Raw genomic sequence first — 57865 nt, forward strand, 5'->3', positions numbered from 1 at the left:
TATGAAACCGTCAATTGTATAAATCAAAACTAATATAGAAAAATCAACAAAAATAATTTTAGCAACTAGTTGAATTATATAAAGAATAACACACATCAAAACTAATGTAAAAATTAAAAATAAGAATAACCATACAACACAAAAGAAAATCAGTACCTACTCCTTTAAATCGGTACAGTAAAACAAAAATAGGCAAAACAATCTATAGATAATATGAAAAAAGAAATAGTAGGTGAAATGAACGAAAGCGTGCCTTTTAAGTATTTTTCTTTTTTATTGATTGATTTCAACTGAAAAAGTAGAAACGATAAGAAGAATATGGACATTTTTACTTGATGTGCAATAAATTAGAGGATGATGCATTTCTTAGTTTTATAGACTGAAGTAAATATAAAAAAGGTAGAAAACAATGTATGTTAATTTGTTCAAAATTAAAGAACTGGCAGAGAATAAATATGTTCTAGTACAGTAGTAGAATCTGGTCGAGCAATCCACGTGTCACATTGTCAAGTTGTGTTTGTTTTGTTTCTTTTTTCTTAAAGATGACTACTAAAACCTAAAAAAGTGCTACAAGCAGGATTGAACCGCAGACCTCCATGTCCTAAATGAACACCCTTATCGCTGGACTGTCATTCTCAATTGCATCAAAGGGTGTGCATTAATCTATATATCACGAAAATATAGAATATCTTACCTACATATACAGTCTAATTTTCCTGCGAAGGGTGTTCAATTGACCACCCTTACTTGGTTGTAGCTCTGCCCCTGTGCCAGAGTGCTTAAAAGCTTTTAGCCAAACAAAAAGCTTTTAGCCAAACAAAACTAGGGGAAAAAAAGAGAAGAAGAGAATCAATGGTGCTTCTACTGCTTCCCTGCTAGAGTGCGTAAGAATTTAAGTCAGACAAAATTAGGGAACCAATGAGAAAAATAAATCTGATCTACATATTAACAACAACCGTCTCCCAATCATGGAATCTACATTTTTAAAATAATATCTTTTCACAAGTTTCGGCTTTGATCAAATGCATCTACCTGTTGTCCATCTGGAGTTTAAGTAATTTTTCAATGAATTAAGTGTTAAAGAACATTCTTTATGTTTTGCTGTCATTTGTCTTATGTTAAGTGCTATGTTTCTATTCCCTTTCTTAATTTGTAGCAAATGATATGGGAAATTTCTACACCAGTAATTTTTTGTATCTATATTATTAGGATTAGATTTGTAATGTCAATCCAATATAAGTCCTTTTTGTAACATCCTTTTGATCATAATAAGTGTCCACTTATATAATCAAGAAAGAATTAATTATTTTCTTCCAAAATTTACTTTTATTTAGATAAGTGAGTTTTTATGTAATCAAGAAACTATATTAATTAAGGTAGTATTTAATTAAGGGCAGTTTGGTCAAAATACCTACTCCCTACGTTTCAGTTTGTTAGTTTAGTTTTGACTTGGCGGGAATGACTTATAAGTGTTGATATTTTCTTTATTGCTACAACTGATAGCATTTAGTCATCTCATTAGAGTTACTAATGGATGATATTATTTTTTGCCTCAACTTTTCACTTGCCATAGGATCTAAGCTAAGTAAGCACTCTCTTTATTCCAACAATACTAAATGAGTTGCAACGGACAGATGTTATTGTTGTTGTACTAGTAACAGTCATTTTTCTTATACTTAGCTTGGTTATTTAGTCTAGAATAAATCGTGTATTAATTAAGCAAATGAATGCTTGACCTTTTTCTAAATGGTAAAGATAACCATGACCATGTTGGCAGTGATTTCGTCATCAGAAACATAACAGCTCCTAGCACTTAGATTGGTGTAACTTCTCATTTTCTCTACCTCTTGGGCTGTAGTAGCTACTGATACTTCATTGTCCTATTGCGTTTTATCTTCTTTTGTTATTGCAGTTTTTGCATTTTGTTGTGGTAGCTCTCAATTTATGCGGTTTCATAGCATTTCAATTAAAAGGTACTTAATTTTTCTGTATTATCTAATTGTTTCAAATAGATTATCTATGTAAGTTTTCACTACAGTTTCTTTCATTTTATTTCATCTAAAAAGATATTTCAGGTCTTTTGAACTGTAGAACTAATTAATGATCTTTTGATTTCTGACAGAATAATTTAACAACTTATACCTTTTCTGTAGATGTTTGATTCAAATAATGTCACCATCCTGCTATGACATGCATAATAGAGAGATAGAGAATACCACAACAAAAATTGAGAATTCAGTCATTTCATAGGAATAGTAGGTTTGGATCAACTCCAACAAAATTTTCTCATATCCTCATTTGCCCTTGAGAAATGTCTCATCAACAAATCGTTGTAGATTAATTTGGAGATGTTTGCTTCCCCAAAGTAGTGTCTAACAGAGAACAAGGTTTACTACACTTGAATGTACATGTTAGAAAATTGTTTTTGTGTTTCTATGTTAAAATTACCATTAGATATGAAATTGTGCATCACTTATGTGTTAGTAAATTCATAGGAACTCTTCTTAAGAATTTATTGTTATTTGTATGGCTATCGCTGTGGATGTAATATGAAGGAGGAGAAAAATTCGTTGTTCTTGAAAAACCAAGTAAAGAGCAACCACATTAAATATCAGATTTTCAAATGTTGGGCCCGTGCTGCTTATCTAGTTTTTTAAATAGTGTCAAGGTTAAGAGACTTTTCATCTATTTTACTAGATTTAGAATATTAACAAGCACTCAAGTAGTTCCCAAAAGAAGCAAAAAATAACACATAAATATATATTAAAAATTTGGAAATAATACTTGTTTCTTTTTTTCTTGTGGATCTTTACATAATCACTTTCTTGTATTTTCTTATTGCTTCTTTTATGCAACTTATTGACAAAAAAATGATAAAGGGGATCCCTCCTTTTTCCTTCCAGCAAGAACTCTCCAGTCTCTACTTGTTTGTTTGCAAATAATTTCATGATGATTACAACATATTTTTAGACAGTGTCTACAATCCACTAAAGGTGATTAGTATGTTGCATAGTTAGTATTGGAAAATTTAATTACTTTTATTCATTTGATTAGTGACAGAATGTTGTTTTCTTTTTGTTTTCGTTATTATTGATAATGACATGAATATAATTAATCTTGTAGCAACATCTAAAGCATTCAATTATTGCATTAATAAATGTTAATTGTTAGTAGTGATATACATTATCAATGTCATGTGTCTCATAGTATCTTTTGTTGGGCTAAATAATCCAAAGATACTCTTAACATGGCATAATATTATCTGCTTTAGGCCAAACCATACGGTTTTCCCAAAAGGCCCTACACCATTAAGAGTATCTAACACCTTATAAGTAGCTCCTTTTCTTACCGTTCTACCGATGTGCAACTTTGTTCGCACGCCCAACAACCACCCCCTCGAACTAAGTTCCATATGACTGATTACCATGCATCAGAGACTCAACGTGTCTGTGTGCCCACCCACATTGTCAAAGTATTTACGGTCGCCGAAGCTCAAATGTTGTGTATGCGTCTTGAAAACTATGGGTAAATGTCGTAAACCAGCCCATAGATGGGCAAAGGCACTGAGCCGGGCCTCACACCACACTCCGACATCTTCATATTTGTCCCACCAAATCATTAGCTTTGATACCACTTGTTGGGCTAAACGGTCCAAAAATACTCCTAATATGGTGTGGTATTGTCCGCTTTGGACCAAACCCGCACAATTTTCCCAAAAGGCTTCACACCATAAAGATTATCCAACACCTTATAAATAACTCATTTTTCTTTTCTTCTATCAATCTGAGACTTTGTTTACACACCCAAAATTTTTCCTATGTCAGTTCTATATAATGCGCAAGTTCTTTTTGACAAAAGAAAACGCTACATGATTTCTTTATACGAGATTGAAATTAGTTAATTTGATATTTGTGATAAATCAGGTAAAAGGTGTATAATTTAGAACGAAAATGCCTCTATCAAAGATGACTCCTCCCCAAGGTTCAAAATCTTGATCTTCTTTTTCTTTTTTCTTTTTTTCCACTCAGTGTACGGTACTTGTTTTGGAGTCTGATTAATTTGGATGAATTATTTTTATGTTCTCACTCGGTATTTGGTGGTCGTTTTTTCGGATTCAATTTATCTGGATTAACGCTGAAAACCACTCTTTATCAAAGAAGATTCCATTCTCATGACTTGAACCTAAAAGTTTTTATTAAGCAAGAATAAAGAAGTACGTAACTACGTATCATTCTGCCATAACCTTTAGCAAAACTATTTATGGAAATCAGCTTTACCAAAAACAAGTATCTTATGAGTAATAGATTTTAAACACGTACAAAGATGTGGTGTCATTTTTCACATAACATAAATTGCACCTGGTTATGACTTAAGATTATGGATACAATAGAGCCTTTATTATCATGCACCCTTTTCTTTTTCCTAGTTATCTCGATAGTTTATAACCCACATAAAATAAAATTAAAAAAAAAAAATATGAGGAGCTATCAAGAGGACATGCTATCTATGTGGTGTTCGGTCCATAAGGTTACACATTTGCATAATGGACCGCTCATTTTTCCTTAAATAACTCCAGAAACTGACAATGCAGTTGAGATATTAAATCACCCAACATTAAATTGATCTAACTGCACCGTTTACCTGAATTTTAACAAAAATAATGTATATTAGTCGGTTATATCGGATATTTTATGCAATTTTGAGTTATCAGATTAGGATTACTATTGACAATATTTACAACTATAGTAGATCAGCATACTTTGATGGTCAAAAGAAAAAGATTGTACATTGTAGTACTGCACATTTCAACACACGTGCGCACATTTTAGGGTGAAACCATAGTTCCAATAATTTTGGCACAGATCTTTAATTTTTATTTAAAAATTAATTAATATATATAAATAATTTGTTCAGAACTTATTAAATTATTTATTTTAAAATTTAGAATTCATAACTTAAAATCCTAACCTTGCCTCTGTGACACCTACACGAGTATATGTATGGAAATATTAACCTCTTATTTCATGCGAGTGGAAATTTTGTTAGTATTTTAATTTTTTGGGGCAGGTAGGATTTTGGGGATGTGGTTGGTTGGTTCAAAATGCCCCAAGCAGACATGGAATTGATGCCTCATCTAACTTGTCCCTTCCAAAATTCTCTAGTAAATTTGATAATTTCTTTGAACTCATGTTCAATTAATTTGAACTTCTTAAATTCATAAACTGATGAGATGAAATAGACACCGAACCTCACTTCTTCCAACATTTACATTGATGAGATGAAAACAATACTCATTTCTGCACGATATTTGTAGCAAATTAGTAAATTTAAACTATAAGAGTCATAAATTAAAAAGGAAGTGCATATCATTTAATCATGATGAAGCGATAAACATGTCTTATCTTTTTTTTGGTGACCCCACTGACTATTTTTTTTATTTAGCTTATGAAATGATAAACATGTCTTATCACTTGCATTTGCTTGAAGTAAAATCGAGTGCAAGTAAAAAAAAAAAAAAAAAAAAAAATCCGTACCCAAAAATTGCCGAAGTCTCACATTCTACAATGTGGAAAATTGAAATTCTTTATGCAGAACACCCTTCCTTAAAATAAAGAGAAAAGATTGTAGCATTATTTCCCTTTATTCTCAAAATGATGGAATAAAGTTTTGAATCTTAAAACAAGGAAATTAAACAAAACGAAAAAAAAAAAAAAAGGGGAAAAAGAACCAGTTTGTAATTTGTACTTATGAATGGTCATTATTTTCGCTTTCACAATGACATGGCCACCATCCAACAATTAGTCAATTAGAGTTTTATTCTATTAAGGAAAATCAGCTAGGCTAAAGTAGAATTTCCAATCAAGTAAACAATTGGCTATGTTGATAACCTTTCATTATAAGTAAGTTACACTTAACTAAACCCATTTTGAGATCTAGTCTAAGTTTACTAAGAGTTCCAATATCAACCTCAGATCGGAAACATGGAACCTAAACTCAATAATCATCATTGTTATACAGGTTTAATTGTTAGTAACAAAAAAAGATGCTTGTTTGTCTATTTATCAGAAGACTTGTCAATTTTCTTAAATAAGTGGAAGAATGTGGAAAAGTTTCATGGTATTAGATTTTATCTTTGACATTTTAGTGTAAATGCTCCACAAACATGGTTTGTTCCACCCACTCCCCATCTGCCCCAACCCCCATGAAAGAAAAAAAAAATGAAGAAAAAATATTTTCGAATTGTGGTTCTGTAAAATAATATTTCTAAAAAAGTACTATTTTTAAGGCAAAAAGGAGCTTAATATAAATTAAAATGATAAGAAAATGGGCTCTATGATTAGAACTTACAATATAAATTAAAAAATCCTATTAAAAGCTCATGTATTTTATTTACCGTTCTCATGTTCATTTTATTGTTAATCTGTCATCAATCATGAAATCAATCTTTCCCCAAAGTAATTTCACTCATCCACAATTGGGGTCTATTATACTATGTGCATGACGCTTACCGACATTTTTTACTTTAATAGGACTTCAACGAGGAAATAGGTGAACATAGCCTTTCCAAATTTGTTGCAAATCAAAGACTCAAAATAAATGCCCCCATCTCATTTTATATGTTATCATTATTATTGAAGTATAGTCAAACAATTTTTAATTTGTTAAACATTTTTCAGATATTACCTAGATGTTCTTTTACTCTGTAAAATGTGATATATAGAAAATAATATGTCGATACAGTATTGCGATAACATCCAATTAACCAGCAACAATTAATCTATGAATTATATTATTTTCTATGTATATTAACACATTTACAGTTAAAGAAATGAAAAAAGGGGGGGGGGGGGGGGGGGGGGTGTTGCCTAACATGAATAATCATTAATTTTTCATTCAAAATCACATACACCATCCGACAGTAATTATAGTCCACAATTTTGTCTAATAAGCTAGGCAGAAGTAGATTTTCAGTCAAGGAAAACAATTTTGTAGATGTGGAGACGCTTTCTTTATAGGTAGGTTTTTCTTAAAACCATTTCCAAATCCAGTCTAAGTTATCACCAATAAGTCCCCATAAGACATTCCATACAGTATAAAAAAAAAAGTTCCACACAAATAAGAAGTAAATTTGTAGTTAAATACAAGATCGATATTTCAGTCATTCTGTTGTGTCAATTTTGGTATGCTTTTTTACTCTAAAGCAGTGGCAGAGCTAGGATTTTCTTGACGGAGGTTCAAAAAAATGAGGAAGTAAATATACGAAGAAGTTAAGGAGGTTCAACGTCTACTATATATACATAAAAAATAATTTTAACCTTATATATACAATGTAGTTTTTCGCTGAAGGGGTTTGAATAAACCCCCTCAACCCTACCTAGCTCTGCCACTGCTTCTAAGCAATCAAAACCTCATTATTAGATGATTAGGACTCTAGAAGAAGTAATTTTAATTTGTGCCTAGACCGGGTGCGAGAGGAAGGGATGTTGTTATTGATGGACCGGTGCTACCTCTGGATCTAAGAATCATGGAAGACGTAATTGAAATATGCACCTGGAATTCAATTACATTGGTATGAAGAGCCATAAAGGAAAAAAAGGAGGAAAGAAGCAAGGGACTGAGCGACGAAGCGAGGTTTGGAACCCTTCAATTACAAAGTGGAAGATGCCTCTCACAATGGGTAGGATTACTGCATTTCTTATATTTGACTCTTCTATTTGATAATATAGGAGTTGGGGCAGGTTGAAGGGGAGGGGAAGTCAATTTAAACATAGGGCGGAATGGATGAGCGAAAGGTGTCATGCCATGGAGTGGGGAATAGCCCTCGTCTCATGTAAGACAACTAAATGCACCTCGAGGTGCTGCCGAGGAACCGAGGACCTTCTCGAGCACAGATAGGTAATCGAGAGATAGAGCTAGCCTATTCATTATGGGAAATCAATGCTCCGGGCCAAATAGAGCTTACCTACGGCACCTAGCTTTCTCCGACGATCCTTCTATCGTAAAGCCAAAGACGCCCCAAGATAAGATACAATTGTTGGGAAGGGGACACGATCAATAGAACCTGGCAGGATTCGGGCTGGGATAGTGGCGCCCATTCTTAACCAGTTCTGAAAGGTGTCTGCGCATGAATGATCCACTTGCCACCGCTGACGTGACCATCTCTTAAAGATATGCCTCAATCTGCGGCAGATCAACTATAGGGGGAATGTGTTGGGAGACGACCTCCCGCCACGGTAGTATGAGCTTTCCCTTTGCTTGATGTTACACAGATGCGCAATGGCCGGTAGTACGAGGACCGATAGCATTACATTAGAAGAATCGAAAGAGATGTTCAAAAGAACGACCACGGAGACTTAGGGATCTAGAGCGAGGTGTCTTTCTTGTATATCCCTCGTGTCGAGAGCTACTTCCTCGAATATCAACGCAAGGAGCCGCAAGGAGAGGACTTCCAGGGCTCGATCTACGGCTGTGTCCCGTGGTTTGGTAGAATAGACACTTCCAAGGATAGTCTACACACAAACCCTATCTCGTTTTCTTAGGGTTATGGATTCTGGAACTGATCATACCCTATATATGTATAATTGTTCTTTCATCAAGAACTGTTTTCGGCGATTACCAAATGTTAGCTAAAATTACATGAACGACATGAGTTACACAACTAGGAGAAGATATAGAGTGTGTTTGGTATGGAGGAAAATATTTTTCAATTTTCCCATGTTTGGTTGGTCAAATGCCTTAGAATACATTTTCTTTAAGAAAACACGTTCCTTGAAAATGAGGAAAATGACTTCCTTAATGGAAGTAGGAAAAACAAGTTCCACAAATAACATTGCAAGTTATTGTCTCCTCCCCACCCACCCACAAACCAACCCCTACCCCTACCCTTCGACCTTCCCAAAAAAAGTTATTTCGGTCGTTTTGCAAGAAATATATTTTTGCAAAAATAACCATTTTTTTGTCACTTTTCAAAAATGACCAATTTACAAAATAGCCATTTTTTGTGTCACTTTTAAAAAATGGCTAGTTTACAAACATAGTCACTTTTTTGGGTTGTCTTTCAAAGTGCAAAGTAGTCATTTTTTGGTTGTCTTAGAAAAAGGCCACTTGCAAAGGTATGCGCATATTTGATTATCTTATAAAAATAGCCACTTAGTGAAAGTAGCATCTTTTTCAAAATGCGAGGTGGGGGCAGTAGGTAAGGTTGGAATGGGGCGGGGGGGGGGGTGGGGGTGGGTAGGAGGTAAGAGGTACTGAGTTGGGGGTTGGAGGTGCATGCTGTTAAGGGGTTGGATTGGTATTTCTGTCAAACCAAACACGAGAAAATGTTTTCCACATTTAACCAAACACAAGAAAATAAGTAGGAAAATCACTTGTTTTCCAAGAAATCATTTTCTAGAAAAACATTTTCCATCATACCAAACACGCCCTTAGTTACAAGTTTACTGGAATCAATAATTTTTGTTAGAAGTTTGTACTCCCTCCGCTTCGATTTTTTATACCTCTTAAGAAAATACTAATTCTAACGATAAGATAACACTAACCCCTAGATTATTATTTTTTGGTATTTTGATTAAACTGCCCTTAATTAATAAGATTCTTGCCTATTTATTGCCTTGAGTAAATATGACAAATCTAAATGTGTACCAGGTGTAAAAACTTTGGCCATGAAATTGGAGAATCTAGGAGACAGAAAAGGGACGAAGCATAGGCTGCTAGATTGAACGCGGGCAAGCAACAAGGGAACAATAGGGAACAATGCGAGAACCAGGAAACAACAACAACAACACCAGGAGCAGCGCATAACCAGCCACCGCAACAAAACTACAAAGCTGTGTCACCAAAGAGACAACAAAACACCACAACAGAGTTGCTGATAAACATGAAAAATGCTTTTGAACCTTTGAACCAAGCAGAAGCAGCCGAGAAAGGAGAGGGGCAGTGTAGGTCAAACACAGGGCATGAAAAGAATGCACACAAGCAGGAGATGCAAGCACCACAAACTAGACAACCAGAAGCGGAAAGAGGGGTACCTGAAATGGGGAAAAAAGGGGGAAACCCCATACCCCATGGATAGTATCGGATTCTGGAACACCAGAGGTCTAAATAGAACACCTAAACAACAGGAGATGCAGGTGTTTATGCAGAACTCCAAGGTGAGTCTATTTGGACTTCTGGAAACTAAGATTAAGAGCACAAAAGCCCAAATGGCTGCTCTTAATCTTTGTAACAGATGGTCATTTACAACAAATCATTCAGCACACCCGGGAGGTAGAATATGGGTTCTTTGGAAGCCGGGAATATATGTGGTCGATATAGAAGTAGTAATAGCGCAACTGATTCACTGTAAAGTGCAACACAGAGGTACTGGTCACAAATTCAATATAACTATGGTGTATGGGTTCAATGAAGGTGTACTACGAAGGGAAATGTGGGCAGAAATCAGACATATACACAGCAAAGTCCAAGGTCCTTAGGCAATAATGGGGGACTTCAACTGCATACTACACCGAGAGGAACGACTGGGCAGCCCAGTCACATGTGCTGAACTAAGAGACTTTAGAACATGTGTGGCAGATACAGAGCTACAAGACCTGAAATCATCCGGTGCATTTTTTACCTGGAGCAATAAGCAAAGGGTGGAAAATAGGGTTCAAAGCAGGATAGATTGAGTTTTAGTGAACAGTGATTGGATCAACCAACTCCCAACATCAGAGGTACATTACAAGAATGAAGGTGTTTTTGACCATTGCCCTGGTATCATCAGATGGGAGAACGGAGGGACACAAGGAAGAAAACAATTCAAATATTTCAACATGTGGAACATGGTACCTGACTACAAAGAAAAGGTGAAAGCAAGTTGGAAAAAAAGAGCAACAGGAAGGAAATTGTTCCAGGTGGTAGGAAAGCTTAACAGATTGAAGAAAGTGCTAATTGCACTAAACAAAGAAAGGTTTAGTCAAATTGAACTACAGGCAGATGAAGCAATGGAAAAGCTAATACAGTGTCAACAAAAAATACAGCAAGACCCCAGGAATGGAACACTGATAGAACAAGAGATCACACTAAACCAGGAGTGTATTAAACTGAATAAGGCCAGAGAAATGTACCTCAGACAGAGAAGCAAAATACAATGGCTCAAAGAAGGGGACCAAACACAAGGTTCTACCACAGTGCACTAAAAGCAAGACGAACCCAAAATAGAATTTTCTCAGTTAAAGCAGCTGATGGGAGCCCAGCGACAGACCTAAAGAGGGTTGCAAATGCTTTCATAGCCTACTATAAGCAATTGCTAGGAACCAGAAATGATAAACGGCAGCATGCTAATAGTGAAATAATCAGGAGAGGAGCATTGGTAACAGAAGAGCAAAGAAGCAAGCTAATAGAAAGGTCTACCGAGAAGGAGGTTAAAGCAGCCCTATGGGCAATACATGGTGACAAGGCCCCAGGCCCGGATGGGTATGGGAGTCAGTTCTTCAAAGATAGTTGGGAAATTGTGAAAAACGACTTGGTAGATGGGGTAATGGAGTTCTTTGATACAGCTAGGCTGCTGAAAGGGGTGAATGACACAGTCCTAACACTGATTCCCAAAAGCAACCATGCTGATTCAGTGTTGGACTACAGACCAATAGCATGCTGCAATACCCTATATAAAATAATATCCAAGATGATGTGTAACAGACTGAAGGAAGTATTACCTGGCATAGTGTCAGAAAATCAAAGTGCTTTTGTTCTTTGGGAGGACAATAGTGCAAAACATCCTTATATGTCAAGACCTGGTGAGGCTATACAACAGGAAAAACACGACCAGAAGCTGCTTAATAAAAATAGACCTGAAAAAGGCCTACGACACTGTGGAATGGGATTTCGTGGAGGAAATGGTACATGGGCTGAACTTTCCTCATAAATTTATTAGATGGATAATGGAGTGTGTGACCACAACCAAGTATACTATTGCTATAAATGGAGGACTACATGGCAATATAGAGGGGAAAAGAGGCCTCAGGCAAGATGATCCCTTATCTCCCCTTTTGTTTGTCATATTTATGGAGTATTTTACAAGGATCATGAAGTGGGTATCCGAACAAGAAAGATTTGAATACCACACAAAGTGCAAGAGCCTGAAGCTTAACCATCTTTGTTTTGCGGATGACATGCTCATATTCAGCAAAGGGGATTTCCTACCAGTGGTAATGCTGCTAAGGGGACTAAAAACCTTCTCAGAGGCATCAGGCCTAACCACCAACAATGCTAAATCAAATATATTCTCAGCCAACATGCCTGCTCAGGTGATAGATGACCTGTGTGAATTAACTGGTTACTCAAAAGGCAGGCTACCATTCAGATACCTAGGGGTGCCCATATCTTCCAAAAGGCTCTCGGCAGTAGAATGTGAAATGCTGGTGGAAAAGATGGTGGCCAAAATTAGGACTTGGGGTTCTAGGAATCTCTCATATGCTGGGCGAGTCCAGCTAGTAAATTCAGTACTGATGCACATTCATGCGTATTGGTCATTCATCTTTCTACTGCCGAAGGGAGTCATGAAGGAGATAGTTGCTATTTGCAGGAATTTTATTTGGAGTGGGCATACTACAACAGGTAAATCCCCACTAGTAGCCTGGGACGATATCTGCAAACCACAAAAAGAGTTTGGACTGGGAGTGAAAGACTGCCACATATGGAATGAAGCAGCGGTAGCAAAATATATCTGGAATATAGCAAACAAAACCGACAACCTTTGGGTCAAATGGGTGCACCACATCTACCTAAAGGAGATAGATTGGTGGAATATCAGCCTCCACAAGACAGTAGCTGGTACTGGAAGAAAATATGCAGGCTAAGGAGCAAATTCGAAGCTGGATATACACAAAATGGGTGGCTCACAGCCCATGGCAAATACACTATCAAAAGTGGCTACCAATGGAGAAAGGGAGTTGGAACTGAATGGCCATGGTAGAGAGGAGTTTGGAACGCTGCTACCATCCCGAAGCACAGCTTTATTAGCTGGCTCGCAATGAAAAGGCGACTGCTGCAAGGGACAGGCTGAAGAGAATGGGAATAACCCAAGAGGAAGAATGCCCACCATGTGGAGAGCAACCTGAGACCGCTGCCCAATTCTTTAGGTGTACCTTCTCCAGACAATGCATGAAGGAACTAATGCAATGGTTAAAGGTAAATACAAGATGTGAGGATGCCCAACAAATATGGAGAAGCATTGCAAGGCAAGCAAAGGGGAAGATCAGCAGAGCGTTCCTATGGGCTGTAGCTAATGCAGCAATATATCACATATGGTCGGCAAGGAATGGAGCACTTTGGAATCACAAAGTACCCAGACCCACACTGGTGAGCAGCCAAGTAAAACTAGAATGCAAGCCGCGAATTTTGAATTAATGTATAGGAAGAAAAAGTGCAAAGATAAGGTTTGGATAGAAAAATTATATGCATAGGGAAACAAACAGAGAGGTAGATAGAATGGATAGCGGATATGAGCATAGGGGTGGGTTTTCATCTGGGAACGATCCTACTGTCTGTGAAGGACAAGATAGGATATAAATGTAAATACAAGAGGAGGAAGCAATAAAATGTTTGGTTGACCAAAAAAAACTAAGTCCACACTTATTTTGAACCAGGGGGAGTATAAATCAAAATAATTTAACTGTGAATTTTATTATTATAACATTTATTTAAGATAGCGATAGAAACTCCTAAACATTAAATTTTGTATCAGCCTCAATATGCAACAGAATTCTATTACTATAATAAAATTTATGCCCCAGAAATAATAAATATAAATACCATTCAAAAGAATGGTATAGTATGTGATGTCTTTGTGGACAGGCACCAAACTTATGCATTAATTTAATTCGTCATACACGTCCAAATCTCACTTATAAATCTTCCTAAGTTAGTTCTGTAACCCACTTGACAAAATATGCGTACGGGTTGGGTAACTTGTCGGTGCCACCAGAACATTAATTACGAAGTGAAGGCATGTGAAAAACATTAAACAAAATTAATATTTCTTCCTAGATATCCAGCTTCTATAAACTGGTCAACGATAAACTTGATCGCAAAAATAGTTTGTTAATTTGTTATTCATCAAAAACGATTATTCTTTAAGTTACAGTCTGGTGCAACCTTAAAACATCATCTCATAAAAAAGAATCGAGGGAATTAATATTATCAATGCCTTCTAATAATACACCTACTTCATAGCAAGCAGGGGCGGATCCAGGTATAGTCCAGGGTGTTCATCCGAACCCCCTCAGTCGAAAAATTACGCTGTTTATATAGAGTCAAATTTTTATTTTATGTATATATATTTAATACTGAACCCCCTCAACACAAACGAAAGGCGCAGCTCAGTGGCGCGGGGGGTTCAGATTCGCACAAGACGCGCGGGTTCGAACCTGGCTGTCAACATTTGTTTCAGCCATTTTATTTCAGGCCCACTAAACAAAACGATTCAGCCATTTTATTTCAGGCCCACTAAACAAAACGAATCAGCCATTTTATTTCAGGCCCAAGGGGGCAGATCCAATTGGACTCAAATCCCTATGCTCAAAGTCAAATACTAAAAAAGAAAAACCACTACGTTTTCTTTCTCTCTTCCACTACATTTTCTTTCTCTCTTCCTCCACTGTCCTCCTGTCCTCGCCATTCTCTTTTTTTTTTTCTGTTCAGTTTTGTCCATTAATTTCGCCATTGCTGGCCGTCGGTCATCTCTCTGGTCTTCGTTAATGGCTTCCTCGGTAAGTTCTTAGTTCCCTTCTTTTTTCTATTTTTTTTTTCTTTTCTAAAATTCTATATATTTGCTTACCCTCCCCAATCGATGATTGGAGCTTAATGCAGTCCCTTGAAGAAGCAGATTAGCAGTTTTAGTTGTTGCTTTTTTGTTTACGAATGTATATATGGGAAATAGTACTAATAGAAGCTAGAGCTACAGTGCCGAGTATGATTAGCCATTTTTCCATCTTTGATCATTTTGTACATGAATGAATGTATGTATGTTTTGGTGTGAAGAACGACCTTCTTGCATTTAATATTGTAGTTCCTTACCTTTATCAATAATTGTAATTTTTTTTCTTGAAACTGGTAACTGTTATCAATAATTCTAGTTTCCCAAATATACATTCATAAATGAGGAGATAAATAGTAATAATATATTAACTCGATAGGATTATTAAATAAAGATTCAATCAATCTGTTACAACTAATTGTACTCTTTATATACATCGTTTATGCAACCATGTTCTTCTCTATGTTGGTTTTTATAGCTTGTTATATACAGAAGTATAAATGTTTACAACACTTTAAAATACAGTAACTTGGTAAAGGAACAAAACTTGTCTACAGAACTGTTTATTTTTTTTAAGTTCTAACAAAATTCTTACTTTTTACTATTCAGTCTCAACATTCAGTAAAGAAGTATTTTACCAAAGTACCGAAATCCAGTGTAGCTTCTTCTAGTCAACCTAACCAGGAAGCAAATGCCCACCATTCAGAAGTACCATTATCTTCTTCTCAAGAATTTGATTTGAGTACTTTAAATTATGATCCGGGTGAAAGAACCCCAATCTTGTACTATCATCCAAACCATCGTGATGTTATTAGAAGAGCATACCTTATTAATGGTCCTTGTCAACCTCGATTGCTTCAAAGATGAGTATCCTCAAACGAATATTTCGGATCAATGCGTCGTTTTAATTCGAATGGTTTGATGATGTATATCATGATTGGTTGGAGTATAGTGTTAGTAAAGATGCAGTCTATTGTTTGTATTGTTATCTATTTAAAGGCTACAACACTAATCAAGGTGGGGGTGAAGTATTTTCAACTATTGGGTTTAAGAGTTGGCAGAAAAAGAAGAATCTTGGAAAACATATTGGTCTACCGAACAGCCCACATAACCAGTCAAAAAAGAAATGTCAAGATTTATTGCGGGTACAACAGTCTATTCATTTTGCACTTGAGATGCAATTTAGTGAATTTAAGCATGCATATTAGGTCCGGTTAAGTGCTTCAGTTGATGTAGTAAGACTTCTTATAACTCAAGGATTTGCATTTCGAGGTCATGATGAATCTAAATCATCACTTAGTAGGGGTAATTTTCTTCAAATTCTCTCATGGTATGCGAAAAAGTGTGATAATATTCGTGATTATGTACTGGAACATGCTCCTCAAAATGATCAAATGACTTCTCCAATAATTCGAGAAAGATATTGTGAGTGCTTGTAAGATAGAAACAATTAAAGCTATTCTTGAGGAATTAAATGGTCTACTTTTCTTTACTAGTTGATGAGTCTTTTGATGTGTCACGCAAGGAGCAAATGGCTATTGTCTTACGATATATTGATAGAAATGGATTTGTGATGGAGCGGCTTCTTGACATTGTTCATGTTCAAGATACTAGTGCTTTATCTCTAAAGAGGGCAATTGCTAATTTACTTGCTCAACATTCCTTAAGTCTATCATATGTGCGTGGACAATGTTATGATGGGGCAAGCAATATGCAAGGTGAGATCAATGGCCTTAAAATGTTGATTAGGCAAGAAAGTAGATCGGCCCATTCCATTCATTGTTTTGCTCATCAACTTCAACTAACTCTTGTTGCGGTCTCGAAAAAATGTATTCAAGTGGGAAAACTTGTAGTATTAGTTTCAAATATTTTGAATGTATTGGGATCTTCTTTTAAGCGTATGGATGAATTTCGAGATTCTCAAAAAGAAAGAATTCAAGAGGCATTAGATTTGGGTGAGCTTACAACCGGTAGGGCTTGAATCAAGAACTCGGTCTTTCAAGAGCTTGTGATACGCGTTGGGGATCTCATTTTAAATCTTTCAACAATTTTATTCTTATGTTTGGCTCTATTCTTAATGTTCTTGAATCACTTGTTCTTGATGCACGATTATTGGATGAAAGAGCCAAGGCAATGGGATATCTTGAAGCTTGTCGAACATATGAGGTTGCGTTCATGTTGCATTTGATGAGTGATGTTTTAGCAATCACAAATGAGCTTAATAAATGCTTACAAAAAAAGGAGCAAGATTTGGCAAATGCCATGCTACTTGTTGAAGTAGCAAAAATAAGGTTGCAAGCGTATAGGGATGAAGAATGGGATTCTCTTATTGCTAGGGTGTCTTTATTTTGTATCAAGCATGACATTTTGGTACCTAACTTTGAGGAGCCATATGTTAGCTCTTTAAGATCACAAAGGAGACTTGGTGACAATAAAGTCTCACATCATTATCGTGTTGAGGTATTTTGCAATATTATTGATTGGCAACTTCAAGAACTTAAAGATCGTTTTGGCGAAGCGACGACTGATTTGCTTCATGGAATTTCTTGTTTGAATCCAATTGACTCATTTTCAAGTTTTGACATCAGGAAAATAATGAAAATGGCTAAATTATATCCTGATGACTTTAATGAATTCAATATAGGTTCTCTTGAGAATCAACTTGCAAGTTACATTATTGATGTTCGTGATGTTGATGAAAGGTTCTCCAATCTAAAAGGGCTTTGTGATCTTTCAAAAAAATTAGTACAAACAAAGAAGCATTCAAATTATCCTCTTGTATTCCGCTTAGTGAAACTTGCTTTGCTTCTGCCGGTTGCCACAGCATCCGTTGAAAGAGCCTTTTCAGCAATGAAGTTTATCAAGAATGACTTGCGGAGTCAAATGGGTGATGATTTTTTTAGTGGTTGTTTGGTGCCTTATCTAGAAAAAGATATATTTGATAATGTTTCTAATGATGCTGTTATTAAGACATTTCAAGATATGAAACCTCGTAGAGTACAATTGTAAAACTCCATGGTTCGTATGTAGTCTAACTTAGTTTCCTTGTTTTTGCTTCAAAAGCTCACAAGCTTTTGCTTTTGTAATATGGCATCTTCAAGTTGCCTTTGTTAATGGAAACTTCTTACTTTATTAGCTTTTGCTTAGTTTGTTAGCCTTTATTGAGGCATTTTATTGTGACTTGTGAAGCTATTAATTATTGTTTCTCGTCGCATATCTGTCGGACTTTTATGTCCTGTCTTGTGCTTGGTTTTCCGTAGAAGTAATTGATTTTGTTGGGCTGCTTTACTTTGTTAGTTTTTACTTAGTTTATGATGCTTTTAGATTGGAAAAAATAAATTTTCTTTTTGAAAATTCTACATGGATGATGAATATTGAACTTTGATCCGACCCGTTTTTTTTTCCTGATCCGACCTGCTCTTTTGCCAATACTAGCGTGCTTATTTTATTTTTTGAACCCCCTGAATGGAAATCCTGCCTCCGCCACTGATAGCAAGTACATATTACTAGAAACTAAGTCACATTATTACGAACCTATATCATCAATTACAATTTTTTTTTTTAGTTTTATGATTATTTTACAAGATATCTTCATTTTTTACACACAAGAGATCTAAAAAAAATACATAAGAGCTCTAAAAAAATCATTTTCTTCTATTCAAATTGTAACAGGACAAGAGACTTCATTTCCTCAATTGTGAGTGATAGTAGGATTATTAGAGATTAAATGAAAAGTGAAAAATATGGGTGAATTTTATACATTTAATAGTCTATATAGTTTTGAGTCTTTTGACAATTGCAAACGTGAATTCAGCATGTCATGTAAGTAGAATTAATCATTTAAGTTTTGAGATCAACAGAAAACTTCAGAATCGAGAAGGGGCAAGGGCCAATAGCTACAATTAGATACTAAAGAACTTTTAAGAAAACATGACACCCAGGACACATGAGGGCAAGTCACAGAGAAGGACAGATAAAATTTTAGGTTGACAAACTTCTGAAAAAGGGGTGTACATGATATTTTAGGCGAATCCATAAAATTAGAGGGAAAAGTAAACATAACACAAGTTCACATGATACATACGATTTTAGGCTGGATAATGACGTAGCCCAAAAAACAAGTATGTCAAGCTTGTACGACCAAAGAGAACAATACGTGTCATAAGTTTGGGTTCTGACAAATTTGATATAGAGCAGAACACTCCCTTCCGAGAGACAAACTTCAATAAAGACGCTGAGTCCCTAAGTGGGTTGTACGTGACATGGTCCAAAATGGAATAGTTGATCCTCATATTCCACTACCTATACAAAGAAAGAGAAATTGTATTGGAAAAAGAAAAAATAAGATGATATATATGGACTGGCGAATTACTTAAACTGTCATTATCTTCGATCTTTTTTAATTGATTAGTTAGTTTGAAGCGAATCATGCTTAAATGAAGTTGAAAGCAAATACTTTCAATACTGCCTTTGCGCAGAGGACAACAAAATAAACAAGAATTAATACTTAAAACACAGAAAGTATTGATTTGTTATTGTCATTATTATTATTTAATACTTTATTCATAATGACCGCCTTATTAGGGGGTTAAGAAAAAACTAATTTCATAGGTGACATTCTCGTAGCTCAGTTGGTTGGCTGGCTACCTGAACTCTCACCTTATTGGTGAGGGTTCGAATCCCCACATTGTAATCCCCTTCTCCATTTCTCCTTCCCCTACCCCCTATATAATAAAAACAAATTTTAAAAAAAAAATATTATGGTACAGTACCGAGTAAGACTAATTATATTAAATAAAGAAGTACTTATTAAGTTAGGCGAAAAACATTTAAGCAAGCAAGCTAGCTCTTACTAATATCAACTTTTTGCACCTGTTTCCCTTCATGCAGACGGATCTTTAATTTTTGTCCCTTATATTTGTGGTCTTTAATGCTGTTTATTTAATAAAAATGTTCAGATATGTTTCGTTCTATATAAGTTCTGTAATATATTTCTTTTTTGAAACTGAACTTTCGCCCGGCACAAGTTTTGTAGCAATTAAGTTATCCGACATAGATTGTGTAGTATTTTTCAGATTATGTTAAGTGTTGAAAGTTTTGCCTTTTCCGTCGCAACTTATCTGGATGTGATCATACATATGCCGAAGCTAAATGTTAACTATGCCGACCGAAATCTAAACAAATGCTTTTTTTCAGATTACGTTGAATGTTAAAAGTTTTCTCTTGTCTGACATAACTTGTGGGATGTTATCTCGAAATTAAATGCTAACTATATCAGCTAAAATTTAGTTTATGACGTGTCAAAAATACTAAAGAACAAAAATTAAAAGACCACAAATTTGAGGGATAAAAATTAAAGACCATCCCAAAATAGAGACATTTGTGCGAATAACCGTACTACGGTAATATTCGTTCTTCTTCGGTTTCGGTCATTCGTTCATTGGGCCAAGGTCATTAGGCCAAGGGCTAAAGGCCCAGAGGAAATAGTAATAAGGATGCTAAGCGAGATGCATATTGATCCAGAAGGTCCATAAAAATTAAAAAATTCCGGAGAAGAAAATAAGTGGTGAAACTTAATGGAGATGCGGGTGCCGATCCCCGTACCTCTCGCATGCTAAGCGAGCGCTCTACCATCTGAGCTACATCCCCACAATGTTAACTGAATCATCTCCATTAGATATCTTTTGTGTCATATACTACTTATCCATGAATTATAATGCAATATTATTTATGTATGTGTGGAGATTAACTAATAAGGAGGAATTGTTATATGAAGATTGCTTGTTTTAAGGGATTTTCCCCCTTAGTTACTCTTATATTAGGGAAAGGAGAGTGATGAGAAGAGGGGCAATCCTTTCGATCATTTAATTCGCTCCAACATATAGGCACTTTACTAGCTTAGTCTAGACTTCTAGCCTTGAAAGTGAGTCTTTAATTGCTAGCTCATGCATTCTTATTTCATGCTATATCCCACATAAAATATTACTTGTACATAATATCCTGCAAACTTATGTTGATATTAGCGATGCAGCGTTTACTGAGGCTAATCACACATTATATGAAGTTATTATTTGTTTCTTGTACGACCAAACTAATATTATATAACTTTTTTTTTTGTACAACCAACCAGATATTATGTAACTTATGCTGTAATTATTTTTGTTATGCGATAAGCCTATAGGTGATCTCATACAAGAATTCAAGGACAAAACTCACTGTAGATGTTACAACCACCATAAAACAAAGAAAATTAGCTCCTGAAGTAATCATGCCATTCTTCAAAACTTTGAAGTAATTCCGCAATGATTCCTCAAATTACAATCAGCAGACTCAGGCTACAAGAAATTGGCTAAATCACAAAAGAACTACTCCAATATATTAACACCCTACTTAACATGTTACTCATTAGTTATAGACACATAATGTTTATATGTATATTTGTGTCCTCTATTAATTCCTAGTGTTAAATTATGAGTGCAACTCGCGGTATCTGCCAATTTCCCGAGACGATTTTTTTATTGCATTAAGTTGACCATCCTGCCAATGATGCCAAGATGGCAGAGTAATTGTGAAGTCCCTGTCTGAGTCCTGGGAATTCAGTCAACTATGAGATACCATACTGTCTTCTCTGCAACTCTTTGCACGTTAAAAGTTAAAATAATTGCTAGCCTTTTTTGGATTGCAAAACGGCAAGGACAGGCAGAATTAAACAAGAATTGGTTTGAGCTATTGTTTGATATTAAGAACAAACAAGTAGAAAAGAATTGAATTGTTTGTTCTAAGAATTAAACTTGTACTAATATTTTCTAGTTGTATTCGCATGACATGGCATGAGATGAGTTTAAATGGAGTGACATGATTAATGATGGTTCATATAACTGATCTCAACTTGTTGAAGTTTAACATATTATTAAAACTTGAAGCAAATAGTTGGATTTTCAGGACATCCATAACCCATATGACGTTGGTCTAAATCTGTAAGTTTACATCATTCACATAAATTTAGTACTTACACAAACACACTGCTAGCCACTGCAACTTATTTTATAACACAACAGGAATACTGCATTTCTACAAATAAGAAAATTTTGCAAAACATAATTATAAAAACTAAAATACTTGTTGGCTCGATATGATTAACTACGATAAGTTGTCAAGCCTTTTTTGGTATTACTTTCAAAGAGTAGTGTTTTCTAGCTGTTACTCCCATGCTTTCATTCATATTAATAGATTTAGGAGAGACACCATCGGGAAGCTCCCATTCGAATTCGTGAAGCAACGATCCCAGAGCGAAATGCATCATACGATGGCCTAAAGGCAAGCCAACACACATTCTTCTTCCTGCACCAAACGGGATTAGCTCATAATGCTGACCCTTCACATCCAATTTCGAGCCAAGAAACCTCTCGGGCTTGAAACTCATAGGGTCATCCCAACATTCAGGATCTCTTCCAATCGCCCATGCGTTTACCAAGACTTGAGTGCCTTTAGGTACATCGTACCCCATGAATTTGGTATCTTGAATTGTCTCTCTTGGGATCAAGAAAGGAAGAGGAGGATGTAAACGAAGTGATTCTTTGATTATAGCTTGCATATAAGGGAGATTGTCTATGTCACTTTCTTCAAACATCCTGTTTGGTCCTACTACTTTTGATATCTCTGTTTTTACTTTGGTCATTTCTTGTGGGTGGCGCATGAGCTCTGTTAGTGCCCATTCTACGCTGCTGCTTGTCGTCTCTGTACCGGCTAAAAACATTTCCTGATGTTTCATACATATGGAATAGTTTTAGTTTTATACACCGTCAGTGCAAACAATTTTTTGAACTCATGGAACAAACTCAATTTCATGGTATAAAGTACTGACATGTACTGCAATATGAATACTAGCCAGAGGTTAATACTAAAAGTAAGTCTTAGTTTTATCTCTTGACCCCTAATGGAACTCTAGTCGTAACCCTTGATGGACACATTTAGACATTTTTCTCAAATAATTTGGGCACATGTAGTGTAATCTACTTATATCACACAGGAATTCTGTTACTGATTAGGGCAAATACAAAAATTTGCTAACGACAAGGTATGAACAGACCAAAAGCAAAAATTGAGAGTAAAATTAAGCAATTTCGAATAGTACAAGAACAAACCTTTTCCCAAAGCAAAACAAAAACAAGATAAAACTTAAACTAATGTTTCGATCAAATTAGTCCTAATTGTTTGAACCTATTTTAAACTAATTTTTCAATCGAACTAGTCCTCATAAGTTGAACCTTTTTCCAAAGCAGGAAAAACAAGATAGACCAACTTTTCAATTAAATTAGTCCTCATTATAAGTTGAACCTTTTTCCAAAGCAGAAAAACAACATAAAACGTTAAACTAATTTTTCAATCAAGTTAGTCCTCATACGTTGAACCTTTTTCCAAAGCTGAAAAACCAAGATGTGAACTTAAACTAACTTTTCAATCAAATTAGTCCTCATAAGTTGAACCTTTTTGAGAAAAAAAAAAAAAAAAAAAAAAAAAAAAGGTAAAACTTGAAACTAATTTTTTAATCAAATTTGTCACCATAACTATAGTGGGACAATAGTAGTAGAAGATAAGAATAATAAGATATGAAGATTGAGGAGTAAGGACCATATATTATTTCCATAGCAGAACTGAATTTTATGCTACCACTTATTGAAATGAAAATTAATGTTGAAATGAGAAGTTTAGAGATTTTAAGAACTTACCAATATTAACACTTTGATCTCATGTTCTGATAATTTAGCTGGTTCATCTTTTCCAGTACCTTCAAATTCAAGCAACACATCCAAGAAATCTTTTCCCTTCTCGGCACCCTTCTTTCGTTCTTCTTCGCGTTCTTTGAGAAAAATAGACGCGATTTCCATCGCCTTTCCCATATCTCGCGTCATTTTCTTCTTCAAATTTTGTAAATCAAATCTTTTAAATATTGGAAATATGTCAGAAACATTACTAATACCTGCCCATTCCATGATTCCCTTCATGGCATTGAAGAACTCCGAGGCCTCCTCGGATTCTGGATCAGCCAAGTCTTTCGACAGAATCAAATTTCCTAGCATATTAAACGATGCTAGGAACACAAAACGTGTTACCTCAATCCCAGTCCCCTTTTCAGCAGAATTCGCTTCTTTCTTTATCCATTTTAACATATTATCCACACATTTTCGTCTAACTTGCACTGTTTCACTGATTTTTTTGTGTATAAACATTTCAACAGTACATATCCGCCTTTGAAAGCGCCAAAACGAGCCATATGGGGCTAAAGCCATAGACCCTTGATAGTAATTATGTGCTAAATTTACATCAGGTATGTATCGATCCGCAAAGGAAATATCATGGTTTTTGAATAATTCTGCTGCAGCTTGAGCTGTTTGAACAACCATAATGTTGAATGAGGTGCCAAGTTTTAACCATAAAACAGGACCATATTTCTGTTTTAGACCTGCCATTCTTTTGTACGGCTCGGTTCCTAGTTCAAACATGTTACCAAAAATTGGTAATCCTGGTGGTCCTGGAGGTAATTTGTAGGAACATTTAGTAGCTTTTTTCTGAGAAAATAATAGTATGAAAGCTGGTAACAAGATGATTGCAGGAAAAAAGAGATAACTCCATTCTAGTTCCATCTCTCCAAGAACTTTTTTTGGTGACTTACTGGTTTGTTATAAATCGTGTAATGGAAGCTCTTATTTATAATTGTATATTGCTTCTCATTATCTCTTAATCTCTTATATTATTTTTTGTTTTAATTATCCCCTGAACTTGGTGATTTGATAACCTTTTAATTTTTAACCCTTGGACGAGTGAATGCTAACTTGCCAAAAAGCCAAATATAAGTAGTAATTAGGATTAAAAAAAAACACAAATGTGCACAGAATAAACAAAGACAGTTCAGGGGTCCCCAGCAGGGTGGAGTTAGACATAGAACTACGGATTCGGCCGGACCAGTAGCTTTAATTCAAATTAGATATTTGTATTAAGAATTTACTAAATATATACAAAAAATAAATTTAAAACTCAATTATTAGCATTTGATGTCGTTGTTCTCAAATTAAGAACCCATAAATTTTAAATTTCGGGTCCAGAGCGACGGCTGAAAATATATTACTCTCTCTATCCCATATTACTTGATCACTTTCTCTTTTACACGCCCTTTAAGAACTCATAAATAAACTTATATTTTTACCACATTATCTTTATCTCTCTCTAATTAATTGTACTCTAATCAATATTGATTACTTTAGAAAACAATTAATATTAAGGGCAAAGTAGAAAAAACTTAATTAATTCTATCTTGATTTGGTAAATAGACAAATATTTAAAGACGGATATTTATAATAATGTGGACAACTAATACGGGACGGAGGGAGTATGTCTGTATCAATAATTAGATATGACCTTTGGTTTTTCTTTTTAAACTTTAACCCTTGTTACTTGTCCGTTCACTTTTACTTGTCCAATATTTTAAAAATAAATTTTTACTCTTAGCATATTAAGATAATACAATTTCTTTTCTCCTATTTTATCCATAATATTAAATATTCACTTCAAATCATTTTTTAAATTTAATAAAAATATGCATCAATTAATATGAATATATTAATAAATTATATATTTTATTTATTATTTTTTAAGGGATGTGCATACTCAAAAGTGGATAAGTAATAGTTTAACATTTTTTGTGCCTCAAGAATGTCTAGTCATTGATTATACAAGCATAAACTATGTCCACTAAACGTGCTTTTTTGTTTCATACACGCGATTGACTTTATCCATTTCGTCTTATTATCTCACATCATGACAAACAGTACTTTGTTGTTTCGTGACACAATAATTGCGATCACTAAAGTAAAATGATTAAAAAAAATGCTGCACATTGGTCTCCAGTTGGCCCCTTGACATTGGTGTATGATACAATTAGATAAGCACTAAAATTTCTTAAGTTTAAATCCATTTTTGCATTGCAATTGCAATACTTATAATACTTCTTTCGTTTCGGCGGCGTAATTTGATTCATCGTGAAGTATAATAAGAAAATGAAAGATTTAAAAAAATTGTGATCTTAAATACTATATTATAACATGCATGTGACAACTAAAAATTTTCGTTAAAAATAAAATGAAAAATTTAAAATTAAATTGCTTTTAAATATAAAAATATATCATCTCTTTTAATTGAATCAATAATAAAAAATAATGTAGAGCAAGTAAAGCGTGGCGATGACTTTCAATTTCAATGGGGAAAAGAGAAAAGTAAATTGGTCGGCAAGGTCAATCAATATCCCCTTTGATCTTGTTAATAATGTGAAAAAACATACTCAAATACTCGAAGATAATTAATACGTGAAAGATAAGAACTCTTTGAAATAATTATATTCGTGTGTTCTTGGCAAAGCTCAAGAATTTGCTTCTAGATTATGCGGTTCCTTTTTTAAGTAATGTTAGGATATTAAACTTGTGTTGCATATGAGTTGTTTTAGATGTCTGTTAGTGCAGTTAAGTGATGGGAAAGAGAAGAGAAGTCAAGTTTGAATTGTAACCTAAAAGTAGGTGTACAAAGTAAACCGACAAATCGCATTAAACGATAAACTGAGAAAAAAATTCGACTAGTGGTTTGGTTTGACTTGATTTAGTGTTGAAAAAAAAATCTGATCATAATTGGTTTGGTTTGGTTTGATTTTAACTAAAAAAGGTCAAACCGAACCAAACCAAACCGACATTATATGTATTCAATTTTTAAAATATTTTATACATAAAAATATTTATTTGTAATGTAATTTATAAATATTTCTTAAATTTTTTCATAGTTTTTTTTATCTATTATCATATTATTCAAGATTGAACTTAGAATTTTGAATGTCAATAAGTTTTATACCCTATGGATGTTAGTAACTCAAATAAAGTCCAAACCAAAACCAACTCAACACTAATGCTAACAAAAGAAATTCAATTTACCACTAGGAATGACAATAATGTTGGATATCTATTCTTTAGTTTTGCATAATTGATTAATAGAGTGAAAATACATAACTTAAGTATTTTTTTCTTTGTCATGTAATTTTTTTTTTTTTAATTCCAAGTCACCATTCTAAAAATAGCAAGAGGACGCGAATTTCTATTACTCTCTCCGTATACTTTTACTTGTTCACTATATTAAAAATAATTTTTTTACTTTTACTTGTCCATTTTAGCATATCAAAGAAAGACAAACTTTTTTTTCTTGTTTTATCCTTAACATTAATTACTCATTTTCAAATCATTCTCCAAGTCCAATGAGACTATACACCAAGTAATATGAGTATTATAGTAAAATACATACTTCATTTATTACTCCCTCCATTCCATAATAAGTGGTGTTTTAGGCATTTTAATTTTTTTCAAAATAAGTAGTGCTTTAGGATTTTAAGAAGACTTTGGGCATATTCTTTCAAGATTACCCTTATTTAAATAGTCAAGATTCACTAACTACTTTTTTTTTTCTAGAAAGTAGTAAAACTTGATTAGGGTAAGTTAGTAAAAACACTCCTACTGTTCTAGGAGTGAGCAATTTCTTAAGAGGCGTGCATGAGCTTAAAAAGTCACTTATTATGGAATGGAGAGAGTAACTCTTAAGGGGCATGCAAAGTCAAATGTGAACAAGTAAAAATAAATGGATGGAGTAAAAGTAAATTTTGAGCAAGTCGTAGTCTATTGCTACGGCCTACGTATGTGTTTAGCTATATAAAGTTATTAAAATATTTTGAATATAGCAAGTTATACGTGCTGATTTATTTCAACTAAAATATATTAAATTGATAGCAAAATGTACATTCAATCTGTTACTTGTATAATTATTTTTAAATTAAAAGTTAGGAGCACATTACATCCTCAATATATTAGGTCAGAGTTTATCATTCACTATAAAAAATAAAAATAAAAACAAGATTTGTGATGGAAGAATTCAACACAACCGTACCATCACAGTGGAGCTAGAGATAGTACTGGTTACGAGTTCAGCTGGACCCATTAATTTTGACTCAATTTTTTTTTGTATATTAATTGAGAATTTAATAATTTAAATGGAGTAAAATCCCGAATTCATAAGTTCCAAACTTGACTTTTTTTCTAAATCATTTCATCACACAAATTCAACTTTGTGACGGATTTGTAAGAAAAGATTTGCCGTCACACGTAAGTCCCTCCATCATCAAATTAGCTAAGTCACAATTTAGACGTCAGTGTATTATGTTGTTTGACATTGTGATTCGTCTGTCAATAAATAATGCAACATCTAACTACGTATGGACTTTTCTACATATCTTCTGTAGAGAAATCATACTACCAATATTTTTCAAAAGAAAATCCAATGAACATTTAAGTTCTGAATGTATGCGACTCTTCAAAATTTAATTGGGAATATATATTTACAACTAGTTGCATGGGCCCGGGCCCAAACTCATGCTACAAAAGTATTAAATTTAATTTTTAAAAAATATCACCTATGTTACATTTTTTCAATTGCATAATTAATCTGATCTATTCACTACAAAAAAAAAAAAAAACAGCATTTTAGCGACGGACGAAATCTGTCGCTATTCAGCATATACCCGTCGCTAATCATGTTTTGCGACGGATTAGCGACGGAACGTTGGACGTTACTATTTTGCTCGTTGCTAACCTCTTAGCGATGGAAAAATAAAATCCGTAGCAAGTTTAGCAACGGATTAGCGACATATGAGATCTATCGCCACATTTTAGCGATGGTATATTTGTCACTATTATTATAAAGTATGTCGCTAATTTCATATTTCATTTCGTCGTGTTAGGGAATTAGCGACGAAAACCGTTGTCGCTAATCCGTCACACCATGTTTGAGTCATTTGTGCCATGCTTTTGGCAACAAAATACTTTTTGTCGCAATTCGTCGCCATTTATTTTTCTACAGCAACAACCATAATCTGTCGCAAAATTTTTCGCAAATATTTTTCTTCTAAAATATTTTATTTATTTATTTTAAATACACCTATTGAAACATATTAAATGTACATTACTATATACCCTTCAAAATAACTTATTCATATAAAATAATGTATATAGAAGGTTCAGCAAAACATGACAATACCAAGCTATCAACTACCAAAATAACAAACATCCATCAAAAGTATTATTATTTTTTATGAAGTAAATAAATTGCATTAGAAAGGCATCAAGAAGATGCAGAGTTACAAAACATCTAACAGTTAGCTTCAGGACATAACTACATGAAGCTGAAACTAAGCAAAAACCTGTAGAAACAGTCAAAATGTGCCACCAAGACCACTGCTAAGTCAGGGTTAGGGAGCTAACAAAATCCAAAAAGTTATCAACACTGTTTACAGAGGAATGAAAATACCAACTAAACAAACTAAGTAGACATCCAGCCTTTAGAATACTCGTAGGAGTTGAAATTCCATCAAAACATATGTTGTTCCTTTCCTTCCATATACACCAAAATATTGTTGCTGGGATCATTCTTCAGATCCTTTTGATGGTTTCGTCAACTCTCCAAAATATCCAACTTTCATAGGCATCTTTGATAGAGTGGGGCATGACCCATTGAATGCCAAACAGAGAGAAAAATAAGTGCCAAAGCGAAGCTGTTACAAAAAAATGCAAAAAGAGGTGGTTGGCAGATTCATTATCCTGTAGGCAAAAGAGGCAGCAGTTAACAACATCCATTAAAAGTGTTGTTACTGCCCAATTTTTTTCTTTCCAACAAAAAACAGACTATCAAAAACTAATGCACGGGCGAATGACTACAAAGCATCATTTGAAACTAAAGGATCAACAACATTAACATTAACAGTAGTAGGAAGAGGAGGCACTATAGGTGTCACGACTGATTGGTTGTCGATAGGAGTATTTGGATGATGTGATGGTGAAGACTGATAGGTGGCACGTGCCTGCTCAATAAATATAGGAAGCATGCGATCAGTCAGTGTAGGAATCAATCGCATCACTAACTCCTCTATATTTTCTGTCGGTGCTGATTGAGAAACCGATGGTGGTACTGATGATGAAACATCGAAGTCAGAAGTGACACGAAGATTCGGCCCATAATAACTTTGTGCTTGAGATCCAAGACCATATATTCTTCTCTTCTTTGCTCCTCTCGTGGCTTGGTAATATGCTTCACATTCATCAATATCAGACTGAGATTATGATTTTTCCCGTAATATTTCTTGATATTTTTCCTATAATAAGTAGTGAAATTAAAACAATCAAGAATACTAACCATTCAATTCTACCAAATAAAAAGAGATGAATGCCAAATATAAAGTCAATAAAATTATAAAATTTTGGACTTACATGGACAGCTCGGGCACGCTCATCAACAAAAGATTCCCCATCATGATCATGTGTATGGACGTGCAAATCTACCTCACCTGGTGTTGGATCTCGACCCTTTTTAACAGCCTATACAAAAGTTACTCATATCGTAACAAACAAAAGAAGTTTCTGCATTTTTATGAAAATAACATAGAAAAAAATACTAGTCTTTGTATATATTATATGGCAGGAAAGGAACAATAGGATCTTTCAACATAAAAACCAGCAGAGGTACTTATAAGGTTGATACACAAGAAGCTTTCTTCAGAGCTAGTCAATTTCCTACATTAGCTAGGTACATTCAGAGATTGAACTATTATCCTTGAGGGCTGAAAACTCAATAGTTTACTTATGGTAGCCTAGTTTATGTTGATTAGGAGCTTAGAAAGTTGTTTCAGCACATGAGGTTGGGGCTATGTCCAATCCAAGTGCAACAATTTTGCTTTCTTTTGAGCTGTATACTTCCACTAGTAAATAAAATCCTTTTACTTACCAAAAAAAGAAAAAGAGAATCAGACATGGTTAAAGCAGTGGTACACCTGGAGTTGTGCACAACATATACGACTGATACAGACGGACAAATATTACTTGAGGATACATCAATTACATAGCAACATAAAAAAGAAATCAACTAGAGCAATGGATATGATACCAGATTCTGCTAACTAATAATTCTCCTACTAATCACAAACTTAGCAAATTCTGCCCCAACAATAAAGAGATAACAAATTGCTCAAAACAACCCCAAGCAACATAAAATTAGGAAGTATAAAAAAACAACATAAGACTACAAAAATATTAAAGATAAAGTGGTACTTGGACCCGTCTCAAACGATTGGAACGATTTTCGGCGTCTAGTATACTTACAAGTCTCATACGATGCTCCCCAATAGAGATAGAGACGCCCGTGTGAGTCCCAGCAGCGACTTCTTTCCCGCCACAACTATTCTTTGCATTTATTTTTGACTTTTCAACACACTTAGGATCTGCCCAAAGTCACATCCAACTTTCTCAGACATTATCAGCTACGTAGTCTGGCTTAATTCTTTTTTCTTTTTTTTTTTAATTTTGCTAATGAAATCCTTATACTTTATTGCTGCCTTAGATTTCCAGTGTTTCTTGATTACACTCTCAGGAATGGAAGAGTCCCAATAGTATGTCTTCTGAAATAAGTTTGTAAGGTAATAACATTAATATCCTATCTATAAAAGTTAATACTATTTTAAAACTAATAATGATGAAAAGTTATACCTTGAATTCTCCAAAATAAAAATCTCTTGTATCTTCTGAGACACCTTTCCAATTGATTCCATTGGGATCAACTTGATTTTTGAAAGATGCGGATATGGTATTAGAACATTCTTTAGAAGGTTCCAACCTATATAAATTTGAAGACATTATTTGAAGGCCTACCAATAATAATAATAATAATAATAATAATAATATATAAAAATAAAAAAGTACAAGCATGGACTACCCTGCAGGAGTTAGAGTAACAAGTGTAAGTGTCCGCGGCCTACGACGACTACTGGACTCATCTTCGCCGATACTGTTGCTCTGGGTAGATGTACCCTCACCTATTTGGTTGCTCAGATCAGGTGTAATGGGAGATAATTCAGGGATGGTTGGGGTACTATCGTGACCTGATGCTTGAACAGGTGGCGTACCCAAAGTTTGAACTTGATTTATAGGATCTGGCCCACCTGTGGAACTCGTACTACCTGGTTAAGGACTAATTGTGGTGGGAATGGGAATGGTAGGCATGTTTAAACAAATAGCAGAATCACCCCTAAATGAGGACTTGCCTACATGACCTCCGCTACCTCGACCTCTGCCTGGAGCCATATCTACAAAAAAAATAAAAAAAAATAAAGTGGATGTAAGCAAATTAAAGCAGCCATCAGATCAACCTACAGAGAATAAACCCTAAACCCACAATGCTCTCTTCTCTCTCTAGGCGATGGCGACCTAGAGATAAGCAAGGTGAAGTTGTTGCCAAGAATAAACAAGTTACAGTGGATCAGAAAAAGCAAACAGTTGCACAAGGAAATAAAAATGGACAGTGGCAAACTCAAAGAAGAAAATTCAATAAGGGCAGCAGGGATGTCATCAAAGTGTTACAAAGTGGCAAGGTTATAGGCAACACAAATAATGTATACAAGGGACAGCATGGCAATGGTAAGCAACACATGAACAATACTAGTGCACAAGGGTCAAAAACTGCTAAGGCTTTTGATGTACTTAAAGCTAGAATCAAGAAACCAAAACTGTAAATAATGTTGGTAGTTCTGGTAACAGGCAAGCTAACAATAAGTTTACAGCTTTGGGTGATGGTAATGATGTACATGAAGATTTGTTGGAGATTGAACATGAGAGAGGTACACAGCTGCAGAATGTTATAGTTCCTACTACTACTGCTGATGTGGTTCTGCAAGATAACCAACTGCAGTTGGCTTTGGTGCATGGGACTGTAGCTGAAGTGCCAATGGTGATCAAGGACAAGGATAAGCAGGCTAATAATTAAGTGGTGGATCCAAATGGTGATAAATAGTTATCAGTAATAAGGGAAGTGCAACTTATGCGTGCAGTTGATGCTAGGAATGCTCTTGCATGTGCATTGCCTATTGATTCTGCATTGAATCAGGTTGGGACTCCTATTAGTGTGAAGAATTCTCAGGTTGCAACAGTGGTGAATCATGTTGCAATGGTTCAAACTGCTTCACATGGCTCAAAGATACAAACAGATCAACTTGCTTTGGTGGAGAAGACTTTGAATGTCAATGCAGCAGTTTATACACCAAATAAGAAGAGATTCTCACCTAACAAGCAAAGGGTGGCTTCTCCTTCTAATTTTGTGGAAGATTTGCTAACTTTGAATCAAGTTTGCCAAGATGTTCCCTCTACTACCTTTGCTACTGATGATGGAGGTACAAAATTATGGAGTGACCAGGTAGAGGAGGACATGGAGGATGGAGAAATTCCAATTGAGAAACAAGATGAGCAATTTACTGAATCATCTAGCCCTTCTCAAACTGCTTTCGAGGTAATGCTTGGTAAGGAGGGTGCAGAGGTTGTAGAAAATATGCAGGAAAAGGAGCATGTTCATGCAGAGGAATTTCATGCAGAGAAGATCCTAAAACAGCAGAATCATGTAACTAGCACTACTGGTGCTAATTGTAGCCAAAAGGTGGATAAGAGTGGGGAATTTTCTCTAATAAGGGAGGAATATAAGCAACATGCACCAGATGATGCAGAGGTGGAAGTAGACAAGCCTGAGGAGAAAGGGTCAACTGCTAAGAAGAAACAATATTCCACTGTTGAGGTTCATTTATCTGTTGAGAAACAAAGGAGTACAAAACATGGAGAGTCAAGTGATAGTGAGATCAAAATGCAAGAATTGGCTGGAAAAGAGGTACAAATCAATCCTGCAGTGGTCAAGAATCTTGGTAAGTCTTCAGAGAATTCCAAGCAACAGCACACAACACAATAAAAAAAAAAAAAAAAAAAAAACCATCAGTAAAGAGGTAACCAAATTAGGCAAGCAGGCTGCTAGTTATCAGGAAAAAGAAAGCCTCTCCCTTCTAAAGCATAGCTCAAAGGTTCCATCCCAAACTTATTCAATAATCAGACTTTACACATATCAAGAAACAACCATAGACTAAATCAGAACCTCAATCTGAAGTGTATCATACTTAATATCCAAAATAGTACATAGGTTGCAATGAAATCCTAAACAGAATCTAAAACCTCAATGAATTTTACAAGCATTGAAGAAACAACAGAATAATGTCAATTTTTATAAACTTTTCTGCTTTTTTTTTTTTCTGAAATTGTAACATGAATGTATATATAATATCCAAAATAGTACATAGGTTGTAATGAAGTCCTAAACATGTTCACTTCTAAAAGTTTCACTATTAAAGTATATTTATGAAGAAGCTGCAGGAATAACTAAAGTTTCACTTCTTAAAAAAGATGATTGAAATCGAGAAATATAGCTAAGTTTCATTACACCAGATCTTGAATACACATGTTCCTTTCACAACAAACTACTACATTTTAGATGTTATATTCAGTTTTCAAAAAAAAAATGACAGCAGCTCATTAAAGTGTCTTCAACAGAAAATACTTTATCAAAAAATAAAAAAAGCCAAAAACAGCTTCGGCAATTCACCAGCCGCTTAACGCATGGTGCTGTTAGTTTTCCATTCTCAACAGAAAGCAAAGAAGAGGGGCTCAGCCACAGTCTCCTTTCAAGATATCCATAAGCAATTTAGCAGTTAGGAGATGAAAGAATGGAGACTCCTGTAATTTAGATACTCCCTTTTATAAAAGATATGTTCCATTTCAACCAAATTCTAAGACATCTGTATTCACATGGTGCAAATCGTCTTGTACATAAATGTTACATATCATTGTACAGAGAGAGAAGAGATGGAGAACCTTAAGTGACAAGAACTTCAATAGCAGGCAACAGTACCTAAACAACAGCTAAAATGCAGAACCTTCAGTAAGTAGAACTTCAATGAATTCTGACCAGTTGTCCACCACCTGCAATATAAATAACATGAGGAGGATTCTATCAAATATTGAACTAAAATGACAATGGAATATAAAATTATAATAAAGGATTTAATGGCATGAAATCATGTAACAGAGATTAACTGGTTTTAGCTACTTGCTATTTTATCACAAACAAGTATTTTGGCTACGAACTTAAGCACTTAACCCTAAATAAGTAGCCACTAAATAAGAAGGCATAAATCAAACAACATAGGCGCATAGTCCACTACAAAATTCAACAAGTAACGATGAAAGTGGTAAAATAGGTTGAAGAAAACATATTGTAAAGAAAAACTGTGGTGCAAATCAAAACACTCAACCATCCATCAGAAATTTTTAAACCCAAATCTTAAGCAAAATACAATAAAGATACAATAACACATGTTACTAAGCATTAGTCATTATTTGTTCCTTCTTCGAATTCTTCCTCATCCTCCTCAGTTTCCTCTGTTTCATACTCTTCTTCAGTTTCATACTCTTGGATTTCATGATGCTCTGGCAATAACCTATCAATGATGGGTTCATCCATTTCCATTGAATTCCCGTTTAGATCATGTAAGAGTATATTTTCATCAATTGAAACATTCATAGCTATCTCGTGGACTTCAACTTCTTCAACTTGGAATGAAACATTCAATTCTGGAGTTTTCACCACTTCCTCATCGGGTAATTCAACAACATTTCGAGGTTTGACCTTCAACACAACTACCCAATCATCCTTGTCCTTTTTCTTGCTAGGATACGACACATAACACACTTGAATTGCTTGCATCGCAAGAATAAAAGGTTCATATTTTTTATATCGGCGGCGAACATCAACCAATTTGTACTGATTATGCTTTTTAACACCAACATCCAAAGTTGGATCAAACCATTCACATTTGAACAACACAGTTTGCTTTAAAGGCTCTTCACGATATTCCACTTGTATAATCTCTTTTATCCGTCCATAGTAATTACCAAAATTTGGGTCCGAGATACAAACTCCACTGTTCATTGTTGATCTTGCGCTACCATGACTGTCCGTGTGAAATTTTTATCCATTAATAAAATACACTGAATGACATGTAGCGCCTCTTAATGGTCCATGAGCAAGACTACGCAAAAATTTATTCTCAATATGGTTGCATTGGACCTATTTAAAAAAATGTAAGACTTAGTTAAATTTCACATGCGAATTTAATAACATATTGTATAAAAATTAATAATTATTGGTACTTACATATTCCTTGAACCATATAGAGAAATATGCTTCAAGGCTCTCATCTATTTGACCTTGAGATAGATCCGGGAATTCTCCTTGCAAACGTTGCACATACATACTTCATTGCAACAATATAAGTTCAATAGAAAGTCATGATATATATGGATATATTTATAATAATAAGAGAGTTTAACTTTCAAATGCTACCTCACAAACGGTTCAACCTCTTTACAATTTAGTAAAATGTAAGTTTGGGCAGCCTTGATTTCTTCAAGGGATAAATTCCTCTTTTTTACTTCTCCCCATAGTCGACCTGGATGGGTGAATATTGATAAATTTCCTTCAAGATCTTCCACAGCACCACCATCATCATTACGGTCCACATCGTGATTACGTGTCATGACATGAGGTTCAAAATAATAAGAAAACAATTGTGTTGACTCCTTCAGCAAGTATGCTTCACAAATGGAACCCTCAACACTAGCTTTATTTCCAATCATTCTTTTAAGAGTTCCAAGGTACCTAAAAAGATAAATGGATGTACCATTATATTGAAAAGTTATGTATAGCATACTTGTCACAATTTGAACATAAAGTTTCAAATTTAGCTTTCAAAAGGATACATCGATCGATATTGTACAGGTCCAGCAATCTTTGCTTCATATGGAAGGCGCACTGGAAGATGTTCTATTGAGTCAAAAAATCCAAGGGGAAATATACGTTCTAATTTACACAAGATTTGTGGGATGTCTGCCTCTAATCTCTCCATGTCATCCACTCGTAAAGTGGTCTAAGTAAGATCTTTAAAAAATAAGCTCAATTTTGTAAGTGCTTGCCACACATTACTAGGAAGTAGTTCACGGAAAGCAATAGGCATTAGTCGTTGCATGAACACATGGTAATCATGACTTTTCATGCCAAATAACCTTTTCGCATTTGTGTCTGGACATCTACCCAAATTCGAAACATACCCATCTGGAAACTTCAAACGCTTCACCCAATTGAACAAGATAGCTCTTTCTTCCTTGTCTATTGTATATACAGCTTTTGGATATTTTCCACTAGTATCCTTTGCCAGCTGTGGTCGATCGCAGTAATTTACCATATCTAGACGTGATTGTGGATTGTCTTTGGTTTTGTTATCAATATTAAGAACTGTATTAAATACATTATCAAAGACATTTTTTTCAATATGCATGACGTCAAGATTATGTCGAATCATGTTAGAACTCCAATAAGGCAAATCCCAAAATATGCTTCGTTTTTTCCACCCACAAGACTTACATATTCTCCGATTAACTTCCTGTGCATCTAACTCTATTATTTTCCTTATCCCCAAGTCACAAATTTGGTTCAAAATTTCCTCTCCTGTTCTATAGGATGGTGATAGTCTATTCACAGTCTTACCTTTGAGAAAGTTTTTAGGATCTCTCCTAAACGGATGATGTTGATCAAGGAACATTCTATGACTGTCAAACCAAGACGTTTTCCTGCCATGTTGTAATCTAAAGGATTGTGTTTCCTCCATACAATAAGGACATGCTAACTTGCCCGCAGTACTCCATCCTGATAACATAGAATATGCTAAGAAGTCACTGATTGTCCACATCAAAGCTGCCCTTAGTTGAAAGTTTTGCTTTTTCGAGATGTCAAATGCTTCTACACCTGTCTCCCACAACAAGGTCAATTCTTTTATTAGAGCTTGCAGATAAACATCAATTTTGTGTTTGGGATTGTTTGGCCCAGGAACAATGACAGTTAGGAATATATATGCCTCTTTCATGCACATTCCTGGAGGTAAATTGTATGGGGTGACAATCACTAGCCACGAAGAGTATTTCCTCCCAGACTGACTAAAGGGTTGGAAACCATCAGTACATAACCCCAACCTTACATTTCTTAGTTCAGTAGCAAAAAAAAAAAAAAGAATGAGTTTCATTGAAGTTCTTCCAAGCCTCAGATTCTGATGGATGACACATTACCCCATCCTTTTGTGTATGCTCATGGTGCCATCTCATGTCGGCAGCTGTAGCATGGGATGCATATAATCTTTGCAATCTAGGAATCAAAGGAAAATAATACATTTTCTTGTAAGGGACCAATTTCCTCTTACGAGACCCGACACGACGCTTATACCTCTGGTAGCCACAGAATTTACAAGATGTAAGGTGTTCATCATCAGCCCAATACAACATACATCCTGAATCACAACAATCAATCTTTTCAACTGGCAAACCCAAACTACGCACTAGTTTCTTAGAGAGAGAAGACTCTTTCAACAATTGCATCATTTGGATACGTGACATAGTATTCTCCATTTTAATATTTAACATCTTGGAGACTACTGCAAGTTGAGAGAGAGAAGAACCGGGATACAATTCTGCATCAGCAGCTTGAAGCAAATCATAAAATCTCTGTGACTCAGGATTAGGCTCCTCCTCCATTGAAGGATTAGGATCCTCCTCCATTGAAGGATTAGGCTCCTTTTCCATTGAAAGTTCATAAGAATGAGAAGAATCAGGTTCAATATTGCTATAAGATTGCGAACTCGAACCCTGACCAAAGTTGGGACCAGCTGCATCCAAGACCATTTGTCGGTATGGATTATCAAATCCCAATTCAGGTTGAGCACCACCGTGCAAATCATTACCAGAAGCTATCTCACTGATCATATCTTTTTCCCCTTGATAATCCCAAACAAAATAGTTCTCAACAAATCCAAAATTAAAAAGGTGATATTGAACAATTTCAACGTCCATGTATTTAATGTTGTGACATTTTTTACATGGACATCTAACCTTGTCACCACTCATGTAATTTCGTTGAGAATGTGCAAATTGAATAAAATTGTCCACACCGGTTACAAAGCTAGAGTTTATACCCCCTCGGCCATCCAACCTCTCGTACATCCAAACACACTCTAGATTATTCATGTTCCTATTAATGTTGAAATAAACAAAGCAATCAAATTAAAGTTTCGTCTTCATATAATTAATACAACCAGGATGATCTCTAAACGGAAGAACAAGTTGAAATACCTTAATGAAACAAAACATATCATCCACCTTTTTCATTTAAAAAAAATGAGAAACTGAAACAAAACATATTGATCACTTTTCTTCATAATAATGGTCAATAAAAGCTTTCACTGAAAACAAAAAAGAAACTTTTTCACCTTAATCACCTCAAATTCCAACCTCAAGTTTCCCAAAACAAGAACCTCAAAATAGTAGGCTTAAATAAATCCCATAATACAACAAGTATAATCCAACAAACAACTCATCAATTGTAACTTTCAACAAAATTGTTGCTTTTTGCCTCAGCTTTATAATGCAGATTTTTAGTAGCAGTTTTCAGTTGTTAGAATGCAGGATTTAACCTAATAAAACAGCTCCTATTCAACTGCTTAAAATGCAGTATTTTACTACAAAAAACAGTAGCTATTCAATTCCTAAAATGCAGCTTTTTACAAACAAAACAACAACTATTCAACTGCTAAAATGCAGTATTTTAACAAACAAAACAACAAGTGTCTTGTAGTGGTAAAATACAGATTTTAGTAGCAGTTTTCAGTTGTTAGAATGCAGAATTTAACCTCATAAAGCAGCTGCTATTCAACTGCTTAAAATGCAGTATTTTACTACAAAAAACAGCAGCTATTCAATTGCTAAAATGCAGTTTTTACAAACAAAACAACAGCTATTCAACTGCTAAAATGCAATATTTTTACAAAAAAAATAACAAGTGTCTTGTAGTGGTAAAGTACAGATTTTAGTAGCAATTTTCAATTGGTAAAATGCAGCATTTAACCTCATAAAGAAGCAGTTATTCAACTGCTAAAATGCAGCTTTTAACAAATAAAACAGAGTGTATGTTAGAATGCAATTTTTAAATCCAAATGCAACATATTTTAAGAATAGTTTTCAGCCTTTTACCATAGAAATCAGCAGCTATTCAACTACTAGAATGCAGATTTTTATAAAAAACACAGCAACTATCCATATTTCCTATTTCAAAAGGAACTATCATATACCCTCTCCTTTAAAGTATTTTAAACCCTCCTCTTGCACTTACTCCCACCTAAAAATCTTCCTCACTAATTATTGATAGAACTGTATCTTAAGTGACTACTTTAAGTTTATCTTCATAAAAAAAAGTGACTACCTAAGTTTCTTTCGAACTTATTATAGCTCGAACAAGCGAATCCTACGTATCGATCTCATTTATTTATTTCTCTTTAGGCTCACTCGAAACTTACTGTCCCAATTTTTCTAAATTGCTCTTAAAGATCCTTTAAAGGGTAAATTGCTCCCTCTCAAAAAATAATTATTCTCAAGAGTCAAACTTGAAACTTTTAGTTAAGAAAGGATGGACTCATTATAATCTCACCACACCAACATATCAATCTGATATTATTTTTACGTTTCAAGTATTAGTTGTATTTTTACCTAGCATTAACTTGAAAAGTTTATCAACACCAGCAAGTTAAGTGCTTAAACTATTAAAGAATCAAAACTAGCAATATGCACAAATAACTAATCGGCTATCAAACACCTATTGTGATTATTAATCAGCTACCAAAGATAAAGAGCATGAATTCTTACAATCACAACTTAAGGCTTTCAAGCTTAAATGGCAACTCACGGGTAAATAAAAAAAGAACAAGATAAGAAACTACAACAATATTTGGACTGTGAATAGCATGAAGAATGTTGATAAGGCCGAGTTTTGAAGAATCGAGTAAGAAACCCAGTTCACTAACATAGACTTCAAACATTGAAATTGAAATTCTAGAATCACAAAATATGAAGAATGTTGAGTTCTTCAAGCTTTTCTCTCAACATGAAACAGAATAAAACAAGCTTTAAGCTCCAAATAATATAACCCAACAAAGTTGAGCAAAAGCAAACGTTGAAATTTCTATTTTCATCAGATTTATGGGCCAAATAGAGATTCCCAACACTTCACATTCAAAAAAATTATAAACCCAACAGTTTTCAAGATACCCAACTTCGATTTTAGCAATAATAAGCAAAAAAAAGGCAGATTTATGCACAAACAAGACATACCCAAATTTCATAACTTCTATTTCAGATTTAACTTCAGAGAATACAAAGAAAGAGACAAAGGAGAGAGAAATTGCCCAGAAAACATAGAAAAAACAATACATACCTGTCCTTTAGCTAAAAGATGCAGCAGAAGAAGAGAAAAACGCAATAGAAGCCCTAGATTCACATTATTTTTTATCCCTCTCACGATTTCGCCCTAAATTTATAGTAAAAGCTCTCTCTCTCTCTCTGTTGGGTGTTTGAAGTGAGAGGAAGTATATGCGTGCCCTAGGATATATGTTTTATTTTACCCTTACAGACGGAATTAACGACGGATTTTATATTCCGTCGCTAAATAATACATTGACTTCTTCTAACAATTAATATTACGACAGAAGTTTCCATTGCTGCAAATATAATTTTTTTTGGAGAAAATTAAAAACCCCAGCGACAGATTTTCTGTTGCTAAATCCGTCGCTACGTATAAATAAAAATTGTCACGCCAACTTTGTTGCTGAATCCGTAGTGAAATTTAAGGCGCCAAAATTTCGCTGTAATAATTAGTGACGGAGTTCAGTTTTCATAGCTAATCCGTCGCTATATAGTGAGCTAAAATTTTAATTACTTTTCTAGCGACGAAATGATTATTCCGTAGCTATTTGTCGTGAATTTGCGACGGAATGTGGTCTGTCGCTAGTATTCCGTTGCTAAACATTGTTTTTTTAGTAGTGATTGGCACGTTTATCATTATCTTATTGACAAGTCTTTATAATTATTAGAGTTTTTTCAGTCACATAATTGAATAATTTATAAAAAGTAAATTATTTATGAGGAAGGAAGTTTGGAATAAGAATTAGCAAACAAAAAAAATACAAGATTTGATATTCACTAAAGAATCAAAACTTTGGAGGTTTAAAACAAATAAAGGGTGTGTTCTAGGGGTGCTTATCGGTTTACGGTTTATAGACACGCTTAACCGATAACCAAACTAATAAGATATTCGTTATCGGTTTTAATCAGTTTAGGTCCTTAACGGTTCAGTTTTTTATTTAATCGATAAGAAAATGCATTTTTTTTCTTTCTCTTGTTTTCATTTGTTCATATACATTGCCTTCATGCATAAAAATCTACACAAATTACAAGCAGAAGCAAATTCAAAGACGTTATTGCTAAAACAAATTTGTTTTCTTTCTGGTCGAGTTTGAGCGAACTAAAGTGTCGCTTGCGGGAATAGGGTCCTGGAACGAAATTAAGAATTTAGGAAATAGAGTTTGTATTTGAAAGCTAAAGTCACTAATATAATTAAAGATAAAAAGGTAATTTTAATATAATCTTATTGGGTTATCGGTTTAACCTTTAACTAAAACCTCACAACCTGAAACCAGCCCGATAGTCCAATAAAAATATTTACAAAATCATTTCAAACCCGTTAACTCAGTAATCCGATACGGATAAATCAATAACATTTTTCTTGGCTCGGTTCGGTTCATCGGTTAAACCGGATTTTGCACACTCCTAGTGTGTTCGGTATGGAGGAAAACATTTCAGAAAAATGTTTTTTCAATTTTTTCATGTTTGGTTTTGTAGAAAAATAAGCTCCTTAAAAATGAGAAAAATAACTTTCCTAGTGATAGTAGAAAAATTGGCAAGCTAGCATCAACAGGTTTAAAACCCCATAATAGCAATATTATTTCCGTTTAGAAGGACAAAAATCAGGGATGAAGAGATAGAGATCAAATTAGGTCTTCAATTGAATATTTCTTTTTCTTTTACCCACCCCCCCCCCCCCCCCCCCAAAGGTCAGGAGCTCCCCCTTTTTGCTCTGTTGATGACTCGAACCTACAACCTTTGGTTTAGAGGTGGAGGGTGCTTATCATTTGAGCAAACCCTCGTGTCTTCATTTGAATATTCAATGTTGCGGTTAAAACTTTTTACGTGTTGTCCATGTGCTGGCTAGGTGTTGCACTTATTGGAGTGACCGGCTTTTAAAAAGATTCGACAAATTTGTAGTGAAGTGAAACGGAGAACCACCAAAAGATGTAGTGCAGCGGAAGGGCTACTCCTCTCTTAATTAGAGGTTTCGGAAAAATCCTTATTAGGGAGCGCTTCCCCTGAATGGGCCTTACGCGACGCGATGAATTTAGTGGGGCTTCAGTACAGATACCGAACACCGATGGGAAAATTAAAAAAAAAAATAGATAAGGGGACAACTGTTGTTTTTTATGAAAAGGACAGAGGAAGAAATACGCAATAGTGATTTCCTTAGTAGATACACGTGTTTATTTAGAAGCTAATGGTGATGGTATAAGATAAGACCAAGTGCAAGGTACCGTTTACATAGTTCATTGTACGAATCTTCAAAGCCTAAGTTGTCTTTTAAGATAACATCATAGCCTAAGCTTGGGGATATATTAGGAATTTCTCCTAGAAGGCCCCACCAAAGGTTTGTGAGGACGATAAAAAATACACATGTTTATTTAGAAGTTAATAGTGATGGTATGAGATAAGACCAAGTACAATGTATCATTGATATAGCTTATTGTACAAATCTTCACAGCCTAAGTTGTCTTTTTAAGATAACATCACAGCCTAAGCTTTGGGATATATTAGGAATTTCTCCTAGGAGGCCCCACCAAAAATTTGTGAGGACGACAAAAAGTAAGGATTCACCCTTATATTAAGTAGTAATTTCAAAATACTCCATTGAGAAGAATATACTTAATTACTTGGTAAAATAAGCATTTGCACACGTAACGCATACTTCCGTTGTGGTTCAAATATTAACTAAACATCTTTTTCTTGAAATGGTTATGTAACTAAGTTATGATTTAAGTTATAAATTTGAGCTTATGGGAAATCTATATTCTCATGTGTTATTGAATTATCAATCTTAATCATACCATTCTCAGTTCAACTCTTTCAGATATTTATTGATCGCTTAATTACAATAAAATTGTAAGAAATATTTTCCTTGTCTCCTTTCATTACTTGAATTGGTTTATATACAAAATAGGAGAATAATATTCCAACCTAAAATAGGAGATTACACAATATACAAAATATGCTAACCTAAAATAGTAGACTACAAAATCTTCTAATGAATATTTACATAGTCTATCACACCCCCGCAGTCGAAACGGGAGGCTTACGAACGCTGTGACTGTCCCGAAAATCTTCAAATAAGACCTGTGGTAGTCCCTTGGTGAAAATATCGGCAATCTGATAGCGGGAAGGAACATGAAGGACACGAACTGTCGCGCGCAACCTTCTCACGAACAAAGTGAATGTCCATTTCAATGTGTTTGGCGCTGATGTTGCACCGGATTTCCCGAAAGATAAATGGCACTCACATTGTCACAATATACCATAGTGGCCTTATGAATAGGACAATGTAATTCCAAGAGAAGATTGCGAAGCCAGCAGGACTCGGAGACAACATTAGCAACCCCCCTATACTCCGCCTCAGCACTCGAGCGAGAGAGGGTAGGTTGGCGTTTCGAAGACCACGATATCAAGTTATCCCCAAGAAAAACACAGTAACCAGACGTTGACCGACGTGTGTCAGGGCAGCCCCCCCAATCCGCATCAGTGTAAGAAAGAAGATCCGTAACTGAGGACGGATAAAGATGCAAACCATAGTCAAGTGTACCCTGAATGTATCGGATGATACGCTTAAGTGCATGCATATGAACCTGTCGCGGCGCATGCATGTGTAAGCATACCTGTTGAACAGCATAAGAGATATCCGGCCTCGTGAAAGCAAGATACTGAAAGGCACCTGCGAGACTGCGATAGTGAGTCAGGTCATCATAAGGAGCACCCGATGTGCCGCTCACCTTCGGTTTAGTATCAACCGGAGTAGAAGTAGCCTTACACGAAGACATCCCAGCTCTATCAATGATTTCCGTGGCATACTTGCGTTGCGATGCGAAACGACCCATCCTTATATCGAGTGACATGAATGCCAAGGAAATAATTCAAAGGACCCAGATCCTTCATAGCAAATTCCGAGGCAAGAAGAGCCATAATGGAGCATCGGAGAGAATCTGAGGAAGCAGTAAGAATAATATCATCAACATAAAGTAGCAAATATGCCATCTCGGACCCCTTTTTGTAGATGAACAAAGAATTGTCAGATCTGCTGTTTGAAAAAACAAGAGAAGAGACATAATCTGCAAAACGCTTGTACCATGCTCTCGGGGCCTGCTTAAGCCCATATAAGGACTTACGGAGTAAACATACATAATCCGGATGAGTGGGATCTCTGAAACCCAGAGGTTGATGCATATACACTGTTTCCTGGAGCTCACCGTGTAAGAAAGCATTCTTGACATCAAGCTGATGAATAGGCCACCTCTTTGATAGGGAAAGACTGAGAACTGTACGGATCGTAGCCGGCTTGACCACTGGACTGAAGGTCTCACCACAATCAATGCCAACCTGTTGAGTCTTACCATCACCTACAAGACGGGCTTTATGCCTCTCAAAGTCACCATTAGATTTTTCTTTATGAGTGAAAATCCACATAGAACGAATAACATTCACATTAGGTGGACGGGGCACCAACTCCCACGTCTTATTTTTAATAAGAGCATCAAATTCATCATTCATAGCCATTTTCCAATTCGGGTCGCGAAGGGCGGTCAGAGGGTTACGAGGAAGAGGGGATTTCGTAACCATGGTATTTAAGTTAAAAAGGCTTTTTGGCTTAAAAATACCATGTTGACTCCGGGTCACCATTCGGGACGGATTGGGAGAAGGGGAAGGCTGGGGTGACGGTGGGAGGGACCGCCGGCGGAGGGATATGGGCGGTGGCACTGGTTGCGGTGGGAGTGGGGAGGCGGGCGGGGGGCGGGTGCCGGCGGGAGGGGACTGGGCAGCGGGCTGGGTCACGGTGGGGGGGGGGGGGGGGGGGGTAGGAGAAGCCAAGTGATGCAACCACAATGGGGAAATGCCATCGTCCAAAAACTCATAAGTAATAGAAGTGGGAGAATATAATTTGGAAAAGGGGAAGACATTCTCATCAAAAATCACGTGACGAGAAATAATGATTTTATGGGACGATAAATCATAACACTTATACCCTCTATGATTCGCAGGATACCCCAAAAAGACACACGGTGTAGACCGGGCTTGCAATTTGTGGATAGTTGGAGAAGGAAAGAGGGGATAGCATAAACATCCAAAAACCCGAAGATGAGAGTAAGATGGCGTTCGTTGGTAGAGCACTTGAAGAGGAGAAACGTTACCTAATAATTTACTTGGTAAAATATTAAGAAGATATGTTGCCATTTGTAAGGCGTGATGCCAGAACGAAGGAGGGAGAGAAGCATGTGCAAGAAGAGTCCGAGTGATATTATTGATAGAACGGATTTTTCTTTCGGCTTTCCCATTTTGTGAAGACGTATGTGGACAAGAAAGACGAAATGACATCCCATAGACTCACAAAATTTCCCGAAGTGATCATTATCATATTCCCTCCCATTATCACATTGGACATTTTTAATATGACGTTCAAATTGAGTGTGAATGTGGGTTTTCAAAGCTAAGAATTTCGGATAAACATCGGATTTCTTAGCCAACGGAAAAGTCCATAAAAATTTTGAAAAATCATCCATAAACAGAACATAATATCGATGACCCAATGAACTTAACACGGGAGAGGTCCACAAATCACTATGAATAATATCAAATGGCATCAAAGTTTCGGAAATAGATGAATCAAACGGCAACCTAATGTGTTTACCAAGAACACAAGAACGACAAATACTAGAAATACTAGATTTATTACATTCAATGCTTTTATGAACCCTAAGACAATCTAAGATAGAATTTCCCGGATGACCCAAGCGAGCATGCCAAAAAAGAGAAGACAACGCCGCAAAGTTTGATGGAGTGGTGGTTGGATATTTGATGGTGGTAACCGGATAAAGATCTCCCCGACTATCACACCGCATTAGTGGCATCCCCCGTCTGAAAATCCTTCACGAAGAAAACCCATATGGATCAAAATCAACGGACAAAATTATCGGTAGTAAACTTCCGGACTGAGATTAAATTTTTAATGCGTTTAGGAGCATGTAAGACATTTCGTAAGGATAAAGGGGGGTTCGGGGGAGGCAAACTAGTGTGACCACAACCACGAATTGGAATCGAATGACCATTTCCCACAACAATACCATTATTTTGATTGCTCAAATTAAAATAAGACGAGAGATTACCGTCCGAGGATGTCATATGAGAAGTGGCTCCGGTGTCCATGTACCAATTTTGATCGGGCGGGTTCAAGGTCATAGTGTGCATTGCGGACTCAATGTCGGTTGGAACATACGACCCGGGAGAGGCCACCGCCGCCGTGTAGGACTCGGGCCTAAGGAGGGGCCAAAATACCATCTTATGCCTTTGATTTACGATCTACAAAAATGCACTTTAAATAGGCGTAGCGGGCCATCATTTTTTTCAACCGCCGGCCATGGTTTCAGCCGCGCCCGAACGCCGTGATTTTAGCCTCGGGGAATTTTTTGATTTCCCTCGGCGTGAGCTTGAGTTATCGAGAGGGAGTGGCGTGTCGTCGACCGAGGCCACCATTGAGAAACCATGGCCGCAAGTTCACGTTCTTCCAAAACAAGAGAAGACCGAGCCTTTATTGTGAATGGTGGGAGCGGCTTTGCATGGCGAATTTGTGTCCCAACCCCTTTGTATGCATCGGTGAGACCGAGACCAGTTGAAGGACAAGGCGGCTATTCGTCACGGGAGCCCCAACGTTTTTCAGTTGATCGGCAAGGCTCTTGAGACGTTGACAATAGGCGGAGGCATTGGGAAAATCCTCCACACGAGTCGTCGTGAATTCTTGTTCAAGAGTCACCGCACGAGAAGTTTGATGATCTTGGAAGATATCACGTAAGCGGTCCCAAGCCTCCATGGCAGTAGCATCCGGTTCGAGGATAGTGTTTAACGCATCATTCGAAATCGTCGAATAAATCCATTGAAGCACGGTGGCGTCAATGGTGGTCCATAAGTCAATTTCCTCATCGAGTTTTGGGAGCCGCTTCTCCTTACCCGTAGGTGGAGGAATGATGTGATGAAGGACCCGTGAGAACGAGCATGAATTTTGAAAAGCTCGGCCCATGTACCATATTGTGAGTTTTCCATCTCAAGAGTAACAGAGATGTGATTCTTGATATTGGAGACCGCGAGGGCCGGGTGGAACGTGGGCTTAGCCGGGGTGGTTGGTGCGTCGGCCATGGGAAAAAAAGGAAGGGGGGGCGACGGCTTAGGGAGGAAAACAAAAAATAGGGATTTAGGGCGTAGCGGAAGGAGGAAGAAGAAAGAAACCCTATTCTGATACCATGTAAGAAATATTTTCCTTGTCTCCTTTCATTACTTGAATTGGTTTATATACAAAATAGGAGAATAATATTCTAACCTAAAATAGGAGATTACACAATATACAAAATATGCTAACCTAAAATAGTAGACTACAAAATCTTCTAATGAATATTTACATAGTCTATCAAAAATGAAAAAGTATCAAACAAAAAGAGATTAAATTGCATGAAAAACGTCTTCAGTATTTATTGTATTAAACTTGTCTTTATATTTCAGCTCTATACTGTATATAAACTCCATAGCTGAGTAGATAATACCATCTTATGCCTTTGATTTGCATCTACAAAAATGCACTTCTAAGTAGGCATTTGGCCATCAATTTTCAAACCATGGTTCCAAATCAGCGTTTGGTGATCAATTTTCAGTCATGGTTTGAAACCTGATTTGAAATCATGTTTTGAACCCAAATCATCTAAAAAGCATGGTTTGGGGTTTGAAAATATGGTTTCAACTTTTTTAAATACAAAATTTAACCCATAAGTTAATATTTTGTAAAAAAAGACCCATAAGTTGGTACATATTTTTAACACTTAATATTTTTAACACTTACCCCCATCAATCATTTACCAATCTCATTAACTTCCACCGACCATTATTTATGTCTACCAGCCTTTAATTTATGTGGGAAGATTATATTAAATAGTAGTTACATTACTATTCATGTTAAATTTTCGATTTTATTGAAGTAAAGTTTGATTAATTGATGTTGCATTTTTTAGAAAAGCCTTCTAGTAGTGTATTAATTTTATTATAATTTATGATTTGCTTATTTGGTAAGATTGTATAAGAATTGAGAATGTTTTGATAGTTTTCACAATTTGTGAGGTTTTTATGTCTATAAGAGAAAATACAACTTAAAATATCCAAATTGTATGTCTAAACATGATTTCAAACCATGTCCAAACGGGGCCTAAGATTTAGGTGCCGCTTGGCCATAAAAATTATTCACTTTTTTCAGGAAATTTTTTTCACTTTTTCCGGAATCAGCGTTTGGCCATGAGAATACAACTTAAAGTTGTATTTCGGAATACCAAAAACTCAAAAAACTTGTTTTTCAAAAAAATTTCACTTTTTTACAACTACATTTCACCAAAAACTACAATTTCAAAAACTATGGCCAAACACAACTCCAACTCCAACTCCAAAATTTCAAACAAAAATGATTTTTTTTTTTTTGGTATTTATGGAAAAACGGGGCCTTAAATTCTAAAGTTAAATTAGTGAGGAACACTTATTTTAGTTTAACGATATAAGACCACTATTATTTCGGGAGATTCGCACAAATTGGATACTTTTGCACCTCTATTTAAATTTAGTCCCTATTTATTTTTTTCAAAAACGAATTCTTTAAGTTTAATAACAGAATTTTAACCAAAATTACCCATCACGTCAAAGCCGCCCTCGCTGTCCATGTGTAGCAGAAAAATTATTAGCAAAAAGGTACAAGTTTCTAGAAGGATAGCGATGTTTGAGAAGTACATATTCAACATGGAGGGACCTGGAATTTATTGTGTCTGGACTTTTTTGGAAAGTTTTAAATCAGCATACTTTTTTTTAATTATATTTATGGGTGTGACATTATTAGAAGGGATGTGAAAGCAAATGTTGCTTGTGTATTTGGGGTGAAGCGTGTATGGTATTAGAGGTGATAAATAGGTGGGTTTGGTTGAAAATTGTTTGAATAAAAATAGGTTGAGTTTCAAATCGCTCATATTTTATGTGAGTAAATATGGGTTGGGTGATAAATAGCTGGGTTAGCTATTGGTTTATCCATATTATATAAGTGTAATATTATTTCAAGTGTATGTTTATAATTTTTTTCTTTTGTCAAGTTAAATTAATTTTTTCATATAAATTTCAAGGGTGAGGAGTGGGGGTCGTGGAGGGGGTGGGGTGGAGGTAAGAATTTTTTATAATTTTTTTTTTATAAAAGTAAAATATATGAAATTGATTTTTTTGGGGGCCAGGGGGGGGGGGGGGTGGAGGTAGGGGAGGGAGTGGGGTGGGGGACCAGAAATTCTTTTCCATTATTTATAAATTTTTTATAGAAGTAATATATATGAAAATTGAAATTTTTTTTTTTGGGGGGGGGGGGGGGGGGTCGTGGAGGGAGTGGGGCAGGGGTAAGAATTTTTTTTTCATTTTTTATAGAACTTTTATAAAAGTAAAATATTTGAAATTGAGTTTTTTTTGGGGGGGGGGGGTCGGAGAGGGGTGGGGTGGGGGTAAGAATTATTTTTTCCATTTTTTATAAATTTTTATAAAGGTAAAATATATGAAATTGAATTTTGGGGGGGGGGGGGTATGGTGAGGGTGGAGGTAGGGATCTGAGTGGGAGGTAAGAAAAAAAATTCTCCTTTTTTATAAGCTTTTTATAAAAGAAAAATAAAGTATATGAAATAAAAAAAAAAATGTGTGGGGGTGGGGCGCATGGCGGGGTGGGTGGTGGGGTAATGGTTGGGGTGGGAGGTAAGAAAGAAATTTCTCATTTTCAAAATGAATTGTTATTGGGTCTGGTGTGTTCTTATATGGATACCCATATTTTACCCATATTTTATCATATTTTTATGTGTTAAAAAGAGACTTGAAACTCATATTTACCCATCTGAAATATGAATGACTTAACTCATTAATATATGAGTAAAATAGATTAATTTTTTAAATATGAGATCAAATTGCCACCTCTATACGGTACTATAGTATGCAGAGCACTTTGAGTTCTTCTAGATGGAAGGAAAAGAACAAAGTCAAAGTGTTCTTCTAGATGGAAGGAAAAGAACAAAGTCTATGAGAGATCCAATTTATGAGGTTTGGGGCGTTCTGACGGTGGATGTTGTTGAATTGTTCACTTATAATATATATATTAGTCATGCCACATGGTTATGATTTGATATTATAAACTCTTATCTTAATATAAGGAATTGTGTTTCTTTATTGTTTTATGGGTACAATTTTAAATCTTGTATGCTTACACGTGGGTGCTATAATTTGGCTTTTCCATGCATTGCCCTCATTCATTAATGAAGACCAGACCCTCATAGACCTTTTCAAATTGGGTCCCACGTCCATTCAACTTTTGCTGGTTATTTATTGCCCTTGCTTTCCATTTTTCATTAATGAAGACCAGACCCTCATAGACCTTTTCAAATTGGGTCCCATGTCCATTCAACTTTTGCTGGTTATTTATTGGGTACTGAACCAAAATGGAAAATGCCTTTAGCAGGGGTTTAAAGAGCCACGGTTCCGCAACTCTAATGTGCACTTCAATAGTGTTTTTTCTTTTTTTTATTTCCATTTTCTTTTGGTTAACCCTTCTTTCGTTACACTTTTTAACGTATTTTGACCATAGATTAAATGCTTCGGACCCCCGAAATTTCAATATTTTATATAGAACCCTACTTATTTTTGTGCGTTTAATTAGGTAGATCAACACATCAAGGATACACAAAAGTTTGGATGACCGTTTTGTAGGTTGAAAAGTGCTCGAACGCCATTTTCGTTCAAGGACGTGACATTAGCTTGAAGTTCTTTACGAATACTTAAATTTGTTCATTAATAATTAATCAAAGTTAGTTTTCATGCAAAAAAAAAAAAAAAACTTAATTAAATTGCATCATTCATAACCTTGAGTAGATGAAAATACTTAACACACTAATTCATTCATTAATAAGAAACCCATGATATGTTAAAAATACAACCACAACATTTTGAAAAAAAAAACTTAATACTTAATTTAATACCTAAGAGCATAACGATATATTAAACTTAAAACTAAAATCACAACATTCTTAATATTGTCCTCAAATCGTCCTCGAAAAATATTGGCGGTTTCTTAAGACACATCTTTTTTTCGGAAGCTTAGTTCTCTACCTGTTGATGATGCTTGTTCTTCGGCCAACTTTAGTCGTAAAATCTACATCGTCTGCAAAGATTCTCATTGTTTTCTTTCTAATCCTTTGCACGGCAAGCTCGCAAGTTTCGCACCTACTCGAGCGTACGGTTAAGGATACCTCGTTGGTATTGGAGCGTTGAGATTTTCCAAGTTGTTTCGATGCAAGCCTACGTATTTTAGTAAACCGCAATAATATTTTTATTTCACACCGCGTAAATCATCATTACGTTCTATAAGCATGGGGATTTAGCTCATCTAGTTTGAAATCACTAGTATCGCCGTGCTATGATTTGAACTCATCGTCACCGCTATTTGGTTCTTTTGGAAGGAGTAAAGACCAAGCCGAGTTTCTACTACTCATTCACGGTGTTAATAACAAAGAAAGACCAGTACCCTGGGGGAGGGGGGGGGGAAGGGTCTTTATGACCTACCTACTTACAAATAAGAAAATGTTAATCTTCATCGGACATTCCACGTCCAATCCCACTTGGATCTGCTGGCTACCATATATACCATATTCTACCCTATGGTAACGTATTTGCATCCGATTGTTTATTAATGCAAAACGATTAAGAGCCAAATTAGACCTTTTCTTGTGGGTCCCAGGCATTGACAGCAGCGACGCTAACTTTGAGTTGCCCTAAGCCAATGCTTTCATTTTATTATTGTATTCTCGATTGAATCTATCGTTAGGGTTATTTGAGTAATGAAAATCATCAAATCTAGTTCCGGTGTCCTGTTCTTCAAATAGAGTGAATGATTACCCGACATGAGTACCTATCAAAGCATTTTGACTAACCAAATGCTTCTAGATAGTTTAAGTCATCAATGAGTAAATATTCATTCTTTTTAGTATTGTTATTATTATTAGTATTGTTATTATTGTTATTATTATTATTATTATTATTATTATTAGTAGTAGTAGTAGTAGTATTGTTATTGTTATTATTATTATTATTATTATTATTATTATTATTATTATTATTACTATTTTATTGTTATTATTATTATTATTATTATTATTATTATTATTGTTATTAGTATTGTTATTGTTATTATTAGTATTGTTATTGTTATTATTATTATTGTTATTATTATTATTATTATTATATTGTTATTGTTAATATTATTATTATTATTATTATTATTATTATTATTATTATTATTAGTAGTAGTAGTAGTAGTAGTAGTAGTAGTAGTAGTATTGTTATTATTATTATTATTATTATTAGTATTGTTATTGTTGTTATTATTATTATTATTATTATTATTATTATTATTATTATTATTATTACTATTGTTATTGTTATTATTATTATTATTATTATTATTATTATTATTATTATTATTATTATTATGTTAATGGCACGTGAATGCTACTAATGATGTTGATTATATTATTTAGGGTTATACACACGATATGGATCATATGACGGTCTCCTCAATTGGAACATCCTTGAGGTCTATTTTTTTTAACATCAATAGTGTTATTTGAGAAAACACCCTAATGTGCGGGGAGAAAGATGGTGGTTGCACCAAATTATAGGCAAAGGCGTGCTATGGATGGTCCGTATTAGAATTATAGTGACATAAGTGGCGATAGTGAGGAAATACCTAATGCGGAGGAAAGTGACGATGAAAGTGACATGAGATTGAGGGTTGGAACGCCAACATCGAAAGCGGTTGAACTGAAGTCATTCAATGTTGAAATGGAATGACAAAGAGATCCCACGCAGGGCTAAGATGGATGCCAAAGCCGTTAAAACTATTCGAGTACCACAAATATAAGGCTCAAAAAACAGATCGGAGACAAAAGCATATTTGACTCCTGCCAAATTAATGAGGTAACGTTTCATGAGATTCCAAGAACGCAGCACACGTGCGGCAAGTGGCAATCATATCACATGCCATGTTCTTCTTAGTGTTTTTTGATGGGAAAGTTAACGCTTTCTCTTTACGAGGAGTATACGGTTGAAAATTATGCAAAAAGCAAGAAGGTTCTATCCACTTGGTAGTGAGAATTATTGTCATGCATCCATTTTCAATGGTTGCAAATAAAGCATTTATCCGTAAATTCGTAAAGAATGCATACTCACGTATTTGAAATGGATGTTCCACCGGGGAGATCGAAAAAATGCTCATTTTGCAATTATGTTGGTCATGATTTTATTCAAACTATATATATTGGTGGCACGTCTGGCATTGGTGGCGGAAGATCAACTCAGAAGCATTAATTGATGTATTAAATTAAGTATTAAGTTTTTTTCAAGAATGTTGTGGTTGTATTTTTAACATATCATGGGTTTCTTATTAATGAATGAATTAGTGTGTTAAGTATTTTCATCTACTCAAGGTTATGAATGATGCAATTTAATTAAGTTTTTTTTTTTTTTTTTGCATTTTTAACGCCATTTTGACTAACTTTTGATTAATTATTAATGAACAAATTTAAGTATTCGTAAAGAACTTCAAGCTAATGTCACCGATCCTTGAACGAAAATGGCGTTCGAGCACTTTTCAACCTCTAAAACGGTCATCCGAACTTTTGTGTATCCTTGATGTGTTGATCCTAATTAAACGCACAAAATAAGTAGGGTTCTATATAAAATATTGAAATTTTGGGGTCCCGAAGCATGATTAATCTATGGTCAAGTTACGTTAAAAAAGTGTAACGAAAGAAGGGTTAACCAAAAAAAGGTGGAAATTAAAAAAAGAAAAAACACTATAGCGCGCAAAGAATCATGAGAGCGTGTCCGTTAACACTTTAAAGAATTTTTTAACATTTTTTTTTGCAGTATTTTTGGTTAATCGTTTTTTTTTTTTAGGGCATTTTAATAAAATATTTATTGCCCTTGCTTTCCATTTTATTACTTTAAAATACTCCCCTATTTTAATTTATGTGAACCTTTTACTGTTTAAAGAGTCTACAAGATGATTCTTTGATCATATTTTTCTTACATTTTTTTTTAATTATTTGAATTATAAAGTATCATGACTTATAATATTTTTTATATAGTTTCTAAATATATAAAGTATATTTTTACCAACTTGAAAATCTATATCAAAATTTAACAAAGCTTATAAAGTTTGATTTCTCGTATTCCGAAAAGGTTCACATAAATTGAAATAGGAAGAGTATATTTTTAGCCGTCCACGAAAGAAAAAAGAAAAAAAAGACATATGATCTAATTAGAGAGGCCCAAGTGAGCATGATTATGAAAGAAAGTAAAAGTAAACAGTCACATGGTGCAACATCACAGGGCAAAGCATAATGTGAGGACTACAAAGAGTCCCACATTAGACTGCCGTTTTGAAAAGGATAAGACATCTAAAAAAGTTGAGTTGACCAAAGTTTGATCACTCAATTCCAGTTTGATAACAATTGGCGAAGTGATAAGGGTCTCAAAAAGCAATTTCAAGGACTTACTCCTTTTGACTTTTCTTTTCCCTTTCTCCTTTCTTTTATTATATATATATATATATATATATATATATATATACATATATTAATTAACCAAACTCAAAATATAAAATAATATATATTTTTATTAAATAAGTATAATTTGTATTATATTTTTCTACCACATAATTAATTTAATGTAATTGTAGGTTAATCATCAAGAAATAGAGTTAAGGTTTGCGTACATCCTACCTTCCTTCGTACGCACTTGTGAGATTACACGGCATGTTGTTCATGTAGGTTAATCATATCTTGTTGATAATTTTTCATAATTACTAAGTCTCTTTGTTATATAATTCGATTATTTTTAAAAACAATATATTTATAAGGAAGAACGTTTAGTAGGAAAACTTAGCAAATATCAAAAGGATGCAAGTGATTCAATATTATATAAACTAACATGATAAAGTATGATAATTATAAGTCGGCGAAGATTATAAATAAAAATTATTTTTGTATTTTTATTAATTTATGTGTCAAGTGTTTATGCTAATTAAATGTGATTTTTAACATTAGTTTCAGATGAAATTCAAGAAATAACTTAAATTCATTAAAATGACCTCAAGAATCAATTTAGCTCTCTTGTGATATTTTTTGTAAATAAGTCCATCTTTACATGCCTTTCTATAAGGCTTAATTGATATCTACTAAAAATTATCCTATTTTCCTTATTAATTTGTCCCAAAAAAACTAAGACCTTTCTATATTTAGAAATAATTTAACTTTTACAGAAATGATTTGCAGGCATATGAATATCAAAGATTTATTTTGGACCACACATTTTATTTACTTCTTAAATTTCGTGTCAAATCACACTAGGATAATTTTTTTTGGAACGGAGGGAGTATTTTTTCCGTGTAAGAGATGAAATGACCTTCTGATGTGGGGTTTTCTTTTAAGCTTTCTTTTAAAATGTTTGACAGTAGACAGTAGAGGCAATCCAGCGATCAGCAACCTTAAATTTCTATTTCTAAAGTATTTTTGATCTAATATAGCATTTTCTTTATAATCAACAATTTTAGAATTACATTTAAAAGTTTTAAAAATAATTCTAATCCTTCACCAATTTGCTGCAGTATTATTTTTCATCTACTCAAGTATAAGTTTACTTTGGAGTATGCGTTTAACTTTTATAGTTAGTACAAAATAAATTACTTTTAATATTCTTATTGAGATAAGTAAATTTTACATAACCAAGAACCCATATTAAATTAGTTCTATTTAATTAAGAATAATTTAGTAAAAACGCTTACTTTTTTTTGGAGTCAAAGTAATTTTAAGGAGTGTCTTTCGCTGCCTAAAAAACATCTATAATAGGACCGGAGAGTACCTTTTACGTTATTTGTCCTTATACATTATTTAGATAACTTTGGAGCAAATTTTTTTTTAATCGATGCATTATTAGGTCTTACTTTACATTTAATATGTTCTATGTCCTATGTTTCTCTCCATATTTTACTCTCTATTTGTTTTAAACCTCCAAATTTTTGCTTCTTTAGCAAGCTCATATATATGTGCTTATAAATATAGAAAGGAAAATTATTACATGGTGTCGTAAAGTATTGAAAATGAAGGTAGCGTATCAATCAAGATCAGATTGTCTTTTAAATCTCTTGTTTGGTTAATCAAGAATTAAAAAATTTAAGCATAAAATATAAATAAGAGTTAAATTGATTCTTGAGGTTCGTTTTAATCGACTTAGGTCATTTCTTGAATTTCGTCTAAAACTAAAGTTAAAAACCACATTTAACTAGCATAAACACTTGACGCATAAAATAATGAGTGAAAAAATAATAAATAATCAAAAGAAATTTATTTCTATCTATAAATAAAAATTAAATGCTCACAAATTCATTAAAATACAAAAATAATCTTTAATTTATAATATTCGTGACTTATAATTATCATATATACTTAATCATGTTAGTTTATGGAATACCTAATCACTTGCATCCCTTTGGTATTTGCTAATTTTTCTACTAAACGTGCTTCCTCTCATATTTATTGTCTTTGAAAATTATCGAATTATACTACGAAGAGACTTTAATATTTATGAAAAATTATCAACAAGATATGTTTAACCTACAATTACATTAAATTATTTATCTGATAGAAAAATATAACACAAAATACTTATTTAAGAAAAA

The 57865-nt window shown here is 34.7% G+C and overlaps 4 protein-coding genes and 1 long non-coding RNA gene across 5 annotated transcripts; 2 read left to right on the top strand and 3 right to left on the bottom strand.

Annotated features, from left to right (window-relative positions):
• Positions 1–11921: 11921 nt before the first annotated feature.
• LOC132048633 (uncharacterized) lies at positions 11922–12839 on the top strand. Its single transcript, XM_059439339.1, has one exon. It carries the CDS (start codon positions 11922–11924, stop codon positions 12837–12839), a length of 918 nt encoding a protein of 305 aa, XP_059295322.1.
• Positions 12840–16855: 4016 nt separating this feature from the next.
• Positions 16856–17806, top strand: LOC132048634 (uncharacterized). The gene has a single exon (XM_059439340.1). It carries the CDS (start codon positions 16856–16858, stop codon positions 17804–17806), a length of 951 nt encoding a protein of 316 aa, XP_059295323.1.
• Positions 17807–21686: 3880 nt separating this feature from the next.
• LOC132049470 (cytochrome P450 76A2) lies at positions 21687–24490 on the bottom strand. The gene is made up of 2 exons (XM_059440285.1): positions 23527–24490; positions 21687–22556 (listed from the first exon to the last, which is right to left on the bottom strand). The coding sequence occupies exons 1-2, from the start codon at positions 24439–24441 to the stop codon at positions 21951–21953; spliced, it is 1521 nt and encodes a 506-aa protein (XP_059296268.1). The 5' UTR covers positions 24442–24490; the 3' UTR covers positions 21687–21950.
• A 12229-nt stretch (positions 24491–36719) lies between these two features.
• Positions 36720–41308, bottom strand: LOC132048635 (uncharacterized). The gene is made up of 3 exons (XM_059439341.1): positions 41102–41308; positions 37912–38866; positions 36720–37778 (listed from the first exon to the last, which is right to left on the bottom strand). The coding sequence occupies exons 2-3, from the start codon at positions 38860–38862 to the stop codon at positions 36720–36722; spliced, it is 2010 nt and encodes a 669-aa protein (XP_059295324.1). The 5' UTR covers positions 38863–38866; positions 41102–41308.
• A 5334-nt stretch (positions 41309–46642) lies between these two features.
• LOC132050869 (uncharacterized) lies at positions 46643–47332 on the bottom strand. The gene is made up of 2 exons (XR_009413511.1): positions 47199–47332; positions 46643–46959 (listed from the first exon to the last, which is right to left on the bottom strand). It is a non-coding gene; the product is annotated as an uncharacterized LOC132050869 (long non-coding RNA).
• Between the last annotated feature and the right edge of the window lie 10533 nt (positions 47333–57865).

The sequence above is a fragment of the Lycium ferocissimum genome, chromosome 3 (assembly GCF_029784015.1).
Source record: "Lycium ferocissimum isolate CSIRO_LF1 chromosome 3, AGI_CSIRO_Lferr_CH_V1, whole genome shotgun sequence".
Classification (NCBI taxonomy): domain Eukaryota; kingdom Viridiplantae; phylum Streptophyta; class Magnoliopsida; order Solanales; family Solanaceae; genus Lycium; species Lycium ferocissimum.

Bases quoted from the DNA above. Each gene is read 5' to 3' on its own strand.
- LOC132048633 (XM_059439339.1), top strand. From the start codon at position 11,922: ATGGAGTGTGTGACCACAACCAAGTATACTATTGCTATAAATGGAGGA.
- LOC132048634 (XM_059439340.1), top strand. From the start codon at position 16,856: ATGTTTGGCTCTATTCTTAATGTTCTTGAATCACTTGTTCTTGATGCA.
- LOC132049470 (XM_059440285.1), bottom strand. From the start codon at position 24,441: ATGGAACTAGAATGGAGTTATCTCTTTTTTCCTGCAATCATCTTGTTA. The intron at 22,557-23,526 runs GTAAGTTCTTAA...ATGAAACATCAG, and splicing joins AGATCAAAGTGTTAATATTG to GAAATGTTTTTAGCCGGTAC.
- LOC132048635 (XM_059439341.1), bottom strand. From the start codon at position 38,862: ATGAATAATCTAGAGTGTGTTTGGATGTACGAGAGGTTGGATGGCCGA. The intron at 37,779-37,911 runs GTAATGTGTCAT...CCCTTTAGTCAG, and splicing joins AGCATACACAAAAGGATGGG to TCTGGGAGGAAATACTCTTC.